At 41.4% G+C, this 72089-nt stretch overlaps 3 protein-coding genes across 8 annotated transcripts in view; 2 read left to right on the top strand and 1 right to left on the bottom strand.

Annotated features, from left to right (window-relative positions):
* Positions 1–17861, top strand: part of LOC118391155 (cytospin-B-like) — a 162819-nt gene extending 144958 nt beyond the window's left edge. Inside the window, exons 14-15 of one of the 2 annotated variants that reach the window (XM_035782241.2) lie at positions 1818–1877; positions 14182–17861. In XM_035782241.2, the coding sequence (XP_035638134.1) occupies positions 1818–1877; positions 14182–14271 (150 nt within the window). In that variant the 3' untranslated portion in view covers positions 14272–17861. Of the gene's footprint in view, positions 1–1817; positions 1878–5810; positions 6659–14181 lie in introns of those variants that run through there. The other variant, XM_035782243.2, reaches the window with a different exon arrangement.
* A 7632-nt stretch (positions 17862–25493) lies between these two features.
* Positions 25494–44963, top strand: LOC118391681 (adenosine receptor A2b-like). Its single transcript, XM_035783189.2, has 3 exons — positions 25494–25637; positions 25870–26333; positions 38924–44963. The coding sequence occupies exons 2-3, from the start codon at positions 26014–26016 to the stop codon at positions 39669–39671; spliced, it is 1068 nt and encodes a 355-aa protein (XP_035639082.1). The 5' UTR covers positions 25494–25637; positions 25870–26013; the 3' UTR covers positions 39672–44963.
* Positions 44964–45104: 141 nt separating this feature from the next.
* Positions 45105–65699, bottom strand: LOC118391680 (zinc finger SWIM domain-containing protein 7). Of its 5 annotated transcripts, none has more exons than XR_008060824.1 (6): positions 65381–65699; positions 57056–57077; positions 56461–56563; positions 48643–48747; positions 46869–47168; positions 45105–46780 (listed from the first exon to the last, which is right to left on the bottom strand). XR_008060824.1 is itself a non-coding variant. In XM_052457869.1 (5 exons), exons 1-5 carry the CDS (start codon positions 65454–65456, stop codon positions 47049–47051), a joined length of 426 nt encoding a protein of 141 aa, XP_052313829.1. In that variant the 5' UTR covers positions 65457–65699; the 3' UTR covers positions 46811–47048. The 5 variants fall into 5 exon arrangements, 1 of the variants encoding a protein (XP_052313829.1); XR_008060823.1 differs by having other exon boundaries at positions 45105–46698; XR_008060826.1 differs by having other exon boundaries at positions 46951–47168.
* Between the last annotated feature and the right edge of the window lie 6390 nt (positions 65700–72089).

Genomic DNA, 72089 nt, shown 5'->3' with positions numbered 1-72089 from the left:
GTTAGCACAGCTGAAAACTGCAGTGCTTATTAAAGAAGCAATAAAACTGGCCTTCTTTAGACTAGTTGAGTATCTGGAGCATCAGCATTTGTGGGTTCGATTACAGGCTCAAAATGGCCAAAAACAAACTTTCTTCTGAAACTTGTCAGTCTATTCTTGTTCTGAGAAATAAAGGCTATTCCATGCAAGAAATTGCAAAGAAACTGAAGATCTCATCCAATGCTGTGTACTACTCCCTTCACAGAACAGCGCAAACTGTCTCTAACCAGACTAGAAAGAGGAGTGGGAGGCCCCGGTGCACAACTGAGCAAAGGGACAAGTACATTAGAGTGTCTAGTTTGAGAAACAGACGCCTCACAAGTCCTCAACTGGCAGCTTCATTAAATAGTACAATCAAAACACCAATCTCAACATCAACCGTGAAGAGACGATGCTTTTGTTTTTATTGGCCAGTCTGAGATATGGCTTTTTCTTTGCAACTCTTCAATTTAATGATTGTAAAGATACGACAAAGTCCAAGAAGTGAAGTCTATATTCTAAATCATATATTCTAAATCAGATTGGACACCTAGCAAGGGCATCCAATCCGGCCCGCAGGTGGTCTGAGTAAAACATGTATTTATTAGTATTGTTATTTAATTTTTTGTCTTATTTTTTGTGTGTAGTAAAACAAACTCAATATGCTTTTAAATGACTAAAACCAAAACGAAACAGTGTAGAAATGATAATGGTTTCTTGACTGTGTCCAGCTTGCTAACAATAACCTAAATTAAAGCTAGACAGTCAGGAAGTATCGAAAATTCCTAAAACGATGAATAGAGGACTATGTTTTGCAAATTCTGTCGGCGAGGAAATAGAATACATTTTCTGTGCGGCCCTCCGGAGCAACATTTGAATGACACATCTGTTCTAGATACTCTAGACAATAATACATCATGGCCTCCCTTGGAGGTAAATGCAATAGTGTAAATGGAGTAGTAGCCCATATGGGACACCTCAGTATATTGTCCATTGTCCATTAGTTGGTGTGGTGTGATCACTGTTTTAATGTCCTGGACCATAGGCAATATAATAACAACAAAATCCAATTCTCAGCAAAAATAGTATTAATGTTCCTTGTACCCAATTGGGGAGTGGGGGGGCTGGGTCCTCGTCATTGTCTTATTCTGAGGGCAGAATCATAGCAATACGCTAGGCTGAGTGATCATGCATGGATAACATACCTGAATATTGAGCCAGTCATGATAGGGTTCCATCTGTCGACTTGTCCCCTTGTGTGTTGGGTTTGATGTGATTATTAAAGAAGTCTTGACAGTGGAAAACATGTGTGTTGTGTTCTGGAAGGTCAAGATGAGTTTTGACGGGTGGATGAAGCCTCATCTAGCTTGCACAGATTTAGCTTGGGGAGCTTGGTACTCACCTCATTGTACGTCGCCCTCTGTTTTAGCAGTTCGGCAGGTCAGTGACTCTTTGACTGTCCTCTCCCTCTCCCTCCACCTCAGGCATACATTTTGTCCTGGTCCCAGAGGGAATATGGCCTGGGTGTTTAAAAGGGTTTATTTGTGGAGATGTGTGCTGTTTGATGCTGTTTGCAGCGATCTGTGTGGTAATACGTGTGGAAGAAGAGGGGGAATAGGAGGGGGAAGAAAAGGAGGAAGAGAAAACGGGAGGAGAGGAGGGCCCTGCAGTGTGTTATGAGTAAGGAAGAGGAGGTATAGGAGGAAGAGGGACACTCTGTAGTGTGTAATGAATGAGGAAGAGGAGGAATAGGAGGAGGAAGACCTTGTAATGATCAACACTGTATGTTTTTCCTACAGGGCCGGAATCTGTCCCTGGCGTTTCAGGCTGCAGAGAGCATTGGCATCAAACCCTCCCTGGTGAGTTGAACTGAGCAACCAGAGACCAGACAATGCACCAAAGAAGCATGGACGCTTTGATCTGGTTTATTCCTAAACAAATGACCTTAATTTGATTAACTACAGAATGAATAGCATGCTTTGAGTTGGTCATCTACAGAAGCAACATTTGATTAGATGATTGAATTTTATCAAGTGATAGAGTGATCAGCGTTCAATACTGTAGTGCCCTCCAAGCTCGTCAGCAAGCTCGGGACCCTGGGACTGAACTCCTCCCTCTGCAACTGGATCCTGGACTTCCTGATGGGCAGACCCCAGGTGGTGAGGGTAAGCAACAACATCTTCACCAAGCTCACCCTCAACACGGGGGTGTGTGTTTAGCCCCCTCGTGTACTCCCTGTTCTCCCACAACTGTGTGGCCACGCACGACTCCAACACCATCATGAAATTTTCTGACGACGGTGGTAGACCTGATCACTAACAGCGATGAGACTTGGCAGTGTGGAGCCTGGACAACAATCTCTCCCTCAATGTTAGCAAGACCAAGAAGGAAACAGTGGGGGGAGCATGACCCTCTCCACATCAATAGGGCTGAAGTGGAGAGGGTCAAGAACTTCAAGTTCCTCGGTGTCCAGGTAACATGGTTATAACGGCGCCTCTTCTCCCTCAGGAGACTGAAGAGATTTGTCATGGGCCCTCAGATCCTCAAGAAGTTTTACAGCTGCACTATCGTGAGCATCTTGACTAGCTGCATCACTGCCTGGTATAGCAACTTAACCACCCTTGACCGCAAGGCTCTACTGAGGGTGGTACGGACGGCCCATGTACATCATTGAGCCAAAGCTACCAGCCATCCAGGACATTTATACCAGGCGTGTCTGTGGAAGGCCCAGAAAATTGCCAAAGACTTCAACCATCCCAGCCATGGACTGTTCTCAGGCTCCAAGACAGCTTCTATCCCTGAGCAATAAGACTGTTGAACAGCTAACCAATGGCTGCCCACCCTCACCCACAGGCTATCGGCATTAACTGTACCTGCTCTGGCATTGCGCATGGTGATCTTAGGGTTAAGTGAGGCTGCTCAGCCATGGAAACCCATTTCATGAAACTCTCGATATTGTGCTGACGTTGCTTCCAGAGGCAGTTTGGAACTCAGTAATGAGTTTTGCAATCGAGGACAGGCGATTTTTACGCGCCACACGCTTCAGCACTCTGTGAGCTTGTGAGGCCTACCACTTTGCAGCTGAGCCGTTGTTGCTCCTAGACGTTTCCACTTCAAAATAACAGCACTTACAGTTGACAGGGCCAGCTCTAGCAGGGCATACATTTGACGAACTGAGTTGTTGGAAAGGTGGCATCGTATGACGGTGGTACTTTGAAAGTACTTCAGTAAGGCCATTCTACTTCCAATGTTTGTCTATTGAGATTGCATGGCTGTGTGCTCGATTTTATATACCTGTCAGCAATGGGAGTGGCTGAAATCCACTCATTTGAAGGGGTGTCCACATACTTTTGTATATATAGTGTATGTAGCCTACACGCGACCTCTCAATGCAGTTTACTGAAGGTAATCTCCATCTTACATTCATGAAATCTCCAATCTATCTTTGTGCCAATGGCAGACGCTCAACATATGAAGTGCAGCTAGGACTACTCACTGTTAACAAAATGTATGGTACAATATGTCCACAAACACGCTCGAGGAAATAGACATTTTGTTCCATGATGTTACAATAACAAAAGCGAGTGCACGGGCTTCACTAGATTTGCAGGGATTTGTTGTACCGGGGCACTATCTCTGCTACTGGTGCTGAGTCACCGCTACTAGGCCTATTTGCTTCTCTGGTTGTTAAGTGGAGAATCGGATATGTTCCCTGTGACAAAATAACCACAATAAGTGGGTTATCATAAAGTATAAACAGCCACAACCTTCCAAAATTCCCCTGATAGACAGGTGTAAGGGGAGAGAAAAGTACCAACAAGCTCAGTCAAAAATAAGCTAAATCAAATGTCATTTTCACTAGACTGTAGTCCAATAATCACATAATATTTTAGGCCTACATTTAAACTAATTTACATCAACGAAATAGCGTGGTGACTTTGACAGAACTTTGAGTTGATTCAATTGTGACAAATACAGCCATGGCCAAAAGTTTTGAGAATGAAACAAATATACATTTTCACAAGGTCTGCTGCCTCAGTTTGTATGATGGCAATTTGCATATACTCCAGAATGTTATGAAGAGTGGTCAGATGAATTGCAATTAATTGCAAAGTCCCTCTTTGCCATGTAAATTAACTGAATACCAAAAACATGTTTCCACTGCATTTCAGCCCTGCCACAAAAGGACCAGCTGACATCATGTCAGTGATTCTCTCGTTAACACAATGCTGTGAGTGTTGACGAGGACAAGGCTGGAGATCACTCTGTCATGCTGATTGAGTTCTAATAACAGACTGGAAGCTTCAAAAGTAGGGTGGTGCTTGGAATCATTGTTCTTCCTCTGTCAATCATGGATACCTGCAAGGAAACACGTGCAGTCAACATTGCTTTGCACAAAAAGGGCTTCACAGGCAAGGATATTGCTGCCAGTAAGATTGCACCTAAATCAACCATTTACAGGATCATCAAGAACTTCAAGTAGAGCGGTTCAATTGTTGTGAAGAAGGCTTCAGGGCACCCAAGAAAGTCCAGCAAGAGCCAGGACCGTCTCCTAAAGTTGATTCAGCTGCGGAATCAGGGCACCACCAGTACAGAGCTTGCTCAGGAATGGCAACAGGCAGGTGTGTGTGCATCTGTACGCACAGTGAGGCGAAGACTTTTGGAGGATGGCCTGGTGTCAAGAAGGGCAGCAAAGAAGCCACTTCTCTCCGTGAAAAACATCAGGGACAGACTGATATTCTGCAAAAGGTACAGAGATTGGACTGCTGAGGACTAGGGTAAAGTAATTTTCTCTGATGAATCCCCTTTCCGATTGTTTGGGGCATCCGGAAAAAAAGCTTGTCCGGAGAAGACAAGGTGAGCGCTACCATCAGTCCTGTGTCATGCCAACAGTAAAGCATCCTGAGACCATTCATGTGTGGGGTTGCTTCTCAGCCAAGGGAGTGGGCTCACTCACAATTTTGCCTAAGAACACAGCCATGAATAAAGAATGGTACCAACACATCCTCCGAGAGCAACTTCTCCCAACCATCAATTCACAGGTGTGCCTTGTAAAAAGTTCAAGTTAAGGTATGGGTGGTATACAGAAGATAGCCCTATTAGGTAAAACACCAAGTCCATATTATGGTAAGAACAGCTCAAATAAGCAAAGAGAAAGGACAGTCCATCATTACTTTAAGACATGAAGGTCAGTCAATCCGGAAAATGTCAAGAACTTTAAAGGTTTCTTCAAGTGCAGTCGCAAAAACCATTAAGTGGTATGATGAAACTGGCTCTCATGAGGATCGCCACAGGAAAGTAAGACCCAGAGTTACCTCTGCTGCATATAAGTTCATTAGAGTTACGAGCCTCAGAAATTGCAGGCCAAATAAATGCTTCACAGAGTTCAAGTAACACACACATCTCAACATCAACTGTTCAGAGAAAACACTATTAAAGGACACCAATAAGAAGAAGGGACATGCTTGGGCCAAGAAACACGAGCAATGGACATTAGACCAGTGGAAATCTGTCCTTTGGTCTGATGAATTAAAATTTGCGATTTTTGGTTCCAGCCGCCGTATCTTTGTGAGATGCAGAGTAAGTGAGCGGATAATCTCTGCATGTGTGGTTCCCACCGTGAAGCTTGGAGGTCACTTGTGATGGTGTGGTGGTGCTTTGCTGGTGACAATGTCAGTGATTTATTTAGAATTCAAAACACACTTAACCAGCATGGCTACCACAGCATTCTGAAGCGATACCCCATCCCATCTGGTTTGCGCTCAGTGGAACTATCATTTGTTTTTCAACAGGACAATGACCCAACACACCTCCAGGTTGTGTAAGGGCTATTTGACCAAGAAGGAGAGTGATGGAGTGTTGCATCAGATGACCTGGCCTCCTCAATCCCCTGACCTCAACCCAATTGTCATGGTTTGGGATGAGTTGGACCACAGAGTGAAGGAAAAGCAGCCAACAAATGCCCAGCATATGTGGGAACTCCTTCAAGACTTTTGTAAAAGCATTCCATGTGAAGCTGGTTGAGAGAATGCCAAGAGTATGCAAAGCTGTCATCAAGGCAAAGGGTGGCTACTTTGATGAATCTCAAATATAAAATATATGTTGATTTGTTTAACACTTTTTGGTTATGTGTTATTTCATAGTTTTGATGTGTTCACTATTATTCTAGAATGTAGACAATTGTTGAAAAAAAGAAAAACCTTGAATGAGTATGTGAGTCCAAACTTTTGGCTGGTACTGTACAGTATCAACCTCAACTCGCACTGTATCCCTGCATATATGGTACTGTCCTTGTAAATATTCTTGTGTGTTTTATTTATTGTGTGTTTTTATTTGTATTTATCTGACCTAGTATGGTTTCCGTGCTCTTTTAGGATCCTATTCAGGATTTTCTATTTCTTATCTTTGATATTCAACACTGCATTGTTGAGGAAGAGCTTGTAAGTAAGTACTGTTTACACATGTTGTATCCTGTGCAAGCAACAAATTAACATTGATTTGATTTGACATTTCTGATAGAGTTGGTTGAAGTGCCTCAAGCATCTGTTCCCACACTGTGTCTATAAAATCTGCAATGTTTTGTTTTACTATTACTATTTTTCATCCATATTACATTAAAAATGTTATATAAATGTGGTGTCGTGCCAAAGGTGTCATGCCACTGGTGCCATTCATGCTTGATTGACATCTGCATACATGGGTGGCAGGGATCCTCTCTCATGAACAAACAAAATTGGAGCATAAACAAACAATATTTCATGAACAAACAAACCGGAGCATATTATTGGCCTGTTTGTGTGACATTTGTGCACAAATGGGTGTCAGGATCCTTGCTCGTCTTAGGATCTCCACCTCCCCTCACACACACCCAACCTTACCATGGCAGGTCCAACTTGTTCCAGAGACCCGTATTCAGAGCCCCTCAAACCCATCATTGACTGCAGCAGTCCTCTCTCTCTCCCTCTGGAGCAGACTGTTATCATGACACGCACAAACCATCCCTGCAGAACTACTCAAAGCAGTTACCACTGTCAACACAGGCCTACGCACGCAGACACAGAGTAACACACACACAAACCAGTGATGTAGAAAACCTGAACAGACTTTTATAAATCTGTCTTTGACCAATCAATAGAAGGCGTAGGACTGTCCGTAGATTGACTACTTTAAATTTATTCAGATGTCAGATGTATATGTTTTATGACGTGAAACCATATAGACTTGTTTTTTAACTTGGCATTGTCATCTGCCTTTGGATTTGCCTCAGTGCAACACCGTTTAAGAAGTCAATATAGTGGCTGTGTCCGAATACCCACACTAGCGTAATACATACGTAGGCTACTCATCGTTACATACTATTTAGCACATACCGTTTAGTTATAAAGTATGCAGTATGCCACGGCCGAAATGCAGTAGCTCAGTAGAATCTCCTGACTGGCTGTTTAGATAGGGCGGGGCCAAGTGCTGGTAGAGTTTTCCAAATTCAACAGACATGCATCACATTAACCATCCTGATAATTCTGTAGCTCATTTCTAATTCGATTAATTTCTCTAAACTCTGTTTAGAATAGGAATGGAGTTATAGGTGTAAGGCTGGTTATAGGCAGAATATCACATTCAACCTAAATCACAGCCCATAAAGCCCATTTATCTTATTTAAAAAGGACTGAAGACAGAAACATATCATTTGGTTCCATTTCAACATATTTATTAGTGAATCCAAAGTGTTGAAACATGTATAAATTCAAATCAATAGCCTAGTGCACACACCAACACTTTTTAAATGTTCAAATCAATAGCCTAGTGCACACACCAACACTTTTTAAATGTTCAAATCAATAGCCTAGTGCACACACCAACACTTTTTAAATGTTCAAATCAATAGCCTAGTGCACACACCAACACTTTTTAAATGTTCAAATCAATAGCCTAGTGCACACACCAACACTTTTTAAATGTTCAAATCAAAAGGCTAATGCACAAAACAACATTTTTCAACACGATTTTCAAAATGTTGCATACTATTCAACATGTATTTTTCCACATATTCAAATGACTTACTATTTAGGACACAAGTATGGGAATTCAGACACGGCCACTGTGTGGAGCAGGGTTCCCCAACTGGCGGTCCATAGGCCCCCCAAGTTTTCTGAGCAAATTATAATAATTTTTGTTGTTGTTGTTGAACATAAAAGACTGTAAAACCACCAGGAAATCAGCTCCAAGTGATTTTAATTTTGGAAATCTGTTCCCAAGTATTCCCACTCATAATGGAGACATGTAATTTTATACAAATTATTACATGTTAGTCAAGTATTATATCTGTTTGGGCTTGTAGTCTGCCAATTATTTAAAATTATGTTCCGCCCCAAGACCATCTGCTCAAGAGGGTTCAGCCCGCGGCTGAATTTAGTTGATGATCCCTGGTGTAGAGCAAACAGCTGCATTTAGCAGTGTGTGTCTGTGTGTGTGTCTGTGTTTCTGTGCGAGTGTGCATGCTTGAGTGTGTGCATGTGCATACGTGTCAGGAAAATCATAGATCACAGTTTTGATTTGATCTGACTCCAAACCAACAGCCATTTTGAAATACTGAATATACAACGAGTGTGTATGGATGGGTATGTATCACCATGAGTACTAGTTATTTTAAAGGTGCAAATAGCAGTTGTTGCATACATTTTTGGACTTATAAATGAATGATATGTTCCCATTGATTCTTGAAGAATATAACTTGTAAATGCCTCATCAACTGTCACGCCTCATCAGAATACAAAATATAGGGTTGTTTTACTCCAGTGTTAAATTAAATGTAAACAAACATTTATAGCCTTAAAAGATGGTTAAAACTATAATTTTGATATCATGGTCAGTCCTTACATCTATAGATCTGTCTATGAATTTGAGAGTGTTTACATTTTTTCAGCCCCATCCCTCAGCTTTTTACAGAAACGGGCAGGGAGTACGCTTTGTTATTATTTCTACTGCTGATTGCTGCTTTAAAATAAATATTTTTACTGTTATTTTCCGTAAACCTAGCTCATTCTGTGCCTTTGCCAGCTCCCCTGTCATGTTCGTTGTCATGCCAATAATGGATAGGCTAAGGCGTGACAAGGAATGAGAGATTATTTTAAACCTGCCCAGTTTTGTATAGTGAATGTGTGGGTGTTTAGAGGACAGTGGAGGGTATATCTGTGTGGACGTAGCAGGATTACACTCTTATTAAAAAAAAGGAGCTATCTAGACCCTAAAAAGGTTCTTCGGCTGTCCCCATAGGAGAACCCTTTGAAGAACCCTTTGGGTTCCATGTTGAACACTTTTCCCAGAGGGTTCGACATGGATCCCAAAAGGGTTCTACCTAGAACCAAAAAGGGTTCTACTTGGAACTGAAAAAAGGTTATCCTATGGGGAAAACCGAAGAACCCTTTTAGAACCCTTTTGTAGGCATTGGTACACTATGTGTGCTTTCTGACAGTGTATGTTAGCTCTCTGGACATTAACGTAACTTGATTGACAATGGTATTTTCCATGTCCTACATTCTTTAGGGGCGTTTTGCCCTCATTGCATGCGAAGAGCAAGGCACACTATGGTAGCTGGGTGCTTGGGATAGTCAGGATCATAGACCTGGGTTCAAATGCTATTTGAAATCACTGCAAATACTTTAGATGGGCTTGATTGAGCATGTCTGACACTGTGGAACTAATAGAATAGTTTAAAATGTGCAAACCCTGCCCAGCTGACCCACTAGACAGGCTAAGGCAAACACTCAAAGTATTTGAAAGATTTCAGATAGTATTTGAACCCAAGTTTGTTACAGTCAGGATCCCAGTTGGGTCCTTGCATCTTTCTTAAACCCATGCAAATGTTAAAATTACTCCCTGAGAGAGAACTTTCCAAATACACAAATCTCAAGGATAGTTCAAATCCAAAGCACTCACACACCCAAGGGACCTAAATAAGGAATTAAGTCAGGCTTAAGTGCTTAATGTGAAACTATGGTTCACTTCACTCTGCTATTAGTGCAGGGTAAGTCATAGTTGAGGTTACAATGGAACGTCAGGATTGCCAGGACATTACAACGTCCAACCCCACTGGACGTCTGAGTCAAGACATTTGCAAACCAACCCAGTCTTAGAATAATCATCCCTCAAGCTTCATGAGATGGAGTGAGACAAACACATCAAATCACATTTATTTATATAGCCCTTCTTACATCAGCTGATATCTCAAAGTGCTGTACAGAAACCCAGCCTAAAACCCCAAACAGCAAGCAATGCAGGTGTAGAAGCATGGTGGCTAGGAAAAACTTCCTAGAAAGGCGAAAACCTAGGAAGAAACGTAGAGATGATCCAGGCTATGAGGGGTTGCCAGTCCTCTTCTGGCTGTGCCGGGTGGAGATTATAACAGAACATGGCCAAGTTGTTCAAATGTTCATAAATGACCAGCATGGTCAAATAACAATAATCACAGTAGTTGTTGAGGGTGCAACAAGTCAGCACCTCAGGAGTAAATGTCAGTTGGCTTTTCATAGCCAATCATTAAGAGTATCTCTACTACTCCTGCTGTCTCTAGAGAGTTGAAAACAGCAGGTCTGGGACAGGTAGCATGTCCGGTGAACAGGTCAGGGTTCCATAGCTGCAGGCAGAACAGTTGAACCTGGAGCAGCAGCACGGCCAGGTGGACTGGGGACAGCAAGGAGTCATCATGCCAGGTAGTCCTGAGGCATGGTCCTAGGGCTCAGATCCTCCTCCAAGAGAGAAATAGAGAATTAGAGAGAGCATACTTAAATTCACACAGAACACCGGATAAGACAGGAAAAGCACTCCAGATATAACAGACTGACCCTAACCCCCCGACACATAAACTACTGCAGCATAAATACTGGAGGCTGAGACAGGATGGTTCAGGAGACACTGTGGCCCCATCTGATGATACCCCCGGACTGGGCCAAACATGAAGGATATAACCCCACCCACTTTGCCAAAGCACAGCCCCCACACCACTAGAGGGATATCTTCAACCACCAACTTACCATCCTGAGACAAGGCCGAGTATAGCCCACAAGGATCTCCGCCACAACACAACCCAAGGGGGGGGGCGCCAACCCAGACAGGAAGACCACGCCAGTGACTCAACCCACTCAAGTGAAGCACCCCTCCTAGGGACGGCATGGAAGAGCACCGGTAAGCCAGTGACTCAACCCCTGTAATAGGGTTAGAGGCAGAGAATCCCAGTGGAGAGAGGGGAACCGGCCAGACAGAGACCGCAAGGGCGGTTCGTTGCTCCAGAGCCTTTCCATTCACCTTCACACTCCTGAGCCAGAATACATTCAATCATATGACCTACTGAAGAGATGAGTCTTCAGTAAAGACTTAAAGGTTGAGACCGAGTCTGCGTCTCTCACATGGGTAGGCAGACCATTCCATAAAAATGGAGCTCTATAGGAGAAAGCCCTGCCTCCAGCTGTTTGCTTAGAAATTCTAGGGACAATTAGGAGGCCTGCGTCTTGTGACCGTAGCGTACGTGTAGGTATGTACGGCAGGACCAAATCGGAAAGATAGGTAGGAGCAAGCCCATCTAATGCTTTGTAGGTTAGCAGTAAAACCTTGAAATCAGCCCTTGCCTTAACAGGAAGCCAGTGTAGGGAAGCTAGCACTGGAGTAATATGATCACATATTTAGTTCTACTCAGGATTCTAGCAGCCGTATTTAGTACTAACTGAAGTTGATTTAGTGCTTTATCCGGGTAGCCGGAAAATAGAGCATTGCAGTAGTCTAACCTAGAAGTAACAAAAGCATGGATTCATTTTTCTGCATCATTTGTGGACAGAAAGTTTCTGATTTTTGCAATGTTACGTAGATGGAAAAAAGCTGTCCTTGAAACAGTCTTGATATGATCATCAAAAGAGAGATCAGGGTCCAGAGTAACGGAGAGGTCCTTCATGGTTTTATTTGAGACGACTGTACAACCATCAAGATTAATTGTCAGATTCAACAGAAGATCTCTTTGTTTCTTGGGACCTAGAACAAGCATCTCTGTTTTGTCCGAGTTTAAAAGTAGAAAGTTTGCAGCCATCCACTTCCTTATGTCTGAAACACAGGCTTCTAGCGAGGGCAATTTTGGGGCTTCACCATGTTTCATTGAAATGTACAGCTGTGTGTCATCCGCATAGCAGTGAAAGTTAACATTATGTTTTCGAATGACATCCCCAAGAGGTAAAATATATAGTGAAAACAATAGTGGTCCTAAAACGGAACCTTGAGGAACACCAAAATTGACAGTTGATTTGTCAGAGGACAAACCATTCACAGAGATAAACTGATATCTTTCCGACAGATAAGATCTAAACCAGGCCAGAACTTGTCCGTGTAGACCAATTTGGGTTTCCAATCTCTCCAAAAGAATGTGGTGATCGATGGTATCAAAAGCAGCACTAAGGTCTAGGAGCACGAGGACAGATGCAGAGCCTCGGTATAACGCCATTAAAAGGTAATTTACCACCTTCACAAGAGCAGTCTCAGTGCTATGATGGGGTCTAAAACCAGACTGAAGCATTTCGTATACATTGTTTGTCTTCAGGAAGGCAGTGAGTTGCTGCACAACAGCTTTTTCTATCATTTTTGAGGGGAATGAAAGATTTGATATAGGCCGATAGTTTTTCAAATATTTTCTGGGTCAAGGTTTGGCTTTTTCAAGAGAGGCTTTATTACTGCCACTTTTAGTGAGTTTGGTACACATCCGGTGGATAGAGAGCCGTTTATTATGTTCAACATAGGAGGGCTGAGCACAGGAAGCAGCTCTTTCAGTAGTTTAGTTGGAATAGGGTCCAGTATGCAGCTTGAAGGTTTAGAGGCCATGATTATTTTCATCATTGTGTCAAGAGATATAGTACTAAAACACTTGAGTTTCTCTCTTGATCCTAGAGGTTACCATGTTAGAGACAGATATATAGATTTTTCATGGGTTCCCCAGGTCTATGCCATTGCCTTGGAAATCAAACATACGGTTTCATCCCAGAAGACTGATTGTTTACATCAGACATTTGACAGTAAACAGTATGGTGGTGGTGACTCACTACTAAACACCACCAAATCTAAGGCTGTTATGTAAAGCTGACCCAACCCTGGCTAGGGCTGCTCTGATGGCAGTGTCACAGGACAAGACAGGTATCTTGACCCTGTAAATGCTGGCCTGTCTGTGTCTCTAAGGCTCACCCTTCCCTGTCTGTTTTTCTCTCACCATTATTATCTCAAACCTGATCTGTGTCTGAGCCACGATCTGTGGCCAAAGATTAAGATCCAAATCTGTGTACCAACACAAGCACACGCAGGCATGCACACACACAAACACATGCACACACACAAACACATGCACACACACAAACACACACACACACACATACACACACACACACCTTTAGTCATACACTACTTTTTCTGTCCAGACTGAGTTTGAATTGATCTGCATAAACGATAATGATGAAAATCAGTCTTGTATATAATATATGTAGAATTTCTTCATGTTTATATACACAAGGTGTACAAAATATTAAGAACACCTGCTCTTTCCATGTCATAGACTGAATCCAGGTGAAAACTATGATCCCTTATTGATGTCACTTGTTAAATCCTCTTCAGTCAGTGTAGATGAAGGGGAGGAGACAGTTTAAAGAAGGATTTTTAAGCATTGAGACAATAGAGACAAGGATTGTGTATGTGTGCCATTCAGAGGGTGAATAGGCAAGACAAAATATTTAAGTGCCTTTGAACGGGGTATGGTAATAGGTGCCAGGCAAACCGGTTTGAGTAGGTCAAGAACTGCAACGCTGCTGGGTTGCGCAACAGTTGCCTGTGTGTATCAAGAATGGTCCACTACCCAAAGGACGTCCAGCCAATTTGACACAACTTTGGGAAGCATTGGAGTCAACATGGAACAACATCCCTGTGGAATGCTTTCGACACCTTGTAGAGTCCATGCCCCGACGAATTGAGGCTGTTCTGAGGGTAAAAGAGGGTGCAACTCAATATTACAGTAGGAGGGTGTTCCAAAAGTTTTGTACACTCAGTGTATAGCATCCATGTATGATATGTTGTATAATGCTCCTACATCAAACAGTTGAGTGAACTGTTTTTTTTCTCTGTCTATATGTCTGTCTGCCCTTTCAGGACGTTGATGAGTTGATGCACACGGACAGACCGGACTGGCAGAGTGTCATGCAGTATGTTTCTCAGATCTACAAGTACTTTGAGACTTGACCAGAGAACAGGGGGCAGGAGGACAGGAGGAGGAGGAAGAAAGGATGCACCGCAACACTTTCTGTACGGTCCATGTCACCTTCTCTCAACATGGAACCCTAGAACCCTTATTCCTCAAACACACTGACTGAACCCCCTCAACTGACTCTCACATCCTCCTCAACACTAAAAGTTTGAACTTGCCTGGAGTTAACGTTTTTCTAACTCATTGGTACATAATGGTACAATCGACACTTTGTGTTAGAATGCTGAGATCTGTGACTGCAAATAAGAAATATAAAACCTTATTGTTAGCCCTTACATGGAAAGACATGATGCAATTATTTTTTATTCTTTATGTTGAAGTCCAATGATCATTTAGAAATTATACTTTAAAGGGATAGTTCACCCAAATTACAAAATTACATATTGGTTTCCTTATCCTGTAAGCAGTCTATGGACAAGGTATGACAGCAATCCATGCATTGGTTTAGTTTCCTTGATACTGTTTCCAAATGCTAATGTTTTAGCATTTGTAGCACAAATCCCATTCAAGTCATGGCACCGATATTAGCATTGTTCGCAGATGTCCAAATTATCCGAAAGTATCTAAAATGGATTATGAGCTCAACAAAGTCACTTATAGATGATTTAAACATGATTGGCGAAAAATGCTAATACCATGACTTGAATGGGATTTGTGCCACACATGCTAAAACATTATCATTTGGAAACAGCGTCAAGGAAACTAAACCAAAGCATAGATTCATTCCATCTCCATAGACTACTTACCAAGGTTATTGTGGTAAATCAAAACTGAAATTAAAACAAAAACGAATCATTATAAATGATTGAGTAAACTGAAATAAAGTAATTAGCAACCCGTTTGAAAAACTAAAACTATACTGAAACTATTATGTTTGACTCCAAAACAAACAAAAATAAAATATAACACATTGAATGAAACATTAAATTAAACCATCACAACAAAAATGTTATGGATTCTCAATCCTTTGGGGGGTTTTCAAACAACTAAAATTTCTGCTGACCCACCCCTCCACAAATCTAACAACACAACCTTCAAATCTGAAAATGTATATTTTTACATCAACAAATAACCTTCAATTTATTACATTTTCATCTCGCTCATCAAATGTTTTGAACCAATAAATACATCCCCCGCGACCCCTCTAGGATTTGCGACCCCGAATTTGAATACCACTGGCTTACAGCGTAAGGAAACTAATACATCATATTGTAATTTGGTGAACTATCCCTTTAAAGGAAGAGTTTGGTTTTACATGACAAGCCTATCAAATCAAATTGACTGCTTTCCGTTGTCCAAAAGAAACCAATGCCTTTGTTTTTGTTTACGAGACAGACCCAAGTTGCCATCTATTGGCACTACAATGAATTGACAACACTACATGTAGCTTTGAATAATATTTTACAGTCACACTATTTAATGAAAATGTGTTATTATTAATAAGGAATGTCTTTGCTGTTTAAGCATTGTGGACCTGACTGACTGACTCAATTAAACCATTATATGGTGTCCTTTAGCAACTGTTCTTTTGGGGTTTTGCACTGCAATATGATTTTGTCTCCAGCAAGCCTCTTTTAGCTGTAGCTATCATACTGGGGATGGTGGAGGGAACATAACTGCAAAAGGTGTTGAAACTAGGACAATTACGATGATGTCATCCAAATGTACCATGAGAGACAATCCGGAATGAACCAACAACTCTGAATGTTTAGCTTCAGTCATGGTTAGTCTCTGATAAAGGAAGTACTGCAGTACAGTATTTATATATGTACTCAGAAATGTGAGAATGATGCAGGAAATGTACAGTTGAAGTCGGATGTTTACATACACTACTGCTGGAGTCATTTAAACTTGTTTTCAACCACTCCACAAATTTCTTGCTATTGAAATTATAGCAATTTCTTGCTATAACAAACTATAGTTTTGGCAAGTCAGTTACTTTGTGCATGACACAAGTAATTTTTCCAACAATTGTTTACAGACAGATTATTTCACTTACAATTCACTGTATCACAATTCCAGTGGTTCAAAAGTTTACATACACTAAATTGACTGTGCCTTTGAACAGCTTGGAAAATTCCAGAAAATGATGTCATGGCATTTTTTCTGGTTGGCTAATTTACATCATTTGAGTCAATTGGAGGTGTACCTGTGGATGTATTTCAAGGCCTACCTTCAAACTTAGTGCCTATTTGCTTGACATCATGGGAAAATCAAAAGAAATCAGCCAAGACCTCAGGAAAAAATTGTAGACCTCCACAAGCCTGGTTCATCCTTGGGAGCAAATTCCAAATGCCTGAATGTACCACGTTCATCTGTACAAACAATAGTGAGCAAGTATAAACACCATGGGACCACGCAGCCATCATACCGTTCAGGAAGGAGACGTGTTCTGTCTCCTAGAGATGAATGCACTTTGCTGCGAAAAGTGCAAATGAATCCCGGAACAACAGCAAAGGACCTTGTGAAGATGTTGGAGGAAACAGGTACAAAAGTGTCTATATTCACAGTAAAACGAGTCCTATATTGACACAACCTGAAAGCCTGCTCAGCAAGGAAGAAGCCACTGCTCCAAAATCGGCATAAAAAATCCAAACTACGGTTTGCAACTGCACATGGGGACAAAGATCGTACTTTTTGGAGAAATGTCCTCTGGTCTGATGAAACAAAAATAGAACTGTTTGGCCATAATGACCATCGTTATGTTTGGAGGAAAAAGGGTGAGGTTTGCAAGCCGAAGAACACCATCCCAACCATGAAGCACAGGGGTGGCAGCATCATGTTGTGGGGGTGCTTTTCTGCAGGGGGGACTGGTGCACTTCACAAAATAGATGGCATCATGAGGTAGGAAAATGATGTGGATATATTGAAGCAACATCTCAAGACACCAGTCAGGAAGTTAAAGCTTGGTCGCAAATGGGTCTTCCAAATGGACAATGTCCCCAAGCATACTTCCAAAGTTGTGGCATAATGGCTTAAGGACAACAAAGTCAAGGTATTGGAGTGGCCAACACAAAGCCCTGACCTCAATCCTATAGAAAATGTGTAGGCAGAACTGAAAAATCGTGTGTGAGCAAGGAGGCCTACAAACCTGACTCGGTTACACCAGCTCTGTCAGCAGGAATGGGCCAAAATTCACCAACTTATTGTGGGAAGCTTGTGGAAGGCTACCCTAAACGTTTGACCCAAGTTAAACAATTTAAAGGCAATGCTACCAAATACTAATTGAGTGTATGTAAACTTCTGTCCCACTGGGAATGTGATGAAAGAAATAAAAGCTGAAATAAATCATTCTCTTTACTATTATTCTGACATTTCACATTCTTAAAATGAAGTGATGATCCTAACTGACCTAAGACAGGGAATGTTTACTCGGATTAAATGTCAGGAATTGTGAAAAACGGAGTTTAAATGTATTTGGCTAAGGTGTATGTAAACTTCCGACTTCAACTGTATGTGAGTGTTTTCTATTACAGCGAGAGAGATTTCTGAGATTTGCTCAGAGGTGGAAGCCTCCTCTGTACTGAGTGACAGATGGATATTGTTAAATAAAGTATTTTGTCAATCATCACTGTTCATTCTCACACCCTCTATTTTGTGTGTGTGTGTGTGTGTGTGTGTGTGTGTGTGTGTGTGTGTGTGTGTGTGTGTGTGTGTGTGTGTGTGTGTGTGTGTGTGTGTGTGTGTGTGTGTGTGCCTGCATGTGTGTTAGATAAGATCGGTTGTCATCTAAAGCCTTGTTTATAACATGTAACAGGTGTCCTGTGTCTTGATCTTCTCCACGTTCACATTTTCAATCATTAAAGTAGCTGTCCAGTGTTGCAGGTTTCTATGAAGTGTAACCTAGAATTAATGACGATGTGAATTAAATATATTTAGTTCTCAAAAAGTACAATTAAGGATGTTAAAAGGCTGTTAATTTCTGTTCCCCTGCAAGGCCTGTGAGGAAACAACAGAATGGTTTGGGCTTGTACCGATCAAAAACAGCTGATTTGCCAGCTCAGCCAATTCGAAGTGAATGTACTTGGATATTCAAATGAGCTATCAACTCTACATCCCACCTACTGGCTAGCAGACTTGCTTTATTTTACCCAACCTGTTGACTGGGTAGGGTTCCCTTTTGGGAACGACCCCTCCCACGTTCAGCTGGAACGGTGGCGCATGGAATGCAAAAATATTCTTAGAAATATTTAACCTTCACACATTAACAAGTCCAATAGCTCAAATGAAAGATAAACACCTTGTTCGTCCAGCCAGCAAGTCAGATTTCTAAAATGTTTTACGGCGAAAACATAGCACATATTTATGTCAAACCACCACCAAAGACACAGCTCATTTGAATAGCCAAAAAATGCAATCAACAAACGCAGGATTAAAAGAAAAATAATTCACTAACCTTTTGAAAATCTTCATCAGATGACAGTAATAGGACATGTTACACAGTACATTTATATATTTTTTTCAATAATATGCCATTTATATCCATAAATCTCTGTTTACAATGACGGCCATGTTGAAAAAATGCTACTCAAATGTCCGGAGAAATGATGATAGCTCCACCAGATAACGTCAGATAACAAACAATACACATCATCAACTTTGACTAAATATACATGTTCTACATATAGATAGAAAGATACACTTCTTCTTAATGCAACCGCTGTGTTACATTTATTTTTAACGTTACAGAATTCGTTCACTAGGCTATAATATGAGACGGCGCTCACACATTAGCATTATGTCTCCTGTATGTTGGACTCCACAGAAACACAAAAATAACCACATAAATATTCCCTTACCTTTGATGTTCTTCGATCATAAGCCGTGGAAGGAGTCATACTTACCAAAAACTGCGTTTGGTTTTCAAGTCTGTGTCTTTGGGCTATCAAACACGACAAATTCCGTCTGAAATGCAGCCAAAATTCTAGTGGATGCGCATCAAAACTTCAAAATTACATATTATATGTCGCCGAAACTGGTCAAACTAAGTGCAGAATCAAGCTTTAGCATGTTCTGAACGTGCAAAAGAATCCTTAGCTCGAACAGACAAACCGACATCGTTTGGTCAATCCTGGAAGAAAGAGAGCTCTGGACCCGACGCGCACATGAAAGTACATGTATTTTCACATGACCGGAAGGTTTCAGCCCGCCAAAAGTGGAGGGAGCGCACGGTTCTCACAATGACAAGCCCCATTGAAAGCAGACATTGCGCTGAAAAGATAGAAACTGTTCCCAGATCCGTAGCTGGTTGGGAAGTGTGGGGGCAATGACGTCAAAGTTGGCCCAACTTTCATGATGACAAGAGAGAGTTTGGGAGAATGGCTGCCCTGAGAGTTCTGCTTTACATACAGACATAATTTGAACGGTTTTAGAAGCTTTATAGTGTTTTCTATTCAATTATAATTGTTATATGCATATATTAGCAATTTTGGACAGATTTCTTTTCTGTTTACTATGGGCACGCAATTCCTCCAAAGGGGGCAGTAGTCAGCCCTATCCTTAACAGGTTTGTTTGGATGGATTCAGGATTTGGAAAAGCATTATGGAACTACTATGGCTCTTTATTATAACAGCAATAAATGCAGATTGATTATTTCACAAACGTGAGTTGTTTCTGTCCATTGCTTGTCCCTATTCTTGATTTTCTTTCTTATTGGCTAGCTAACTAGCTGCTACCTACATCAGTCAACAGCTAACTAGGGCTCTATTCAATCTGTAACGCTGAAGCTTTACAGATTATGCGATAGAAATGTAAACATATTTTCAATTGAGCCGTGAATGCAGGCTCCGCTAAAGCGGAAACATTGCCTTTAAATTTCAATCACGCTGTAAAGCTGAACTTCCATGATGCGGATTGAATAGAGCCCCTAGGTTTCCTCTTGACATCCAACTTTTAGCAACAAACCAAAGTATTTGAAATAGAAGTGACTGGTGAAATAGATGTTGTAAATGCTTCCTTTTAGCTAAACACCATCTGTGGATTGCTTTGCACAACTAACTACCTTCTGTTTAGAGTGCAGTGCACTCCTGATTCTGTCTCCCCTACAAGAGAATTCTGAAAAGAGAGTGAGTTAGCCTATATATTTTTTGTAACAGTTTTGTTTGGGGGGGTACAGATTATTGTATGGGACAATATAAAAACTTTTTTGAGAAATTTTGAGATAATTTTTTCGTGATGAAAATGTAATTAAGGCTGTCATTAGACTTGGGGATGGGCTCCAATGAATTCTGTTGAAGAAAATGGTGTTCCCACTGAAAACGTTTAATTACCACTGATTTAGAGGGCAGTATAATGATCATTTAAATTGTTTGGTATTGGTATTTTGGTATTTTATTAGGATCCCCATTAGCTGTTGCAAAATCAGCAGCTACTCTTCCTGGGGTCCACACAAAACATGAAACATGACATAATACAGAACATTAATAAACAACAACAGCTCAAGGACAGAACTACATAAAACAATTTAAAAACAATTTACAATTTTCAACACATGAATGTTTATTTTAAAAAGAAGGGATGCAGTCAGTCTCTCCTCAACTCTTAGCCAAGAGAGAATGGCATGTATAGTATTTATATCAGCCCTCTGATTACAATGAAGAGCAAGATGTGATTCTCTGTTCTGGGCCAGTTGCAGCTTAACTTGGTCTTTCCTTACAACTCCGGACTGCACGACTGGACAATAATCAAGATAAGATAAAACTAGAGCCTGCAGGACTTGCTTTGTGGAGTGTGGTGTTACAGACAGACCTCTACACATCTTTACAACCATTGAATCTATATATTTTGACCATGACAGTTTACAATCTAAGGTAAAACCAAGAATTGTAGTCCCCTCAACTTGTCAGACACACCATTCATTACCAAATCCAGCTGAGGTCTAGAAGTTAAGGAATGATTTGTACCAAATACAATGCTCTTAGTGTTAGAGATGTTCAGGAACAGTTTATTACTGGCCACTCATTCCAAAACAGACTGCAATTCTTTGTTAAGGGTTTCAGTGACTTCATTAGCTGTGAGAGAGATGCCCTGCAGTACACCACACTTTACATGTTTGACATTAGAGACGCTTCCATTAAAGAAAACCCTTATAGATAGATAGCTCTGAATCCACAATATGGCAGAGGTTGAAAAGCTATAACACATACGTTTTTCCAACAACAGTTTATGGTCAATAATACGACTGCACTGAAATCTAACAATACATCTCCCACAATCTTTTTATTATCAATTTCTTTGAAACCAATCATCAGTTATTTGTGTCAGTGCAGTTAAGTGTTGAGTGCCCTTCTCGATAAGCATGCTGAAAGTCTGATGTTCATTTGTTTACAGACAAATAACATTGTATTTGGTCAAACACAATTTTTTCCAACAGTTTGCTAAGAGCTGGCAGCAAGCTGATAGGTCTGCTGTTAGAACCAGTAAAGGCAGCTTTACCACTCTTGGGTAGCGGAATTACTTTGGCTTCCCTCCAGGCCTGAGGACAAAAACTTTCCTAAGGACTCAGATATGACAGAAAGGGGTGACTATACAGTCAGCTACCATCCTCAGTAGCTTTCCATCTAAGTTGTCAATGCCAGGGGGTTTGTCATTATTGATCAATAATGTTTTTTCCACCTCTCCCACACTAACTTTACAGAATTCAAACTTGCGATGATTTTCTTTCATTATTTGTTTTTTTTTAATGCATGAATACGATGGCTCACTGTTCGTTGTTGCATTTCCGGCCTAAGTTTGCCCACTTGAAGTAATCCTAAACATAATTGGCAACATGAAATGGTTTTGTGATGAATAAGCCATCTGATTGGATGAAAGATGGAGTTGAATTTGTCTTTCTGCCCATAATTTCAATTAAAGTACTCCAAAGAACTCCATTTATATTTGCTTCATAATACAGTTTCTTCTTATTTTTGTTGAGTTTAGTCATTTCTTCATTTGCAATAAGTCAACCAGTCAGATGTGCAGCCAGACTTATTAGCCACTCCTTTAGCCATCTCTTTCAACCATAGTTATTCAATTCCTCATCAATACATGGAGCCTTAACAGTTCTAACAGTCAGTTTCTTAACAGGTTCATGTTTATCAGTAATTGGAAGAAGCAATCCAGCGTCTGGATGCTCCTCATTAATCACATCAGACCAACACATATTTTTAACATCTTTCGCTTAAGATTCACAGCAAAATATTTTGTATGATCTCTTATACACTATTTTAGGCCCAGCTGTTGTAACTTTGTCTTTCCTGGATATAGCCATTATATTAGGATCACTGCATCCAATGGGTATGGATACAGCTTTAGAACAAAGTTCTACAGTATTAGTACAAATGTGATCGGTACATGTGGATGATCTTGTTCCTGTAGTGTTTGTAAACACCCTGATAGGTTGATTAATAATGAATTAATAATCATTAATAACCTGAACCAGATTACAGGCACAGTAAGAAGTTTCCTCTTGAGCAGACAGATTGAAATGTCCAGATTCATCTACCCTTGTAAGATATCCAGACACAATGTATGCCTGACTACCTCAGGAAGTGGGCAGGGAGATCTGATCACAGTCATATCACCATGTGTCTTTTGATTATCTACACCTGTCTAAAAATGTCGGCACAATCAGAATGTGGACAAGATCAGGACAAAGGACACATGTTAGAACCAGGTGCTTGAGTAAGTTACTGTAGGTACTGTAGGTACCCATGTATTCATTTCCCCTCTCCTTTTGTTAAGGGTTATAGGAGGAAGTGGACAGGTGTTTGTAATCCAGAATTAGAGTAGCTTTCATACATTAGAGTAAAATACACCACATGGGATGTTATGTTACAGCTTTTTAACATAACAATATATTATTGTTTGATGTGTGATGCAACAAGGTTGTAGTCAGTGGTGTGTGTCCATCGCCCTGGATGGTACCACTTTTAATTGGGTTTCCAGAAAGCATATTAAACCTCTGTGCCAGGTTTGTGTATGGGAAGACAGTGGAAGATGGGGAGGTATTTTTGTTTTGCCATCAGGGCCATTGTTATATCCTAGTAGATTTCTAAAGTTACTTCATAGTGCAAACAGGCTGGTGCATGCCTTACAAACAGGTGAGTGCATTCTCCATATCCTGCAAACAATCCTTTATGAATAACACTTACACTGAACAAAAATATAAAAGCAACATTTAAAGTGTTGGTCCCATGTTTCATGAGCTGAAATAAAAGATCCCAGAATGTTGTGCACAAATGTATTTACATCCCTGTTAGAAAGAATTTCTCCTTTGCCTAGATAATACATCCACCTGACAGGTGTGGCATATCAATAAGCGGATTAAACAGCATGATCATTACACAGGTGCACCTTGTGCTGAGGACCATGAAGGCCAGTTTTGTCACACAATATAATGCCACAGATGCCTCAAGTTTTTAGGGAGTGTGCAATTGGCATGCTGACTGCAGAAATGTTCACCAGAGCTGTTGCCAGAGAATTGAATGTTCATTTCTCTGCCATAAGCCGCCTCCAACATCGTTTTAGAGGATTTGTCAAAATGTCCAACCGGCCTCACAACCACAGACCAAGTGTAACCACGCCAGCCCAGGACCTCGCCATCCGGCTTCTTCACCTGTGGGATTGTCTGAGACCAGCCACCCAGACAGCTGATGAAAATGTGGTTTTGCACAACTGAAGAATTGCTGCACAAACTGTCAGAAACGGTCTCAGGGAAGCTCATCTGCGTGCTCGTCGTCCTCACCAGGGTCTTGACCTTGACCTTACTGCAGTTCGACGTCGTAAACGACTTCAGTGCTCACCTTTGATGGACATTGGCACGCTGGAGAAGTGTGCTCTTCACAGATGAATCATGGTTTTAACTGTAACGGGCAAATGGCAGACAGAATGTATGGCATCGTGTGGGCGAGTGGTTTGCTGATGTCAACGTTGTGAACAGAGTACTCCATGGTGGCGGTGGGGCTATGATAAGGGCAGGCATAAGTTAAGGACAATAAACACAATTGCAATTTATTGATGGCAATTTGAACGCACAGCGATACCGTGATGAGATCTTGAGGCCCATTGTCGTGCTGTTCATCCGCCGCCATCACCTCATATTTCAACATGATAATGCACGGCCCCATGTCACAAGGATCTCCACACAATTCTTGGAAGCTGAAAATGTCCCAGTTCTTCCATGGCCTTCATACTCACCAGACATGTCACCCATTGAGCATGTTTGGGTTGCTCTGGGCGTGTACGACAGTGTGTTCCAATTCCATAAATTTCGCACAACCATTGAAGAAGAGTGGGACAACAATTCACAGGCCACAATCAACAGCCTGATCAACACAATGTGAAGGAGTTGTGAAGTTCTGCATGACGCAAATGGTGGTCACAACAGATACTGACTGGTTTTCAGATCCACGCCCTTACCTTGTTTTTAAGGTATCTGTGACCAACAGATAGATTAGGGCCTAAATATTTCATTTCCTTAAATGAACTGTAAAATCTTTGAAATTGTTGCATTTACGTTTATATTTTTGTTCAGTGTAAAAAGAAGGAAATTATCCTAGACTGAACATATCTTCATTGCTAACTGGCTAACATGAACTAGGCTAGGGGTTAGGGTTAAGGTTAGGAGTTAGGTTAAAGGGTTATGGTTAGGGGGAGAGTTAGCTAAAAGGGTTAGAGTTTAAAAGTTGCTAATTAGCTAAAATTGTCTGTGATGAGATTTGAACACTCAACCTTTGGGTTACTAGACGTTTGTGTTATACACCTACCAATCCACCCCGACCAACCACCCTCCTTTCATTGCCTTAATAACCTTCTTTCAAATGTAACATAATCATTCTAATATCAGTGTTTCGGATCTACGTTTACTATGTTACGTCTAGTCTATGAGACCAGGCTGCTTAGGGAGAACAACTGGGTGGGAGTTCGTGTATGAATCAATTCACACATTTTAGACATCCATGGAGGGATGGCCTTGAAATGAAAAGATGTAGATGTCTTGAGTGGGTTATTGCCAGCACAATAAAAAACGAAAAAACGACTACAGCAACCTGAAAGGATGCTGGTTCATTGTTTACACCAACTTTAATAGGTGCGTATACGCTTTAAAGTGATGACTTGTCTGAGCTTCATTAAAGTGGAGCTGTTGTTCACAGCATCACACGTCTGTAGAAATCGCCGAATTTGAGGCGTGGCTAGCCTACTTTGTGTAATGACATTTTTTTCGTTACTTGAAAAACCATGTGACGTAGTGAATCTCCACAATACTACTATGCACAACAGCCACGCAACAGATGCTTGGCTTGAAGGGACCGGGCGCACAAGTAAAGGACTGGCAAATAATGCACTGTTTCAAGAGGGGTAAGCAACAAAGCTATTTAAGAAATTGTTTGCAGATATAAGTTATGTTTTGAATGTATATTTGATAACATGTGGCTTGGTTAGAGTGATTGTAGTAGCATACTATCGCATCGTTGTTAGATTCATGATAACCGATACGAAGTCGCAAATAATTCACATTTCAAACAATTGTAATTACAGGGTTTGCTTTGGAGAAAAGTAAAGTATCCTATGTTCTTTTTCCTTTTCACAGATGGCTGTTTACACAAACCATACTTTTGGAAGGTTCTTGGATTATTGCAAAAATACTTTATTTCTCTTTTGGACCCACTAGAACGGTGTCGCTCATGACACTTATTTTCGAAGACCGACCTAATGTTCTGACATATTTGCGGAGATGAATTCGTACTACATAGTATTTGAGATATTAATAGCAATCTTGTCCATATCTGGCAATGTATTGGTTTGCTGGTCTGTCGCCATCAACACCACTCTGAAAACCGCAACTAACTACTTTTTGGTGTCTTTGGCTGTGGCAGATATTTTGGTGGGTTGCCTAGCCATCCCCTTTGCCATAACCATAAGTATCGGTATCCTTTTGGACTTCTATGGATGTCTTTTTCTTGCCTGTTTTGTTTTGGTACTGACTCAAAGCTCAATTTTCAGCCTCCTTGCAGTTGCAATTGATAGATATTTGGCCATCAATATACCCCTCAGGTGAGTACCTTTTTTATTTGGGATTTTCATTGCTAGACAGACATTGAAATCTGTGTTTGGTGATTTAAAATGAATAGCATATACTTACAAGTAATTCAGGAAAAGCCCAGACAAATAGACATGTTTTTCAAGACAGGTCAACTAGGAATACTTTACTGATGGGGAAAATGTACACAATTAAAATGGCTTTAAAAAAGAACAAGAATAATACAGTAGACAACAAATTCACAAAAACCTCTGTTTTGGGATATATATTTATCTTATGGGATATATATTTATCTTAAAGTGGTGGAAAAAGTACCCAATTGTCATACTTGAGTAAAACTTAATAGAAAATGACTCAAGTGAAAGTCACCCAGTAAAATACTACTTCAGTAAGTCTAAAAGTATTTGGTTTGAAATATACTTAAGTATCAAAAGTAAAAGTATAAATCATTTCAAATTGCCTTATAAGGATAGCATGGGGCACTACAACACACAAATGAAGCATTTGTGTTTAGTGAGTCCGCCAGATCAGAGGCAGTAGGGAGGACCAGGGATGTATTCTTGATAAGTGTGTGAATTGCACCATTGTCCTGTCCTGCTAATAAGCATTCGAAATGTAACAAGTACTTTTAAGTGTGAGTGAAAATGTATGGAGTAAAAAAAAACATTTTATTTAGGAAGTGGCAAAATAAAAAGAGTACAGATACACAAAAAAATAATTAATCAGTACTTTAAAGTACTTTTACTAAAGTACTTTACACCACTATCTTGGGCATTTTATTGAGAATTTGTTGTATTTTTCTTATTATTTTTTTAAAAGATGTTATGTGTACAAAACATTAGGAACACCTGCTCTTTCCATGAGATAGCTTGATCCCTTATTGATGTCACCTGTTAAATCCACTTCAATCAGTGTAGATGAAGGGGATGAGACAGGTTAAAGGATTTTTAAGCCTTGAGATGATTGTGTATGTATAACATTCAGAGGGTCAATGTGCAAGACACAATTATTATTATTTTAAAAATGTTCTTTACCCCTCTTTTTAATGGTATCCAATTGTTAGTAGTTACTTGTCTCATCGCTACAACTCTCGTACGGCCTCGGGAGAGATGAAGGTCGAAAGCCACGCGTCCTCTGAAACACAACCCAAGCTGCTTCTTAACACAGCATGCATCCAACCCGGAAGCCAGCCAGCACCAATGTGTCGGAGGAAACACCGTGCACCTGGCGACCTGGATAGCATGCGCCGCGCCCGGCAGTTGCTAGTGCGCGATGAGACAAGGATATCCTTACCGGCCAAACCCTCCCTAACCTTGAAGACGCTAGGCCAATTGTGCGTCGCCCCATGGACCTCCCGGTCGCGGCCGGCTGTGACAGAGCCTGGGCTCGAACTCAGTCTCTGGTACCACTGCGCCACCTGGGAGGCCGCAAGACACAATATTTAAGTGCCTTTGAACGGGGTGTGGTAGTAGGTGCCAGTCGCAGCTGGAAACGGTTGATTTAAACACTTTTTTTAAGGGAATATCTACATAGGCGTACAGCCCATTATCAGCAACCGTCACTCCTGTGTTCCAATGGCACGTTGTGTTAGCTAATAAATGTTTACCATTTAAAAAGGCTAATTGATCATTAGAAAACCCTTTTGCAATTACGTTAGCACAGCTGAAAACTGTTGTGCTGATTTAAAAAAGAAGCAATAAAACTGGCCTTTAGACTAGTTGAGTATCTGGAGCATCAGCATTTGTGGGTTTGATTACAGGCTCAAAATGTCCAGAAACAAAGACTTTCTTCTGAAACTTGTCTGTCTATTCTTGTTCTGAGAAATGAAGGCTATTCTCAACGTCAACAGTGAAGAGGTGACTCCGGGATGCTGGCTTTCTAGGCAGAGTTGCAAAGAAAAAGCCATATCTCAGACTGGTCAATAAAAAGTGAAGATGGGCAAAAGAACACAGACACTAGACAGAGGAACTCTTCCTAGAAGGCCAGCATCCCGGAGTCGCCTCTTCACTGTTGACGTTGAGACTGGTGTTTTGCGGGTACTATTTAATGAAGCTGCCAGTTGAGGACTTGTGAGGCGTCTGTTTCTCAAATTAGACACTCTAATGTACTTGTCCTCTTGCTCAGTTGTGCACCAGGGGCCTCCCACTCCTTTCTATTCTGGTTAGGGCCAGTTTGTGCTGTTCTGTGTACTTTTAGCAAATGGCCAGAATAAAAAGACAAATATGCAATGCTGCTAAACCAGCCTTGATTAAGTGGAGGGTGGGCAATGATTGTTTTTCCCCCCCAATTTGTTTAATTTGATTAAAACCAATACATTTGTTTTGTTTCTAAATACAAGATCAAAAGGCACATCTTCCTTCCATGGGCACTGTGAGTCATGGCTGGATAGGCTGCGCTTCAGCTCTCAAAATCCATGCCATCATCAACTGTGTTACACAAAAAGGAGGTCTTAACGGTATCTTAACTTCCTATTAGCGCTGCATAAAATTGTCACATTTGCGCTTGTTTTTAAGGAAACACCTCAAATATTGCCACACCTCAGCGCAAGGGAGCTGATGTTAGACAGGTAAATTGCCGAACCTGGCGTTAGGGCTGGAAAATGCCAGTGCGGCTGTTTTTACATGACGCCGGCCGAAAAGGGAGTCCAGAATGCACCTCCTTGCTCTGTCCTGAGATTTCCAAAGACAAGTCAACTTCAAAAACCTGCAGTCGAAGTAGCTTGAGACTAGTCATTTACGCATACAGGCTACAACACAGCACACAGCTGAACCAAAGCATTCTTGAGGTCTCACTCATGACTGTAAATCTTGATTGTGTAGATAAAGCTATGTTATGGTTTGGGGGGCACTGGGCTCTGGCTTGTTTTTCAAAGGACATGGGTGCCTGAAGAGATTGGAAAAGCAGCTTTAGACTAGATACATTTTGCAAGGTAGCTAATTTTCCAATGGTATATTGATGTAGATTGTGAGGCACCACCCCGGGTACACTTTAAAAGGCGCTATAATAGATCATCACACCTCTCTCCCTCAGACTCTGAGACAATGGGTGGGCCCACTTGATCGATACCTAGCCTGCTGGCCTCCGTGTCATCATTGATATAGAGCTGGAGATGGCAGAGGAGCACAGTGGTGGTAGCAGAGTCTGCCACACTGGCAGCCCGACGATAGATGAGACAAATTGGTTCAGATAGAGAAAATCATTATTTGCGAGACAAGACCGGAGGCAGCTGTTTTTTTTTATACATGTTTTATTGCAGTGTCAGAGTATAAAAGGTTTCAGTAGACATTGGGGTCTGAAATTATTGACACCCTTGATAAAGATGAGCAAAAATGACTGTATAAAATAAATAATTCAATTACTAAGCTATATTGTATGCTAAAAACATTTGGAAATGATATTATTTTATACTAATACAATTGCACAGAAGTGTTTTGTTTAACAATAAATGTTTTTTTTTTCAAAAAGTAGGTAAAGATTGACACCCCTGTTTTCATTACCTTTCAATACCTCACCTTGCGAGGATAACAGCACTGAGCATTTTTCTAAAATGTTTTATGAGTTGGAGAACACATTGGGAAGGGATCTTAGACCATTTCTCCATACAGAAATCTTCCAGATTCTTGAAATCCTTTGTCTGTGATTATGGACTACATTCTTCAGTTCAAACCACAGGTTTTCAATGGGTTTCAAATCTGGAGACTGAGATGGCCATTGCAAAATGCTTTTTTTTGTGGCTAAACCATTTCTTTGTGGATTTGATGTGTGCTTGGGGTTATTGTCTTGCTGGAAGATCCACTTACAGAAGTTTCAGCATGGCCTAAGAGCTTTATTTTCATGTCACCCAACAAATGTAAACTCCTGGAGTTTGCTAAAAGGCATTGGCACTTGGATTGGAACTGGTGCTTTGGTCAGATGACATGAAAATAGCGCTCTTTGGCCACGCACACCAGTAGTGGGTTTGGCATCAAAATGTGAATGAATGAGCAGAAAATAATCCCATACCTACTGCAAAATATGGTGGTGGATCTTTGATGTGACGGGGCTATTTTTCTTCTGCTGGTCCCGGGGTTCTTGTTGAGGTCAATGGAATCATGAACTTTACCCAGTACAAAGATATTTTAGCCGAAAACCTGGTTGCCTCTGCCAGGATTAAGGAGGCTGAAACTCGGCCGCAAGTGGATCTTCCAGCAAGACCACAAGCACAAATTCACAAAGAAATAGTTAATTGGCCACAAAAATCAACATTTTGCAATGGCCATCTCAGTCTCCAGACTTGAAACCCATTGAAAACCTGTGGTTTGAATTGATAGACAAAGGATATCAAGGGTCTGGAAGGATTCTGCATGGAGGAATGGTTTAAGTTCCCTCCTAAACATTTTTTGGGAAAACTCAGTGCCCGTTATCTTTGGAAATTGAGGTATTGAAAACAAGGGTGTCAATAATTTGGATACCTTTTTGAGAATTGTTTTTAGCAAAATCTCTTTCTCTGAGCAATTGTATTTTAATTGTAATTTAATTGTATTGTAATTTCCAGTTTTTTTGCATACAATATAGCTCAGTATTTGAATGATTTATTTTTTATAATCTTTAACAAGGGTGGCAATAATTTCCCGACCCCACTGTAACTAAGGCCAGGAGTTTTTCCTGCTCACAGGACTTCTTCTCACATTATGTAAGAAGCCCTCTTACTTGCTACCACATCAGATTTCAGTGCCGGTGTGTGTGAAATGACAAGGCAAACGGTTGCTTTTCCATTTACAGTGGTTTTCCAAGAATTAACTTAATCAGGAAAGCAACAGCATTCTATCCAATATGTTATTCCCAGGATGGGTGAAATATCAGATGGACAATTCTTCAGGGGGATGTTATTAAAATAACATATCATCACATACAGAAATGTTGCAGCTCAATAGACGGGTTAGTTGTTTAGCAACAAAACTGATGCATGCAAAACAGACAGGGTTGTCTTAGATTGTTGATAATATGTAAACTATATTTTCGTCTCCGATATCTATTGAATGAGCACTTGTCTCTCAAATACATAGTTACATTTGTTGGTTAGCTAGCTAGCGAATGTCAGCCATATTAGCATAGATGTAACATCAGTCAAAACATCTCAAAACAAGACCTGGTATCAAAATAAAAATATCAAACAAGCCACTTACGATTCACTACATACCATAACACACAACCTTCTGCCCCTTTGAAGCGCACATCGTTTGTGACGTTGTCAGCTAACCCGTCTATGCCAGCAAATGCATTATAGTCAACAAGAACATTCCTTTCAGAAAGCAAGCCAGATTGAAACATGATTTTCTATTTTACAGTTTACCCCTTTAACCAAGACCCAGACCCACATCGCACACACGTGGCATGGTAATGAGAAGAGTGTGCGGTCAGCTCAATTTACTGTTCTCTAGCCATTTCTTTAGTGTTTGTGTGTGTTCGGTCGGCAGGGACTTAGTCTTGTGGGACTGTAGTTCCCTTAGATCAGACTGTTTTCACAGCTGACTCTGGTGGATGTGAAACGGCAGACGAGATACTTCAAACCCTGCGAGATGGCCCTCTGTTTGGCACCCACTGACTACACACATGCGCACATACTCAAACATTTTAGAGCCTTTATTTTCTGTTTCTCAAGCTATTTTGGTATTGTCTGTCACACACACCAGACTGTCTAAAGGAAAAGATCCAATAGCATAACCTCTGGCTACAATGTTCCCAGCTAACAAACCTGGCAGGCCTCTTCACCTAGCTGTGTCTCTTCAGTTCTGTTCTCAGGCCCCACGTCTTTCTCTATGCTTCGAAAGAATCAGTGTTGTGTCCTTGAAAAGCTGGTTTCCTCTATGCTGCTACTGAGACAAATGTTTTCAGAGGCTTTTTTTTAAAAGGATGGCATTGCCAAACTAAGTGTGTGGACTTACATCATAATGACTTGGCACTATTGAGCCCCAAACACTGTGAGGCTGTTTCAATAAAGTTTGTCATTTGGCTTTTGCAGTTGTTTAATGGCATGAGAGGAAATAGGTTTGGCAACAGGTCTTCCTTACTACACACACAACAGAAGTGATGTAAATACAGCAACAATGAGCGTGAATAGGATAAAGGTGGTGAGGAGTGGTTTACTAACACACTTCTGCAACACTACTGAGTTCACTTCTGCAACACTACTAAATTAATTTTGTTTGTACAAAACCCAAAAGTGTAGCCTCCCACACACCAGCATTATTCAAAGTTTGCATCCAAGCAATACATTGACTCTATGGCTCTGGGTTGCATTGAAGGGTTGATGATAATTCCATTCACCAGTTCCATTTCAAATAATAGTTCAGTCATTCAGTATGGGTACACCTTTGTTGGGTGTGGTCACAAGGAACTCATATCACACAATGTATGTGGTAGACAGACAGAAGCAACAGCCAATAGGGGGGACCCTCGCTCCTTTATAAGGAGCTATCGCTCCCACTCGCCTCACTTTTCGCGCTTCCTTAGAAAGTCGTTATATTCCTAATTACTCTCCTCAGCCCCGACTTGGTCTAATACTTTCCAGCTATAAACTGTTCACAGGCGAACCCATGAGGATTCATTGCTGTGGAGCTAGTCCTGGCGTTTGGTAGCTAGCGTTCACCCCGTAGGTTAATAGCCTCATTGCTTAGCCATAGCCCCGGTATGGAAAAACCTGGCCTATGCATGTGCTGCCGCCGCGTAGCTGTGTTGCTAGTAGTCCTGTCGGTAGCTAGCTAGCTTTCACCTCGTGGGTTAGCAGTCTAGCTATTGCAAGCACACTGGGAAGAGGTAGCCATAACTGAAGGTGCTCTGAAAATGAAATTATCATAGTGCCATCTGTTTTGTCACCAAAGCCCCATATACTACCCACCACAGCGACCTGTATGCTCTCGTTGGCAGGCCCTTGCTTCATATTCGTCGCCAAACCCACTAGCTCCAGGTCATCTAAGTCTTTGCTAGGTAAAGCCCCGTCTTATCCCAGCTCACTGGTCACCATAGCAGCCACCACCCGTAACACTCGCTCCAGCAGGTATATTTCACTGGTCACCCCCAAAGCCAATTCCTACTTTGGTCGCCTTTCCTTCCAGTTCCCTGCTACCAATGACTGGAACGAATTGCAAAAATCACTGAAGCTGGAGTCTCCAGCTATCTCCCTCACTAACTTTAAGCACCAGCTGTCAGGGCAGCTTACAGATCATTGCACCTGTACATAGCCCATCCAACTACCTCATCCTCATATTTTGTTTTTTTGTTGCTTCTTTGCACCCCAGTATCTCTACTTATACATTCATCTTCTGCACATCTATCACTCTAGTGTTTAATTGCTGAATTGTAATTACTATTCATTGCCTTACCTCCCGAATCGTACTTCATTTGCACACACTGTATATATATTTTTCTATTGTGTTATTGACTGTACGTTTGTTTATTCCATGTATAACTCTGTGTTGTTTGGGTCGCACTGCTTTTCTTTATCTTGGCCTGGTCGCAGTTGTAAATGAGAACTTGTTCTCAACTGGCCTACCTGGTTAAATAAAGGTGAAATTTAAAAAAGTAGGGATGCTACCGCGTAGGTAGAGAGAGCTAGAGATGGAGCTAGCTCTAGTCGTGTGTTCGCCAAGGCTTATCGGTGTAGCTAGCTAGTCCTGGCATAGCAAGCTAGCGTTTTCCAGGGTTTAGTAGTCTGGCTCATACTAACACACTGCTAGCTGAAGAGAATGTGCGTTTTTTGTGAGCTAGCTTTGACTCTCATCTCTATCCTTTCTTCCTCCTCGGTGGGAATTAACAAAATTGTAGTTAGGTGGGCTGTTAGCTGCACACGACTAGCTCTGCCCTAACTGGCCAGAGACTGAGAAGTAAATGTTCCTTTTGGCAAAGGTGCTCAATCCTCTTGACGAGAAATCTAATTCCTAAGCTCTGTAGTGAATCCTTACCTTTGCCTGTGAACAGTTTAGCAAGAAAGCATTAGTCCAAGCTGATGCTGAGGAGAATATTTAGGAATATTACAACCTCATAAGGAAGAATGGAGAGTGAGGCGAGATGGAGCAACAGAGCTTTATAAAGGAGTGGGGGTCTCCCCTATTGGCTGTCGCTCCTGTCTGTCTACCACAGACGTTGTGTGATAGGAGATCCTTGTGACTATGCTCAATGAAGGCGTACCCATACTGAGTGACCTAACTCATATTTGCATAGATCCGGGGTTATGTGAGAGTATTGCTGTCAGGCCTACTGTCATCTATTTTATGTTTGTATTTGACCTTTTATTTAACTAGGCAAGTCAGTTAAGAACAAATTCTTATTTACAATGACGGCCTACCCCGGCCAAACCCGGAGACGCTGGGCCAATTGTGTGCCGACCTATGGGACTCCCAACCACGTCTGGTTGTGATACAGCCTAGAGTGAGATGGGCTGTGCTCACAGCATGTGGCACTTCATCGCCATGAATCCAAGCCTCTTAACTCCTGTTATGAATCTGTACTAGTTTGGCCTGTAACGACAGATAATAGGCCTATCTCACATAGATATCACACATCTCGAGTGGATCTCTAATTAGTGCTGGTGCCATATGCCATGTGAGGACAGGATATTTGCGTACTTTGCATGCAAATCTTAAGTGTAGGCAAAATTTGATGGGGTTGCCAGTGGAGCAAAGAGAAACACCTTGTCAGGACCCGGTTACGGACCCGGGTCTCCGGAGTGAGAAACAGTCACTAAACCAACTGAGCCACGAATAGTCAGCAGAACCCAGAAGATGAGGCAGACACAGCAGTACTTGAGACGGTGTATTTAATTAAGTAAAAAGTGAAGTTCTTCAGGAAAACATGTAACTCCACAACCTCAAAAGGAATTCCACAAGAACAAAGGTAATCCTCCAAGACAAAAAGGTAAATCCACAAGCTGGAAGGTATAGCACAAAAAAAACCTCAAAAGATACTTAAAAACAAACAAACAAGAACAAAAAAACAGAATTCCACAAGAGCGTCCACCGGGATCCACAAGAGTTCACAGAGTACTAGGGCTGGGTGCTAACATACAAACACAGAGCAAAGAACTGAGTAAAACAAAGGGTTTAAATACAATCAGGGGAAACGAGGCACAGGTGCAAATAATAATGGGGATCAAGGGAAAAGAAAAGGTCAAAAGGCACAATGGGGGCATCTAGTGACCAAAAACCGGAACAACCCTGGCCAAATCCTGACACACCTCTTCCCTTTGAGGTTATACTGTTTTTTTTAAGCGGATGTGCTGTGAAGTGATTGTTGACACTGTACTAGTCTGACAGGGGTTTGTGGGTTGCAATGTGCCCCTGGCGGAACCGCATGAACCGTGGGGTTAGAAAAGGGAGGTGTGGGGAGAAAGGAACAGAAGAAAGGGAGACCGAGAGAGACGATGCCAGCATGCTGTCGTCATGCCAGAACTAATCCACTCATCCGACAATTCACTGGCCCTTACAGAGGAATGTCACCAAACCCATCAGAGACAGAGAGAGGGGGACAGAGGGAGTGGGAGAAAGAGAGAGGGACAGACAGTAGGGGAGAGAAGCAGAGAGGGAGAACGAGAGAGAGCTGTCTACCCCCCAGATAATAGTCACTGCCTGGAACTCATACCTCTCCTGGCTGAAAGGTTATAGGACTAAGAGGAGGAGAGAGATGGATTGTTAGAGAAGAAGAAAGATGGAGAGATGCGTGCAGTGTACCCACCCACCTCCATCACTCGAGTCGCGTCATGTCATTGTTATGTACGTTCTCAAGCCTCTCTCCAATAGTGGTGCCCTAAAATCGTGGTGCCCAATCATTCTGGACGGAGGCTAATGACGGTTTAGTCTAAATTACATTATCGTCGCAGGAAATACGATTACATTGCTAAAGTAGTCAAATGTTTAGTAGGAAACAACTTTGCCTTCATTATCATGTCGTCAAATGTCCTTTAGACAGATGGCAATGTTGTCATTAGCTAGCAAAATTCATAAAAAATAGCTAGGAATGCTAATGTTAGCAGCTAAAATTCGGTGTCCTCCCCTCAATTTTAGCTAACTAGCTATTGTTATATTGCATCTAAAGGCAATCTGGTGACATCAAAGGGTTTTACAACTAATTATTTGCCTCCATTTTAATGGAATTGTATTTCCAAGCCACTGTAAAAGCCACTGTAATTCACTTTTGATGAAATGTTCATCAGTGCTCATTGACGATGCATTGAGTAGAATGCTCAGTTGGGCAACAGTCCAAAACAAATGTCATGAATAGCCTTAGGGCCCATCCCTCCAAGAACTTAAGCATGGCTGCGGACTGAGGGACATAAGAGGAGAGAGACAGAGAGATGGATGGTAAGAAAAGAGAGGAAGTGTGATGTGTGGGTCCACCCTACAGCCTTAGGGCCCATCACTTCAGGTCCCTAAGCATGGCCATGGCTGTCTGTAGATTATGGATGTCACTGGTGCCACATCATCCTTCAGAGACGGATGGGAAATGGAGAAATGGGGACAGAGGTACAACCCAGGGAACCATGATTAATAATTTACTACTGCATCACAAAAGTCCCAGTCTGTTTTGAGGCTTTGACATCTGAGGGGCTACAGGGTCATCAGTCAAATGAGCTGCTGCTTCCTGTGAAACTAAACTTCCATGAAATGGCACATGGCTGACAGTCATTTTACCGGCAAATTGACCACATGAAAAAGCATCTCTCATGACGAGGGAAAAAACATTTCCAGCAGACAACGACCACTTCCTCTTCTTGAATAAAACCAAAAAGCTATTTTCTCCATTGTACTAAATTATTAGTCTGTCTATTTTAATAGTAGTTGATATTTGTTGTACTATTGGAAATATAATGTGGAAATATAATTGACATGCTTATACAGTACATGTCATTATTACATGCTATAATCAAAGCAAGTGAAATCACATGAGCACTGATAATAAGTTCATGATTATCCTTTATCTACTGTATATCTGCTGTATTGTCTCATGATTTAGCCTGAGAAATCTGTGGCTCAATGCAAAACAGTAGTTCTAAATATACCTAGCTGGAGGCAGTAGCTGTTTCCATTTGACAGTCATTCAGTCATACCACACAGTTAACACACGTGTGAAACAGGACAAATATAAGCACCCATTATTTGTCTATGTGTTCAACACTGTATAGATAGATTGTTGTTCTATTTTTATCTCATCCTTCTTCAATATGCTAGTTATTAAGGTTAACCTCAGTGTGACTGGGCTCGGTCCTGCAGACATGTTTAGAGAGGAGATGAGTTGGACTCTGGGTGTCACGTTCTGACCTTAGTTCTGTTATTTTATCTTTGTTTTAGTATGGTCAGGACGTGAGTTGGGTGGGCAGTCTGTTTGTTTTTCTATGTTGGTTTTTGAGTTTGGCCTAGTATGGTTCTCAATCAGAGGCAGCTGTCAATTGTTGTCCCTGATTGAGAATCATACTTAGGTAGACTAGGTTTCACTTTTGGTTTGTGGGTGTTTGTCTTCCGTGTCAGTGTTTGTCGCCACACGGGACTGTTTCGTTTCACGTTTATTGTTTTGTATTTCGTAGTGTTCAGTTTGTTTTAAAATAAACATTATGGACACTTACCACACTGCGTTTTCGTCCTCCGATCCTTCTCGCTTCTCCTCCTTAGAAGAGATCCCTTACACTGGGATTTTTCCTATCACATTCCTGTCTCTTAAGTTAATGTGCTCAGTGAAATGCAATATCTTACTTGCTCAAATTGCCAAATTCTTATTCTCTGTGCAATATCCAGTTCAATAATAATAATAATAATAATAATAATAATATATGCCATTTAGCAGACGCTTTTATCCAAAGCGACTTACAGTCATGTGTGCATACATTCTACGTATGGGTGGTCCCGGGAATCGAACCCACTACCCTGGCGTTACAAGCGCCATGCTCTACCAACTGAGCTACAGAAGGACCAGCTTGTTTGGTCTGAGACAGTGTCACAAACAAATGATCCAGATCCCTACATTGATTCAACCATTCCAATATCTATACTAGCATACCACTTTGAATGCATGCCCAATACAACAGATTGCTTCATAAGTGGTATGCTATAGATACTGGAACAGAGCACATGACAAGGCAAAGAGAGGCTAAATGTACAGCAGGATACCTGGTGTCTGTGTAAAGCAGACAGGATGTAGATAGTCTACACTGAGATGCATACAGCAGTGTGCTGCTGATATCAATATGTTTACCATATGTCCAACACATGGAGCCCAATGGCATTCTCACCCAGTCCTCGATCGATAGAAGTCTGCTGGAATGACGTCTCGTTATCTGTTGGTATCCTGCTTTAGGCAATATCATGGAAATGAAATTATTCCTGTCACAGGCCCTACCTAATATAATGTTCAGTCGGAAGAACTTTACGACCGCATGTTTTTGTTGCCTTTCTGTTACCCTTACGTTATTTTATTCATGAATGAATATGCAGCATTAGTGCCAGAATGCTTGATAGAAGGCCACTGTTCTTTCAAGGGCACTCGGTCATGACTATTAGGGAACAGAAAATAAGACCCTTGTATAACCCCCACAGATGTTAATACTGTCTTTTTGGTCTCTGCATGTCCCCCTATCCAGGTACAAGGAGCTGGTGACAGGCACGAGGGCCAGAAGAATCATTGCTATTTTATGGATCCTGTCCTTTGTCATCGGCCTCATCCCTTTCCTGGGTTGGAACCTGAAGGTTTCTTCCTGCCGTCAGAATGTCTCCAGCAGCCTGACAAATGGCAGCTCCATGGGGGACACCAGTACCACTATCGCCCCTCGGGTGGACGATCTGAGCAGCATCAAGCTCACCTGCCAGTTTGAGAATGTGGTGGACATGCACTACATGGTCTATTTCAACTTCTTTGGCTGCGTCCTGCCTCCTCTGCTTATCATGCTGGGCATCTATGTGAAAATCTTCACTGTGGCCCGCAAGCAGATGCACCAAATTGAGCTCAAGTGCTCGGTGAGCAGCAATAGGGGCAGCCACCATCACGGGCTGCTTCAGCGCGAGATCCGTGCGGCCAAGTCTCTGTCCATCATTGTGGGGCTGTTTGCCCTCTGCTGGCTGCCCGTGCACATCCTCAACTGCCTGACCCTGTTCTACAAGGACCTGTACAAGCCGGCCCCAGTCATGTACATAGCCATCATGCTGTCGCACGCCAACTCCGCTGTCAATCCCATTATCTACGCCTACCGCATCCAGGACTTCAGGAACACCTTCCGCAAGATTCTGACGCGTCAAGTCCTGTGTCAGAGGGAGGAGCTCTACCTCCACTCCTCCAATGGAAGCAGGCGGAACAGAGACCAGATCCACATGACCATTGACCCATTACTCTGAGGGGTGGGTTGCAGGGGGCATGAGCCTTTACTGTAAGGGCAAGCAACAGGGGCATGAGGCTACTAGTCCTGCCTACATGTCCTGCCGACCATTGACTCTTTACTTCATAGGTGGGGCCAAAGGTCAGCCGTGTAGCTCAAAACACTACCTGTGTTTATGTTTTTGTTGTATTTAATTTTTGAATGGCATTTTAAGTGAGATTAGAAATGTTTACAGAACAAAGCATGGTGGTATAATGATATACAGTGCCTTGCAAAGGTATTCATCCCCCTTTGTGTTTTTCCTATTTTGTTGCATTACAACCTGTAATTTAAATGGATTTTTATTTGTATTTCATGTAATGAAAAGTCATGCATGCATATGTATTCACCCCTTTGCTATGAAGCCCCTAAATAAGATCTGGTGCAATCAATTGTCGTCAGAAGTCACATAATTAGATTGCACACAGGTGGACTTTATTTAGCTAAGTGCCACATGATCTCTCACATGATCTCAGTATACAGTATACACCTGTTTTGAAAGGCCCCAGAGTCTGCAATACCACTAAGCAAGGGGCATCACCAAGCAAGCGGCACCATGAAGACCAAGGAGCTCTCCAAACAGGTCAGGGACAAAGTTGTGGAGAAGTACAGATCAGGGTTGGGTTATAAAAAAATATCCGAAACTTTTAACATCCCACGGAGCACCATTAAATCCATTATTAAAAAATGGAAAGAATATGGCACCATAACAAACCTGCCAAGAGAGGGCCGCCCATCAAAACTCATGGACCAGGCAAGGAGGGCATTGATCAGAGAGGCAACAAAGAGACCAAATATAACCCTGAAGGAGCTGCGAAGCTCCACAGCAGAGATTGGAGTATCTGTCCATAGGACCACTTTAAGCCATACACTCCACAGAGCTGGGCTTTACGGAAGAGTGGCCAGAAAAAAGTCATTGCTTGAAGAAAAAAAAAAACCTGTTTCAGTCTTCCAGAGATTTGAGACTGGGACGGAGGTTCACCTTCCAGCAGGACAATGACCCTAAGCATACTGCTAAAGTAACACTTGAGTGGTTTAAGAGGAAACATTTAAATGTCTTGGAATGGCCTAGTCAAAGCCCAGATCTCAATCCAATTGAGAATCTGTGGTATGACTTAAAGATTGCTGTACACCAGCGGAACCCATCCAACTTGAAGTAGCTGGAGCAGTTTTGCCTTGAATGGTCAAAATTCTCAGTGGCTAGATATGCCAAGATTATAGAGACATACCCCAAGAGATTTGCAGCTGTAATTGCTGCAAAAGGTGTCTCTAAAAAGTATTGACTTTGGGGGCGTGAACAGTTATGCACGCTCAAGTTTTCCGTTCTTTTGTCTTATTTCTTGTTTGTTTCACAAAACATATTTTGCATCTTCAAAGTGGTAGGCATGTTGTGTAAATCAAATGATACAACCCCCCCCCGAAAAAAATCTATTTTAATTCCAGGTTGTAAGGCAACAAAATAGGAAGAATGCCAAGGGGGTGACTACTTTAGCAAGCCACTGTATGAAGCTGAATAGATTAATCTGTCAAATATGCCTTGAATGTGGAGCGTTATTTATGAGTTAAGATGAGTATTAGGCCAGGTGATAAAAAGCTAGCCTGGTCCCACATCTGTTTGTGCCGTCTTACTAACTCCTATGGTCGTTGTCATGGCCATAGGAGTTAGCAAGACCACACAAACATCTGGGACCAAGCTAGTGAAAATCTGAGTCTTATTTACTTTAAAGCTGGAATCTGTACTTGGTAAAACTGCCACGTCCGTTTGCGATATTAAAATAACAGTTACTTCAAACAACAAATATGTTTTCCCCCTCTGACATCATTGCACGCACGATAGAACAGCAGAGTATGTATGTATGCCTACTGCAATTGTTTTTACTACGATGCTGGATGCTCCTCTCCTCTGTTTCATCAACAAAACAAAAACAATAACACATGCTCTGGGGCGAACAGTGGCACTGTTCTACCTAATGCGGATTCCAGCTTTAACTGTTGAATGATTTTTATTTCATTTTGTTGAAGCTAACTGGATTTTCAGGACTGTGAAATGAATCCACTGATTAATCCATTACTATGAGAACACCTAATTTACCATTCCTACACATTGACCATATCATAACTTAAAACACACATTTTTCTAAGCCTTAACTTTCCAAACATAATATGCATCAAGTGTTCAATGTTTACCGTTTGGTATTTGATTAGTCATGTAGCTCAAATTTGAGAAACCTGGCTGAGGTGTGTATTGTATTGTTCGTCATGGGCTATATCGGACTTCTTCATTACTGGTGTTGCATAAAAACATATATAGGAAACTCTGCCCAGTGGAACCAGTTTTGACTCAACAGCAACATCTCAAGTGAGAGGACACACACAACACAGCTCGGATTGGGAAAGTATTCTTACACAATATAAACTTGTGGTGTTATTGTGCTCTGCTTGAATTTTGAAAATGTCATGGCTTCTATAGTTCATGGAGAAAGCTCAGGAATATACAGTATGTGGTGGGCAGACAGAGTAATGAATAATCTAAAATTCAGAAACAGGATATTTAGAGATTCGCAAGAAAATCATGTCAACCTTACAAATGCCTCATTATTTGAAATTCTTGATGACTTTAGTTATGTAATCTCCCTTTAAAATGATAGATTTACATTGTTATTCTTAACAAAATGCTGACTTTTTTGGGCTCTTGTTCAACATAGCCTAAATCATATCAGAAAACAAATCTGTGTTACTTATTGTTATACAGTTGAAGTCAGAAGTTTACATATACCTTAGCCAAATACATTTTAACTCAGTTTTTCACAATTCCTGACATTTAATCCTAGTAAAAATAACTTGTTTTAGGTCAGTTAGGATCACCACTTTATTTTAAGAATGTGAAATGTCAGAAGGATTTATTTCTGCATTTATTTATTTCATCACATTCCCAGTGGGTCAGAAGTTTACATAAACAATTTAAAGGCAATGCTACCAAATTGAGTGTAACTTGGGTCAAATGTTTCGGGTAGCCTTCCACAAGCTTCCCACAATAAATTGAGTGAATTTTGGCCAATTGAGCTGGTGTAACTGAGTCAGGTTTGTAGGCCTCCCTGCTCACACACCCTTTTTCAGTTCTGCCCACACATTTTCTATAGGATTGAGGTCAGGGCTTTGTTATGGCCACTCCAATACCTTGACTTTGTTGTCCTTAAGCCATTTTGCAACAACTTTGGAAGTATGCTTGGGGTCATTGTCCATTTGGAAGACCCATTTGCGACCAAGCTTTAACTTCCTGACTGGTGTCTTGATGTTGCTTCAATATATTCACATAATTTTCCTGCCTCGTGCCATCTATTTTGTGAAGTGCACCATTCCCTCCTGCAGCAAAGCACCCCCACAAGATGATGCTGCCACCCCCTTGCAAGCCTCCCCATTTTCCTCCAAACATAACGAAGGTCATTATGGCCAACCAGTTCTATTTTTGTTTCATCAGACCAGAGGACATTTCTCCAAAAAGTACAATCTTTGTGCAGTTGCAAACCGTAGTCTGGCTTTTTTTGTGGCGGTTTTGGAGCAGTGGCTTCCTCCTTGCTGAGCGGCCTTTCAGGTTATATCGATATAGGACTCATTTTACTGTGGATATAGATACTTTTGTACCTGTTTCCTCCAGCATCTTCACAAGGTCATTTTCTGTTGTTTTGGGATTGATTCGCACTTTTTGCACCAAAGTACGTTAATCTCTAGGAGACAGAACGTGTCTCCTTCCTGAGCGGTATGACGGCTGCGTGGTCCCATGCTGTTTATACTTGCGCACTATTGTTTGTACAGATGAATGTGGTACCTTCAGGCATTTGGAAATTGCTCCCAAGGATGAACCAGATTTGCAGAGGTCCCAAAAAAAATTTGAGGTCTTGTTGATTTTCCCATATCTAGCAGAGGCACTGAGTTTGAAGGTAGGCCATGGAATACACCCACAGGTACACCTCCAATTGACACTAATTGACATGATTTATCAGAAGCTTCTAAAGCCATGACATAATTTTCTGGAATTTTCCAAGCTATTTAAAGGCACATTCAACTTAGTGTATGTAAACTTCTGACCCACTGGTATTGTGATACGCGAAATAATCTGTCTGTAAACAATTGTTGGAAAATGTACTTGTGTCATGCACAAAGATGTCCTAACCGACTTGCCAAAACTATAGTTTAACAAAAAAATTGTGGAGTGGTTGAAAAACGAGTTTTAATGACTCCAACGTACTTGTATGTAAACTTCCAACTTCAACTGTATATTACACATCTGAATGTCACCCTCTTCCCTTGGCATCCCTAGAAGGCCCATACTACAACCCTCACATGGACTAACACACACACACCTCACATGGACACAGCTGTGATCGTTTGCCCACCTGGCAAATTCCTGCGTCCTGGAACAAACCAGGCAGCTTTTAATACTCAATATTGTCAAACTGTAGGATCAACCACTTCCACGGTGTACGGTCTGCCCATGAAGCAGCAATTGAATTGAATTTGCATTAAAGAAAGTTGAATTAAATTAAATGACAATTTTATTTATTTTGAATTGCTTTGAATTATATTCCACTTCCTTCAATTAAAATGAAATTAAAATCCTGCTTCTTTTGGGGTGTGGCCTATTCAAATTAAATTCAGAAATGTTGAATTGACACAAACCCTGCAGGGAACGCTAGGCCTAACGAGATTGTAGGGTTGACAAGTGCTTGTTCTGTGAAAGACAAAAATATGCTTCATTGTTGTAAAATTGTATTTTTGTACCAGTGAGTCTGACAGTGTTGTTAAATAGACGGTGCATCGTTCTTGGTTTGAAGATGTCTCTCCCTGTACTTGACCACCAACTGATGAGCTTGCCTTTGTTTTGTTGGTTGGCATTGGCCTCTTTTCTAAGAAGCTGTGACAGTCTATTTTCCTTTCAACTGGCTGAAATTAGATGTGGTTTTCTATCAAAAACAGGAAACCAGACCTCCACAAAATAAATCCAGTTTAACGAGACCCAGTTTGGATGTGACGGCACACAATCTGTGCTAAAATTAAGGTGGTTTTCCTCTGCTATGAGAAGGGCCTCCTTGCTGTGATATTAAACTGTGTTGTGTACTGTTTTTGTGTTCACAAAGTTAGATTGAACGGGATCTTAAGCACTTACAAATTTGTACAAACATACTGTACGAATTGGAATTCGTAACTTATCATATAAACGTCAGGAGAGGAAAACAAATTGCAGGATGTAACATATCATTGTGAAAATGTCATTGCGAAGATTTTGGGGGACCAGTTTTCGATAGTGAGCACTACTTTCAAAACTACTTCCTGAAATGATACAAAACCTCTGTAGTATCACTAACTTCTAAAAGGAATTTAAGACAAGTGTTGTCTTAGCACAGGGTCCAACAAATACAGTATTTCCATTGTTTAATTTCTTAGTTTTTCCATTTCTTCACCATACACATCAACCATCACCTCTACAACTTCAAGGGCTAAACTATAGGAGTGTGCCAAACTTCAAGTACATTCCATTGGAGACTGCACTGTACTGGTATTACTATTATGTGTTCATTCAAATGTGACCTTAGCATCAAGATAAGGGTTCAATTCCATTACAATTCAGTAAACTCAAATTCCAATTCCCCAAATGCTTCTTACTGAGAAAAATGTGGAATTGGCGTTTGTTTACTTCCGGAGTTGATTGAATTGAAATGGAATTGCCCCAACCCTGCAACATACAGTGGGTTGTAAAAGCCTTCAACAAGCCTGACTTGTGAATGAAGCCTTCCTACAATTTAAGAAGAAAACCATACAAGAACAAGCTGATGTAGTTTTCCAACCTGTGCGTTTGCAAATGTGTTACAGTATTGATGTCGCTAACCAGTAGCCTAAACAGTTAACTGTGGTTCAAATCAAAGTGTATTGGTTGTGTACACAGTTTTGCTGGTGTTATAGTAGGTGCAGCGAAATGCTTATGTTAGTAGCTCCAACAGTGCAGTAGAATGTCTGAATTATTATTTCACTCAACTGACAACTAAACCAATACTGCTATTTAACATGAGAAAATCTGTATGGTGAATTATTTTGTCAATAAAAGCTATGTATGACTTGCCTGGTTAAATAAAAAATACAAATAAAATGTTCATAAGTCAGACTCATATTCTTACAAGAGTTTACACAACCTACATATAACAACCATTTTCATATAAAAGGAGAGTCTTAAAATACAGTCAATGAACAGATGCATATTCTCTGGCAACAGATTAAGAACACGAACACTCACAAAAAACAGCAACATCTGTTGTCTTTTGATTTTCAGAAAGCGGGGAACCACACCAGAGTTCGAGAAGAACAGCACAATGACCTAAAAGCCATAAAAGTCATCTTCACACATGCAGACAGACTGGAGGAGACTATACAGCAGCTTTGCCTTTTAAACATCTTTCCTCAGGATGTGCTGCAGTAGCTTGGTCTCAGATGGTGCTGTGTGGCTTTGAGTCTGGATCAGTGACCTGTTGGGTTGTGCTCTACGTCTCTGTGCTCTGGGTCTGTAGCTGCGGTCTGGTCTTCTACATGTAGGTCTGGATGAGTGACCTGTTGGGTTGTGCTCTACGTCTCTGTGCTCTGGGTCTGTAGCTGCGGTCTGGTCTTCTACATGTAGGTCTGGATGAGTGACCTGTTGGGTTGTGCTCTACGTCTCTGTGCTCTGGGTCTGTAGCTGCGGTCTGGTCTTCTACATGTAGGTCTGGATGAGTGACCTGTTGGGTTGTGCTCTACGTCTCTGTGCTCTGGGTCTGTAGCTGCGGTCTGGTCTTCTACATGTAGGTCTGGATGAGTGACCTGTTGGGTTGTGCTCTACGTCTCTGTGCTCTGGGTCTGTAGCTGCGGTCTGGTCTTCTACATGTAGGTCTGGATGAGTGACCTGTTGGGTTGTGCTCTACGTCTCTGTGCTCTGGGTCTGTAGCTGCGGTCTGGTCTTCTACATGTAGGTCTGGATCAGTGACCTGTTGGGTTATGCTCTACGTCTCTGTGCTCTGGGTCTGTAGCTGCGGTCTGGTCTTCTACATGTAGGTCTGGATGAGTGACCTGTTGGGTTGTGCTCTGAGTGACCGTCTCTGTGCTCTGGGTCTGTAGCTGCGGTCTGGTCTTCTACATGTAGGTCTGGATGAGTGACCTGTTGGGTTGTGCTCTACGTCTCTGTGCTCTGGGTCTGTAGCTGCGGTCTGGTCTTCTACATGTAGGTCTGGATGAGTGACCTGTTGGGTTGTGCTCTACGTCTCTGTGCTCTGGGTCTGTAGCTGCGGTCTGGTCTTCTACATGTAGGTCTGGATCAGTGACCTGGGGGTCTGGTGCTCTACGTGTCAGTTCTTGCTGCTCTCCCAGAAAGGATGCTGGACATCTGCTGGTCAGACAGGGCCTCCTGCTGGGACAGCCCCATGGCCTGACTGAGGTAGGCGGCCAGGATGTGCTTGCACTGCAACAGGAGGAGGAATGTTAGGGAAGTGATAGTACAATACGTGCGTGTGTGAGAGAGAAAGGGAATAAACCCTGATGAAGGCAGCTTAGTAAATCTATTGCATTGGAGCCATGAGAGTATGCAGCTTTTCTTTTCTGTGTGTCACTCAGACAGAATTGAAGTTCAGGCAAGTTTGCAGAAATGCTTAAAAATTATGATTAATATACAGGTAACTGCCAAAATACTTTCTATTCCATTCACTTCAGTAAATGGGATAGAAAGTACATTGAAAGTAGGTTCTTCCACACAGGTGTGGTTCCTGAGTTAATTAAGCAATAACATCCCATCATGCTTAGGTTCATGTATAAAATGCCCAGTTGCCCATTATCTTGGCTAACCATGGCTAGAAGAAAAGATCTCAGAGACTTTGAAAGTGGGGTCTCAAAGGAGCACAGGGGGTTTTAAAAGGTGTGTGTGTCAGTCTCAAGTCACCAGAGATCAATCCAATTGACCACTTGTGGGAGATTCTGGAGCGGGCCTGAGACAGTGTTTTCCACCATCAACGAAACAGAATGGTGTCCCATTCCTCCAATAGAGTTCCAGACATTTGTAGAATCTGTGCCAAGGCACAATGAAGCTGTTCTGGCAGCTCATGGTGGACAAATGCCCTGTTAAGTCACTACGTTGGCGATTCCTTTATTTTGGCAGTTACCTGTATGTATGACTTAAATTTGTAATTTTTTAATTATTAATTATTTTTTTAACTTATGGTTATTACATTTATTAAAAAAATGAATAACACTTCTACAATGTCAGAATTTGTCATACCAATGTAATAAAGGCAGGCAGAATGTATTATATTCCCAAAAATCATTGGGCAGAAATAAGCTCAGGGAGACTTCTCAGAGTAAAAGTACAGTACAGTACAGTGGTGTCTCTCCTGCTTGGCTGTGGACCTAGAGCAGGGAGGCAGGGCTGTCATGGTTTGTAGACTGTCCAGGCAATAGGCTCCATGCGAAACCCCCAGTGGAGACTGTGGCACTTCCCCTGGTCTGCCCTAACTGACCCATGACGGGGTCGCAATGGCGATGACAGGGTCTGCAATGCCCTTAAAACAACACAGACAGCTCTGGATGTATGTGGGAGAGAGGGGGAGTAGTGTTGTCAACCTCACTGTGAAGTATGGATAGATTCTGTATTCAGGGAAATATTCAGAGGCAGCTGAGGATTTATGGGACTTCAGGGACTTTTTGGCTTTGTGTTCCCGAGAGTCATACGGGATGAACATGTTTAAACACTAGTGCCAGGGTCTTGCTAATAATGAACTGTTATACAGATCAACATGTGACTGCCTTCTGGGGGTGGAAACCCTGAATGGTGGAATTCCACATATAGTCTTGCTCAGTTATGCATGTTTTGTCTGATGTCTTTGTAGTTTATGGCTTGTGTGCTCTATTAATGATTGAAACATGGTTTATGTCTGTGTGTTCACCAGTAGACTCTCGTTCCTCCTGAGCACAGTGTAGGCGAAGGCTGGGCAGGAGCAGTAGTGACAGGAGGTGTAGCAGGTGTACAGCAGCCCTGACCCTCCAATCACCTTCAACAAAACAAACATGGACACAGTCAAAAACAACAGGTAGAAAGTCAAAGGAAGAGCTGGCCAAAACCACAGTTGTTCTGGAGAGTGGATTAATGGGAAAAAAATGGTCACGGAAAGACTCTCTAAAACATATCACAGTGTTGTAGGAGAAGAGCGAGAATGTCTTGTCTCTAGCAAGTACTTAAACAAACCTATCAAACAATGATGTGAATTCTGTTTGTACTGACACTGCATTCGCCTGCCACAGCTTGAGTCAATTCCACACATGTTCACAACAGCTGAGGAGCACTGTAGACAGTAGAGCAGGGTGAGGAATGAGGTGAAACAAGCTCCTGACTTCATCTCAACCATCCCTGAGCTCCTCCAACACGTCCTGACACATCCCACTAACCCTGGGGCCTGTTCAGGAGGATGTTACGTTACAGAACATTAAGATAGAAGTGTATGGTGTAGAACAGATATGATTGTCTGTCAGATATATGGAATTGTGTCAGTTGTATTCATTCTATTTTTAGAATATAATTATATTTCATTCTATTCTATTTCTATCCCCAACGTTCACAATATCACTGAATAAACCCCTGACATCTGGAAAAGGGATTGTGTCGCCTATGGCCCCATGCAAACATTAAAAAAATGTATAGTTCCCTTTCTTCCTTGTATATTTCACTGATCTGACAGAACTAGGATGGAGAAAGGTTGTCTTCACCTATCTAATAATTTCAGATCAGCATTCCTACTTAAGGAAGGAAGGAGAGGAAGTATGCATATTTAATGAATCCAAATGTTAAACATGTATTAGGTTTGAAAGTGGAAGACAATAATTCCATGGAGCTAGACAACTGGCTCCAAATATTGAATATAGGCTACTCCAACACCGTAGCTGTAAAGTCTGGCACTCAAGATAGGGGTAGACATACTTTGTGCCAGACTCTCAGCTTCAGCCCCATTCTGAAGATGACGCATAAGGGCATTAATTCAGAGGATAACTCAGCCTTGTCACCACAACTAATGACTCTCAACATGACAGAAACAGGCTCCATTATTCCCCAGCCCAGACAGATTCACAGATATGTAGTCCCTCTAAATTACCTTCTCAGTGATCTACAAAATAAAACACCTCATTTGTAGAAAAGTGACGCTTCATTATAAATGAGTAACTCTTCAGGGAATATTACATTGAGTCGATTTAAAAAAAAGTGACAAAAGCAGAGTTGTGAGACTGTGAGCCACCCAGCTGAGGGTACCAGAGGGAGACTGTAACCTAGGGTGTGTACTCGTTCACTCCCCCTCAAGGATTTAAGAACATTAAATTGGCATAAGAATACCAAAATGGTAGACACTATCTGCACACCAACTCAATGATTTTTTAAATACACTAGTTGAGGGTGAGTGAACAAGCGCACACTTCAGGGAGAGGGGAGGAACGGAAAATTGGCTCAACATATGGCGGATTGGCCATAGAAATATAATCTATTGTATTTCTATGGGACCGGCCTAGGTCAATCGGTGATGCTGAAGCCTCTAAAGCATTAGTCATTGAAAACCAGCTCACATTTGGGTCTTTTTGTCCTCTGCTTGCATTTCAGAATGTGTCTCCACTTCTGAGCTCTGGCCACAAAGCAAACTTGGTAGGCCCAACACAAAACCACACTTAAACGCTCCCTGATATTCTCCTTCCACTGTTTGGAACCTGTCTAAACTATCCTAGCAGGGGATTCCACAGTCAGCTAGAAGCGTTACATACTCTTCAATCTCAGTAAATGAAACATGACATTCAGCTCCAGCGTGGACTGGAGTTGGCTTCTCCATTTGTATGGTAGGAATGCCAGGTTCACACAGGACTACATAGAGGCAAGCCATCATGTGCCAGAGAGCTCCAAAGTTTGGAGGGATGGCTCTGTCATCAGTTCGTCACTGCCAGATCCAGTTTCAGTTGCAGCCCGTCAGGGAAGACTATAGAGGACTGCCATGGTTTGTGGGAAGTCACGACAGGCACAGGACTGATGATGCATCTTACTCAAGGCTTCAGACTGCATCGTAACTAGGGTTGCACATTTTGGGGATTATTCAGAGGTGGAAACTTTCCTTGGAAATTAACGGGAATATATGGGAATTAACAGAAATATATGCAAATTAATATTAATATCATTTAAAAGTAGATCTTTGCATTGGATATATTTACCATATCATATGGAGACAGAAACATAAACCTTTTACCTTATCATAAGTAGACAATTGCAAATGATTAAATCCTTCAAATATATTTATATCGCACGGTGTTTCAACACAACGGGTTGAACTTTACTTAAATGAGTTGACTCTTCACATGGGATGATTTCACTGAACAACAGAAAGGGAATATTGAATGATCCTTCTCATCTCTCAAAAACATTTAACATACATCTGCAAAATGATTGTCTAGAAACTAAAGCTTTGGTTGTCTTCCTCTCAGGCTTCCATGTCTTCTCCCTGGACCTCCTCAATGTCCACCTCTTGAACATCAGACTCATCCCTTTCCAACCTTGTTGAGGATGGCTCGTTGTCAGGCCACCAATTTTTCAACCCTTGTATTGGTCAGCATGTTGTGTGCTTTGGTGTGTGTGTTCCCAAACAAAGACTAGTTGCGCTCTGAGGCCGCTGATGTTGGTGGGATTTGGAGGATAATAGAGGCAACAGGGGAAAGAGCCTGCATACACAAAGTCCCTTCCACCAGGTGGCTGATGAGATATGTTGGCATGACTGCCATATTGCATCTCCATCCCAAAGCCCTTGATTGGAAGTGTACTTTGCCAGACTGCCAAGAACCTTGCCCTCATCCAGGCCAAGGATACCATAGGCCTTGTTGATCTCTGCACCAGACAGGATGCTCTTGCCAGCATACTTGGGGTCCAACATGTACGCTGCAGCGTGTATGGGCTTCAGGCAGAAGTCTTCACGCTTTTTGATGTATTTCAGAACTGCAGTTTCCTCTGCTTGGAGCAACAGTGAAGTGGGCAGGTGGGTACGGATTTCTTCTCTTACATCTGCAAGCAGAGTCTGAACATCAGACAGGATGGCATTGTCTCCCTCAATCCGTGCAATGGCTACTGCCATTGAGGAAAGTTTCCGACCCTTTGCTACCCTAATCATAACTCTGGATTATTTGTCTAGATTTGTCATAAAGAAGTGAAACAGTGTTTCCCCTATATTTATTTAGTAGTGGTGGACCACCACTTCAAAAAAATATACTGTATATAACATTTAAAAAAAAAATCTGGATGGTAAAACGTTTTCAGTGTAAACTTAAAAGACTCAAACCAGATATAAAGTATGTAGAAAATACAGTACCAATAAAAACATTTGGACACACCTACTCATTCAAGGGTTTTTACTATTTTCTACATTGTAGAATAATAGTGAAGACATCAAAACTATGAAGTAACAAATGGAATCATGTAGTAAGCAAAAAAAGTGTTAAAAACATCACCTAAATATATTTGAGATTCTTCAAAGTAGCCACCCTTTGCCTTGATGACAACTTTGCACACTCTTGGCATTCTCTCAACCAGCTTCATGAGGTAGTCCCCTGGAATGCATTTCAATTAACAGGTGTGCCTTGTTAAAAGTTAATTTGTGGAATTTCTTTCCTTCTTAATGTGTTTGAGCCAATCAGTTATGTTGTGACAAGGTAGGGGTGGTATACAGAAAATAGCCTTATTTGGTAAAAGACCAAGTCCATATTATGGCAAAAACAGCTCAAATAAGCAAAGAGAAACCACAGTCCATCCTTACTTTAAGACATGAAGGTCGTTCAATGCGGAAAATGTCAAGAACTTTGAAAGTTTCTTCAAGTGCAGTCGCAAAAACCATCAAGCACCATGATGAAACTGGTTCTCATGAGGACCGCCACAGGAAAGGAAGTCCCAGAGTTACCTCTGCTGCAGAGGATACATTCATTAGTTACCAGCCTCAGAAATTGCAGCCAAAATGAATGCTTCACAGAGCACAGATAAATGCTTCACACACTTTCCTCATGTCTGCAAATTTATTACAAATAAAACATCACATTTACATGAGTAATCAGACCCTTTATTCAATACTTTGTTGAAGCACATTTGGCAGTGATTACAGCCTTGAGTCTTTTTGGGTATGACTCTACAAGATTGGCACTTTCTCACATTCTTCTCTGAAGATCCTCTCAAGCTCTGTCAGGTTGGATGGGGATCGACACTGCACAACCAGAGATGTTCAATCGGACTCAAGTCTCCAGCTCTGGCTGGACCACTCAAGGACATTCAGAGACTTGTCCTGAGGCCACTCCTGCGTTGACTTAGCTGTGGGCTTAGGGCCGTTGTCCTGTTGGAAGTTGAACCTTTGCCCCAGAGGTCTTGAGCGATCTGGAGCAGGTTTTCATCAAGGATCTCTCTGTACGTTGCTCTGTTCATCTTTCCCTCGATCCTGACTAGTCTCCCAGAACCTGCCACTAAAAAATATCCCCACAGCATGATGCTGCCACCACCATGCTTCATCATAGGGATGGTGCCAGGTTTCCTCCAGACGTGACGCTTGGCATTCAGGCCAAAGAGTTCAATCTTGGTTTCATCGGACCAGAGAATCTTGTTTCTCATGGTCTGAGTCCTTTAGGTGCCTTCTGGCAAACTCCAAGTGGGCTGTAATGTGCCTTTTACTGAGGAGTGGCTTCCATCTGGCCACTCTAACCATATAGGCCTGATTGGTAGAGTGCTGTAGAGATGGTTGTCCTTCTGGAAGGTTCTCCCATCTCCACAGAGGAACTCTAGAGTTCTGTCAGAGTAACCATTCGGTTTTTGGTCACCTCCCTAACCAACATCCTTCACCCACGATTGCTCAGTTTGGACGGGTGGCTAGCACTAGCAAGAGTCTTGGTGGTTCCAAACTTCTTCCATTTAAGAATGATGGTGGCCACTGTGTTCTTTGGGACTTTCAGTGCTGCAGAAATGTTTTGGTACCCTTTCCCAGATCTGTGCCTAGACACAATCCTGTCTCGGAGCTCTACGGACAATTCCTTCAACCTCATGGATTGGTTTTTGCTCTGACATGTACTGTCAACTGTGGGACCTTATATAGACAGGTGTGTGCCTTTCCAAATCATGTCCAATCAATTGAATTTACCATAGGTGGACTTCAATCAAGTTGTAGAAACATCTCAAGGATGATCAATGGAAACAGGATGCACTTGAGCTCAATTTCGAGTCTCATAGCAAAGGGTCTGAATACTAATGTAAATAAGGTATTTCTGTTTTTATTTTTGATACATTTGCAATATTTTCTAAAAATTAATGGGGTAATGTCTGTAGATTGAGAAGGGGAAAAAAGTATTTAATCCATTTTGAATAACGCTAAAGTGTAACAAAATGTGGAAAAAGTAAAGGGGTCTGAATACTTTCCGAACGCACTGTATATTGCTATTCTGCCTTAAATTTTACCTTGGTCTGATTCCCTGTGCCCTGTCACAACAGACTGAACGAACCCCATATTCTCATGGAAAAGGTCACCTGAATGTATGATTGAGTCAATGTGGCAAACAGTATCAACCTATGAGCACCCTCTTAGAAAAAAGGGTTCCAAAACAGTTATTTGGCTGTCCCCATAGGAGAACAACTGTTTTTGGTTCTAGGTAGAACCCTTTTGGTTTCCATGTAGAACCCTCTGTGTAAATGGTTCTACATAGTACTCAGAAGGGTTCTCCTATGGGGACAGCCAAAGAACCATTTTTCGATTATAGAAAAGAGTACAGGGAAAGGCCAGTGTATTCATTAGTATCACACCAGACACAATAACAAAACAATGACATGTACAACAGGTCCCAGACTGGCTCTTTTCCCCAACCCAGAGCTTCAAAGTAGATCTACTTCCAGAAAAAGGGGGAATAAACTAAGCTCTTCAGACTGAGTTTATTTGGTGTTATTGCAAGTCAAGCCTCTTCTTAGAAGTGACGTCCAACTGGCTGTGTCATGGTTCTGGTCAGTAAAAACCTGACGTTTTAAGTTTCTCTGACATCATAAAAGCTTTGAGCTGCTGGATACAAATAGAGGCGTGGGTTGGTGGGCTCAGTGCCCAGACGCCTACACAATGTTGCAGAGTGAGTTACCCCAAATCAAGGATCATCAACTTTTCTTGAGCAGACGGTCAGGGGGCTGTAACATAATTACAAATAATTTGCAAATTGACCGCAAGAAGCCCAGAAACACACACTTTCTTTATAAAACAATATACACTTAGCCATAGTTTAATTTGGAGTGTTGTCAAATGGAAGAAAAATAGGATGCAGGTACCATGGCAATCCTCCAACACGAGCATTGTGAGACTTGGGCAGTTGCCTCAGGTTCCAATGTTGGATTTCCCATTACAATTGACATGCTGACTGAAATCCCCTGTAGATCAATAAAGTTAAATTCAATTCAGGGAAGAACACAATAATTCCTCCTGGCTAAGAACTCAGGGAAGGAGAGAAACAAATGGTCCTCGACTACTGAATCAAAGTAAATACTTTTTTACTCTCAACTTCCCAAATATAGTCTTCCCTCCCTCCCTGAGCCAAAACAAGGCAACTTAACCTGGTCTGGTTCAAGTTATCCCAATCACACTTACTGTACGGATATGTCCCAATACCTCTGAATGAACTATTTTTCTCTGCAGACAGACAGTTCCAGGGATGGATAGAAAACAATAGCTAGGTGACAATTGCACTCAAATCACGATCTCCTTAAAGATTAGTGGTCAAAAAGTAAAAGACAAGAGGAGAGAAAGTAATCTAAGAGGAACGACATAACGAGCTAGCATCTCTTGATTTTGGGGGTTTATGTTTTTATATAACAATAAAGCCACAGAAATGAGTTACTCCAGAAATATGGGAAGATAGCACAGCTATCTAAATCTTACTCAGACATCTCCTCAGAACACCCACTCACAGCAAATAAAACTGTCACAGTGTCAAAGGGCCCCATTCGACACTTGTATATTTAAAGAGTAAATAATATTGCAAATGGCGCAACCACACTACATGAATATGGGAAGAGTGTGATATTGGAAGACTTATCTACTTGTTACTGCAGAGGCTTTCCAACACCGTTTTTTCACTCACAGATGTTTTAGGAGAAAACGTAATAACTTTCTATGGAAATGTAGAACTGAATTTGTGCCCGGAACCACATCATATTATAGCCTAAACATTTCCAATAAACACCACCTAATTTCACCACACAAGTCACTAAAAACTTGAGAAGGAGAAAAAACAATTAAGGAACTTATTCCAAAGAAACAGAAACCACTGTCTGTATTTAGCCTCATTGTGTTTTTTCTGTCCCATTTCATAAAAGCTGTCAAAGGCGTTTACAGGAAACTTGGGTCACTGGACAGGCCCTGCTATGACGCAAGAGGACATGGCCTACAGGGACTCTGGGACTGGTAGGGAATGGCTATGGATTAGGTGGTTTTCCACAAGTACAACAGTAATTAATCTGTCCTTATGTGAGGTTCTGGCATTGATGTCAAGTGTTGGGAAGATAATAGCTTCTCATTAGCGTCTCTATAGTATACAAAGAGGGTCAAAATGCTTAAGACTTAGCTGTACATTTTCCTTTCATCGCTCTTTTGTGTGAATCATGGTCGATTGATTACCAAATGTTTCATTCGGTGGTTTATTGGGAAAGTGAGTACTCTAGTGCAAAGTGGGTAGCAGATGTTCACCTGATATGCTCTCCGTCCACTGGGGGATGAGACACAGGTGACAGAGCGCTGGTCCACCAGGTCCAAGGCCTGGAGGGCACAGGAGCCAAACACAAACCTCAGCCTGGGAGAGAGACAGGGATAGGGGACAGGCATGGAGAGAGACCCATATTAAGGCTAGCCCTCAACTTAATGTAAAAGTGCTTTTAAATGGAGATATAATGCATATAAACAACAACGCAGCAACGCATATAAACAAACACCTGAGAGACAGAGCAACTGAGACATTAAGCCTGATAGCATCATTCCTAACACACTCAGCCAATTAGCCAGTGAAAAGCATGTAACGAAGGAATGAAGAGGTCCTATAACAGGAAAATCACCCTTCAAGAATAACATCATACAGGACAGGATGTGGCTGTGACACAGCCACAGCACCCACTACATCTGGAAATTCTCACCCACCAACCAAAAGGGGAGGGCCCTGCTGTCTGGGTGACGGCATCTCCATCCCACTGTGGAAAGCACATGCCATAAAAGGCCACTCCCTCTCCCACCTCACTGGTTTCCCCAATAAAGCAAATAATCCCCAGGTAAAGATAATGGTAATACTCACGCAATAAGCAGGTCATCAGGAACTGTAAAGAAAACACACCAAAAAAAACAGTGATGGGGTTAGAATAATTTCCTCATTTGGTTTTAAATAGGCTTTAATCTAGAACTTATTGGTAAATAATTCCTGAGACATAGCTTAATGAAAAATTAATTTGCAATTTCCTTTCCTTAGTTCTCATGAAGACAGTAATGGATGAGTACTGTAGTAAGGGAGGAGTTGGCTGGCTGGGCTTCTGGAGAAAATAAGGGCTTGACCTCGTTGAAGAAGCGTGTAGCTACTGCAGTTTGCAATATGGTTTTGGAAACATAAGGAACGAGGAATAATGATAAATTATTTTCAGAAAACTAAAAGGTTAAATTACTACACACATTTATAGGGTCAGGGTTAGTGTTTCCACACTGCCATATCTCCATGTTACAGCACTTTTTTACAGAAGATATTTGGCCACCTGTGCTAAATAGCTATATAGCGTGCCCCGAACCTGTGTGTTTGTGTAACTGGGGAGGAAGTGTAGTTCATCAACTGGAGACTCACACAGACTATGGCTCTGTGTAAAACTGCTACAGTTTATCTATTTTATTTTAAATATTCTTTCTCGCTGATATGAACGATAAGGGGCAAATCAGGATACGTTTCGATAAACCATTTCGCAAGCGATGATTATTAAAACACAGCGTCGGAATTGTAGTTTACAAGCAGCCAATCGTGGGCGAAGCTAACCACTGAAAACCCTATGGATAAGAAGCAGTGGTGGTCGGTGCCGTTTAATATATTTTATATATTTTGTTTATGAGCATGGCCTTTTCTATTACAGCATATTGGATGACTGTCATTCATATTCCATTCACCCAGCTCAATGTAACATTAATAGATTTAGGATACTCACATTTTCCCTATACCCATCATGTGGTTGCTACAACCTAGCCAATGAATAAAAGTTTACAACGTAGGTGCACAGGTCGAGAGAATTTTGAATAATCAAGGTGACAGACACATTAAAGATGTTTTTACCTTTATTTATACAGGTTTTTGTCATTGAGATTAAATCTATTTTTCAAGAGAGACCTGGTCCAACAGCAGCAGGAACAAAGTTTCAGACAAAATACCTTACATACATTAACACAACATTGAACAAAACTATAGACACACATACAGTCCAACAATTACATATTATGTAAAGAAACACAAATGGCATAACTGAAAAACAGCTGTCCTAAAGACAATTACACATCTATGATATTTACATTGACCGAGTGTTTAAACTCCACCAATGTGACTAGATCATCACATTTTTTAATGTTCAGGAGAGAATTCCAGGACCACAGAGCTGAGTAACTAAAACTATTTGTACCATGACCTAATTTTTGGTAGGCAGGGGTCTAGATCATCAGGGCTAGGGGATTTCTTTCTATCAATATCTTTCAGGGCTTCAAGCACTTCTGAAACAGAGAAGGAAAAGAAGGAGAACCTGACAAAGGAGTGCATTTATACCTTTAACATTTTCAAATAAACTGCCTGCATCAAGAAAATGCTGATGTAAGGCTTTCAGAATAGAGTTTCTCTCAGTTACAATCTGTGTGTCTATCAATAGTTGTTTGTGTATCTTTTTTGCACTCCAAACCATTCACTACTTGCCAAAATTCAGAAGGATTATTTAAATTATCCAAAGTAGATTTAAGGTAGTGGTCTGCTTTCAGTTTTCGGGACATAGCCACGCCCAGATTTCTAAGATGTTTAAAAGCCTTCCAATCATCCGCCAAACCAGACCATCTTGCTTTAGCCCACATAGTATAAGGTTCCCTTATGATTTTAGTAAGTTCCTCAGCAAGGGTTCTCTCTGCCCTTAATCCTGATGTTTTTTAAAAGGGGCATGCCTATTGCATACACCCTGTAATGCGTTGTGGAAGTAAGAAAAGGCTAATTCAACATCTGGGGTTAATTATATTCTATTCCATTCAATGCTAAATACATATTTTCGTAATGACACGTGAGATTGCTTAGATATTTTACCATCTCTCACACAGGCAATAGCAAAGTGATCACTTACAGTGGGGCAAAAAAGTATTTAGTCAGCCACCAATTGTGCAAGTTCTCACACTTAAAAAGATGAGAGAGGCCTGTATTTTTTTAATCATAGGTACACTTCAACTATGACAGACAAAATGAGGGAAAAAGAAAATCACATTGTAGGATTTTTTATGAATTTATTAGCAAATTATGGTGGAAAATAAGTATTTGGTCAATAACAAAAGTTTATCTCAATACTTTGTTATATACCCTTTGTTGGCAATGACAGAGGTCAAACGTTTTCTGTAAGTCTTCACATGGTTTTTACACACTGCTGCTGGTATTTTGGCCCATTCCTCCATGCAGATCTCCTCTAGAGCAGTGATGTTTTGGGGCTGTTGCTGGGCAACACGGACTTTCAACTCCCTCCAAAGATTTTCTATGGGGTTGAGATGTGGAGACTGGCTAGGCCACTCCAGGACCTTGAAATGCTTCTTACGAAGCCACTCCTTCGTTGCCCGGGTGGTGTGTTTGGGATCATTGTCATGCTGAAAGACCCAGCCACGTTTCATCTTCAATGCCCTTGCTGATGGAAGGAGGTTTTCACTCAAAATCTCACGATACATGGCCCCATTCATTCTTTCCTTTACACGGATCAGTCGTCCTGGTCCCTTTGCAGAAAAACAGCCCCAAAGCATGACGTTTCCACCCCCATGCTTCACAGTAGGTATGGTGTTCTTTGGATGCAACTCAGCATTCTTTGTCCTCAAAACACGACGAGTTGAGTTTTTACCAAAAAGTTATATTTTGATTTCATCTGACCATATGACATTCTCCCAATCTTCTTCTGGATCATCCAAATGCTCTCTAGCAAACTTCAGACGGGCCTGGGCATGTACTGGCTTAAGCAGGGGGACACGTCTGGCACTGCAGGATTTGAGTCCCTGGTGGCGTAGTGTGTTACTGATGGTAGGCTTTGTTACTTTGGTCCCAGCTCCGTTCTTGTGATCATTTTGACCCCACGGGGTGAGATCTTGCGTGGAGCCCCAGATCGAGGGAGATTATCAGTGCTCTTGCATGTCTTCCATTTCCTAATAATTGCTCCCACAGTTGATTTCTTCAAACCAAGCTGCTTACCTATTGCAGATTCAGTCTTCCCAGCCTGGTGCAGGTCTACAATTTTGTTTCTGGTGTCCTTTGACAGCTCTTTGGTCTTGGCCATAGTGGAGTTTTGAGTGTGACTGTTTGAGGTTGTGGACAGGTGTCTTTTATACTGATAACAAGTTCAAACAGGTGCCATTAATACAGGTAACTCCTTCTCACATCTATGCACTCTCTTCTTCTCACCGTTTCACTTTGCTTGTGGACTTAAGTGCACAACACATCAGCTGTCTGTGACCATGTGAAAAAAACTTTGCAAGCCAAACCTTAATATCATAACCGCAACACACAGCCTACATCATTGTCATTCTATTAACATAGCTAATTAAACTAATGTGTTACTAAACCCACTACAATCATGCAGTACAGTGTACAGTCAGCAGCAAGCAGTTTAGCAGTTACACCGGCGGGCTCCGGTGGCAATAAATAAATAAAATAAAAACATACCTTGACTTGAATGTGTTCCAGGGTTGGATAGCCATAGCCAGCTAGCTAACATAGCATCCCTCTCTGTTTGGGCTTGGTGTTTCAGTAGGCTAAACTAACTAGGTGCAGTCACTAGCTAAGTAAGTGAAAGTAAAAAAAAAAATACAATGACATATAGCTCTTGCATCTCTTTCATTTTTGAAGAAATTAATTTGTTAAAAACTGTTTAACTATTGTCTTTCTCTCTCTTTGAGTAAACTACTCACCACCTGTTATGCACTGCAGTGCTAGCTTGCTGTAGCTTATGGTTTCAGTACAAGATTCATTCTTTGATCCTTTGATTGGGTGGACAACATGTCAGTTCATGCTGCAAGAGCTCTGATAGGTTGGAGGATGTACTCCGGAAGTTGTCATAATTACTGTGTCAATGGAAGGGGGTGTGAACCACGAGCCTCCTAGGTTTTGTATTGAAGTCAATGTTCCCAGAGGAGGACAGAAGCTAGCTGTCCTTCGGCTACACCATGGCACTACCATACAGAGTGCTGTTGAGGCTACTGAAGACCTTCATTGCAAAACAGTGTGTTTTAATAAATTATTTGGTGACATGTGAACATATTTAGCATAGTTTATCTAAAAATAATAACTTTAATAATACTACATACTTAATGAGTATATAGTTCATTTTAGTATACTGTAAACAAATAGTATCCTTTCAGTTGAGCATACTAGCGCCTTTCTCCCGGAAGTTGATGCTGTTGTATGCAACCTCTTTGCTAGCTTGTTAGCATAACAAATTACTAGCTAGACTTCGGGTGTGTTTGTAAATTCAATCTGGAGTGCTAGAGTGTGCTCTAGGCATTCGTAAATTCAGGGCGTTGTCAGATTGTCCATTTGTAAATTCGGAGCGTTTAGAGCGCACACTGGACGCTCTGGTCGAGGTGTAGGGTTAATCCGAGCGTTCTGATCTCACAACGGCATTCAAGCACCAAGCTAACTTGCTAGCTACTTCTAGACACAAATGAGAGAACAACTCACTGACTATTTTACTCGTCCTAGCAGAGCTGGTTAGGCAGTTTTCATGTTATCCAGAGCGTTGGTGACTAACTGTGCTGCTGGCAACAATTTAATTATGCTTTTTTGTCTACTTTTACTGACAATGGCCACATTCAACGGGTGTTGAGCGTTGGTAAATGCACTGGTTATTCTGTACCCTGCCTGACATAGTCAGGCGAGAGGGCTCTGAAATTCATCTAGATAGCCAGACAAATTTGCAAATGCACCTGAACGACTATACCACCCAGCTAAGCTACGAGAGAGGTGAATAATCAAGTCAATAAACGTTGTGTAGTTAGTTAGATAGCATAAAGTAAATACTGGCAAGGTCAATGTATTAGTAGCCAACTAATGCTACAGTAGTTAGCTGACATACCTGGTACATACTGCTGTTGTTAGCGTAGCTAACAAATTGTCAGCCAACATAACATGTAACTTATTAGAAAAGTCATTACTTCATTACATTGCTCATTATTTTCATAACATTTGTCATAATTAGTTAAAGCAACAAATTTGAATCCGTTCTTGTTGCCATTTTTTTCAAGGCCACGCTCATTTTCTGAAGAATTGCATTATGAGCCATAGAAGCACAGAAATAGCGTCCATTGCTTGTATACTTCGTATTTTGGCGAATGTAGTACGGAGCAGCCTTCTGGTCAGACTTGAGGCACGCACACCACCCACAGCTTCCGAGTATATTACTCGCTAATGTCTAGTCTCGAGATAACAAGGTACACAAAATTAGGGCAAGGGTTGCTTTCAAGAGAGACATCAGGAATTGTAACATACTCTTGTAGTACCCAGGCTGGCAAAACACTGGATCACTGCTACTCTAACTTCTGCGATGCATACAAGGCCCTCCCCCGCCCTCCCTTCAGCAAATCTGACCACAACTACATTTTGCTTCTCCCCTTCTATAGGCAGAAACTCAATCAGGATGTATCGGTAACAAGGACTATTCAACGCTGGTCTGACCAATCGGAATCCACGCTTCAAAATTGTTTTGATCACCCGGATTGGGACATGTAGCCTCAGAGAATAATGTAGATGTATACGCTTATTTGGTAAGTGAGTTTATAAGGAAGTGCATAGGAGATGTTGTACCCACTGTGACTATTAAAACCTACCCTAACCAGAAAACGTGGATAGATGGCTGCATTTGTGCAAAACTGAAAGCGCGAACCACCACATTTAACCATGGAAAGGTGACTGGGAATATGGCCGAATACAAACAGTGTAGTTTTTCTCTCCTCATGCCAATCAAACAAGTGAAATGTCAGTATAGGGACAAAGTGGAGGCGCAATTCAAAGGCTCAGACACGAGACGTATGTGGCAGGTTCTACAGACAATCACGGACTACAAAAAGAAAACCAGCCACGTTACGGACACCGAAGTCTCGCTTCCAGACAAACTAAACACCTTCTTTGCCCGCTTTGAGCATAATATAGTGCCACCAATGCGGCCCTCTACCAAGGACTGTGGGCTCTCTTTCTCAGTGGCCGACGTGAGTAAGACATTTAAACGTGTTGACCCTTGCAAGGCCGCCGGCCCAGACGGCATCCCTAGCCGCATCCTCAGAGCATGCGCAGACCAGCTGGCTGGTGTGTTTACGGACATATTCAATCTCTCCCTATCCCAGTCTGCTGTCACCACATGCTTCAAGATGACCAACATTGTTCCTGTACTCAAGAAGGCAAAGGTAACTGAACTAAATTACTATCGCCCCGTAGCATTCACTTCTGTCATCATGAAGTGCTTTGAGAGACTAGTCAAGGATCATATCACCTCCACCTTACCTGTCACCCGAGACTCACTGCAATTTACATACTGCCCCTATAGGTCCACAGACGATGCAATCACCATCACACTGCCCTATCCCATGTAAGAATGTTGTTCATTGACTACAGCTCAGCATTCAACACCATAGTACCCTCCAAGCTCATCTTTAAGCTTGAGGCCCTGGGTCTCAACCCCACCCTGTGCAAGTGAGTCCTGGACTTCCTGACAGGCCGCCCCCAGGTGGTGAAGGTAGGAAACAACATCTCCACTTCGCTGGTCCTCAACCCTGGGGCCCCACAAGGGTGTGTTCTCAGCCCGCTCCTGTACTTCCTGTTCACCCATGACTGCGTGGCCATGCACGCCTCCAACTCGATCATCAAGTTTGCATACGACACAACAGTAGTTGGCTTGATCACCAACAACGACGAGACAGCCTTAGGGAGGAGGTGAGGGCACTCGGCATGTGGTGTCAGGAAAACAAGCTCTTACTCAACAAAACAAAAGGAGATGATCGTGGACTTCAGGAAACAGCAGAGGGAGCACCCCCCTATCCACATCGACAGGACATCAGTGGAGAAGGTGGAAAGTTAAGTTCATCTGCGTACAGATCACAGACAAACTGAAATGGTCCACCCACACAGACACTGTGGTGAAGAAGGTGCAACAGCGCCTCTTCAACCTCAGGAGGCTGAAGAAATTTGGCTTGTCACCTAAAACCCTCACAAACTTTTACAGATACACAATTGAGAGCATCCTGCTGAGCTGTATCACAGCCTGGAACAGCAACTGCACCGCCCACAACCGCAGAGCTCTCCAGAGTGTGGTGTGGTCTGTACAACGCATCACCGGGGACAAACTACCTGCCCTCCGGGGCACCTATAGCACCCGATTTCACAGGAAGGCCAAAAAGATCATCAAGGACAACAACCACTTGAGCCACTGCCTCTTCACCCTGCTTACCATCCAGAAGGCGAGGTCAGTACAGGTGCATCAAAGCTGGGACCTAGAGACTGAAAAACAGCTTCTATCTCAAGGCCATCATCAGACTGTTAAACAGCCATCACTAACACAGAGAGGCTGCTGCCTACATACAGACTTGAAATCATTGGCCACTCTAACAAATGGATTTCTTGTCACTTTATTAATGCCACTTTAATAAATTATGTTTACATACCTTGCATTACTCATCCCATATGTATATACTGTATTTAATACCATCTATTGCATCTTGCCTATGCTGCTCGGGTCATTGCTCATCCATATATTCATATGTACATATTGTTATTCCATCCTTTTACTTAGATTTCTGTATATTAGGTAGTTGTGGAATCGTTAGATTACTTGTTAGATATTGCTGCACTTTCGGAACTAGATGCATAAGCATTTCGCTACACTCACAATAACATCTGCTAACAACAATTCGATTTGACATCAGGAACTTTTTGCATCCTACCTAAATCCATACTATGACTAATAAGCATACTACATACTCAATGTACGTCACAAATATTATGGTTAGCATGAGTATTCGAACACAGCTATGGTCGCTCTGTTTCGAGCTCCAAGACAACTTTGCAGTATTTGTGTGTTATTTCTTACATTATTTACGTTTATGATATTTTTTTATTTCTATTTTTGGTGACGTGTGTATATTGTTTAGTATTACTGTACTATTGGAGTTATAAACATACGCATTTCGCTGCACCTGCGAAAACATCTGCAAAATATGTGTGAGCGACCAATACAACTTTATTTTACTTAAAATCATAGGAGTCTCAATGGTCCATCTGACAATGACCATAAAACAAAGCCATATAACAACAGTGCCATCTTCTGGCTGGCATGCCCGACTAGAGACTTGACAGATGAGATTCTGTTCAAGGAAAACTGTAACTCACTTTTAGTTTTCTCTTGGTATGTCTTCTGTATGTCTTTGAAGAGTTGTTCGGCCACCGTAGGTAAAAATGAAGGCATCTCAAAAATTAGCTACAGCAAATATACCAGAAAACCTTTATGGGCAAAGCGCACGAGATACAAAATTGGTCAGAGGTCAACCAGTCGATATAGGTTGGTCAAAGTACTGAGTTATTTACCTCATTAGTTATTGATCTACTAGAGGGAAATTTTTAAATAATAAGATAGCTAGTTAGCTAAAGCTCCCGGGTATTTTTCCAACTGGTTTTGTTGTGTTCTTCGGGGGGGAAGTAAGCTATGTATTGGCGCCACCATCAGGATGGGAGGGTAAGTTATTTTAACTTGCAACTACTGTATTCAAGTGTTTGACTGCAACGTCTATTTTTAACCTTGTACATGGCGCCAAATTTCAATAGAAAACATTCGATATTAGTAAAAAATGTGACTGGAATGTCCTACTCAAATCAATTTTTATTTGTCACATGCGCCGAATACAACAGGTACAAAACTTTATGTAACTAAAACGAGAGTTTGTATTTGACAAATTCAGCTACACTGTAGGTTCCTCCCAAGTCCCTCCCTACTCATTCAAGGGTTTTTCTTTATTTGTACTATTTTCTGCATTGTTTAATAATAGTGAATACATTAAAACTATGAAATAACAAAAAAAGTGTTATACAAATCTAAATATATTTTAGATTATTCAAAGTAGCCACCCTTTGCCTTGATGACAGCTTTGCACACTCTTGGTATTTTCTCAACCAGCTTCATGAGGTACTCACTTGGAATGCATTTCAATTAACAGGCGTTCCTTGTTAAAAGGTTAATTTGTTGAATTCGATCCTTCTTAATGCATTTGAGCCAGTCAGTTGAGTTGTGACAAGGTTGGTAAAAGACCAAGCTCATATGATTAAATATCTGAACTGTTATATTTCAGATGGCTAATGGTGATATCTATCACCTGATGGTTTATCAGGCAAAGGTTTTTCTCTAGCTGCTTTATTCATATTTCTTGTTGCATGTTTAGGTTGTATTTATCACATAAAATTACTGGGATGAATTTGAGTCCTATGCAAAAGTGGTAGGATGTTTAATGTGAGATGAAATATGTGTGTAGACTTCAGTTTAGCAATCCTAGCTGGGTACTTGCATTCAGTTCCTCAAATTACATTTTATGAATAGCGAAGATGCATTCAATTTGAGGAATTCAGATATGACATAATTTTTAGCACTGTTTCTAAACTACGGCGCGCGACATGGTTCAATGGAGTTCTTGGCCATACTACTGACTGCAAGTGGGTGGAGGAGGTGAGGCCAGACAGAGTAGTCATCTGCTCTGACTCATGTGCACCACTGATGAGTATAAATTTGGTTATGTCTCAGAGCAGACAGGATGTATTGTATGAGGTTTCCCATTTCTTCTTAAATAAATTAATACATAAAAACATGGTCACCACACCTTTGATATTGGATTTATCAAATTAAGCGTTATTTATACAGCACATTTCAGACATGGAATGCAACGCAATGTGCTGTACAGCAAAGAAATGTATAAACAATCAAAATAAAATATTTACTACACAACAAACATAATGTAAAACAACAAAAGAATGACACAAACTGAACAACTAAAATGCACCCTAAGGAAAAGCAAAGTTCAAAATGTGTTTTAAGATCTCTTTTAAATATGTCCACTGATTCAAGCCCCCCTCAGATTCTCTGGCAGGCTATTCCAGATGCTGGGGGCATAATAACTAAAGGCTGCCTCTCCATGCCTCTTGGTCCTAGGCTTTGGGATAGATAAAAGGCCAGTGCCAGAGGACCTGAGGGACCTACTGGGTACATCACTTAAAAGCATGTCTGACATGTATTGGGCTGCACAATCGTGGATTGATTTAAAAGAATAGAAGAATCTTAAAATGTATTCTTAAAAACTCAAAAACAGCCGGTGCAGAGACATTAAAACCGGTGTAATGTGTGCTCTTCGTCTGGTCTTGGTCAGTAACCATGCTGCAGCATTCTGTAAGTTTTGCAGTTGACCAATGGCTTTCTTGGGTAGACCAGACAGGAGGGCATTACTGTAGCCAAGCTTGCTGGTAATAAAAGCATGGATGAGTCTCTCTGTATCAGCCTGAGTGAGAAACGGCCGCACCATGGCAATGTTACTCAGGTGGTCTAAAGCTATTTTGGTCACATTCCTAATGTGTGATTCGAAGTTTAGTTCAGAATCTAAAATAACACCTAGGTTTTTAACCTGGTGTTATGTCTTTATTGCCCAAGAATTCAAATGTGCGACGAGATCGTCTCTGTGCTTTGGCTCCAACAATAATTACCTCTGTCTTGTCTGGATTTAACTGAAAGAAGTTGTGAGCCATCCAAGTATTTAAATCACTAATACAGTCTAATAATTGATCCATGGAGCTAAAAATACTCTGGTGACACAGAAATGTAAAGTTGTGTATTGTCTGCGTAGCAGTGAAAATCAATGTTGTGGTTTCTGATAACGCTGCCAAGGTGTAACATATATAAATTGAACAGTCCCGGACCCAAAATCGAGCCTTTTGGAATGCCATATGTGGTATGTACAGTGGGGCAAAAAAGTATTTAGTCAGCCACCAATTGTGCATGTTCTCCCACTTAAAAAGATGAAAGGCCTGTAATTTTCATCATAGGTACACTTCAACTATGACAGACAAAATAAGAGAAAAAAAATCTAGAAAATCACATTGTAGGATTTTTAATGCATTTATTTGCAAATTATGGTGGAAATAAGTATTTGGTCAATATCAAAAGTTTATCTCAGTACTTTGTTATATACCCTTTGTTGGCAATGACAGAGGTCAAACGTTTTCTGTAAGTCTTCACGAGGTTTTCACACACTGTTGCTGGCCCATTCCTCCATGCAGATCTCCTCTAGAGCAGTGATGTTTTGGGGCTGTTGCTGGGCAACACGGACTTTCAACTCCCTCCAAAGATTTTCTATGGGGTTGAGATCTGGAGACTGGCTAGGCCACTCCAGGACCTTGAAATGCTTCTTACGAAGCCACTCCTTCGTTGCCCGGGTGGTGTGTTTGGGATCATTGTCATGCTGAAAGACCCAACCACGTTTCATCTTCAATGCCCTTGCTGATGGAAGGAGGTTTTCACTCAAAATCTCACGATACATGGCCCCATTCATTCTTTCGTTTACACGGATCAGTCGTACTGGTCCCTTTGCAGAAAAACAGCCCCATGATGTTTCCACCCCCATGCTTCACAGTAGGTATGGTGTTCTTTGGATGCAACTCAGCATTCTTTGTCCTCCAAACACAATGAGTTGAGTTTTTACCAAAAAGTTATATTTTGGTTTCATCTGACCATATGAAATTCTCCCAATCTTCTTCTGGATCATCCAAATGTTCTCTAGCAAACTTCAGACGGGCCTGGACATGTATTGGCTTAAGCAGGGGGACACACACAGGATTTGAGTCCCTGGCGGCGTAGTGTGTTACTGATGGTAGGCTTTGTTACTTTGGTCCCAGCTCTCTGCAGGTCATTCACTGGGTCCCCCCGTGTGGTTCTGGGATTTCTGCTCACCGTTCTTGTGATCATTTTGACCCCACGGGGTGAGATCTTGCGTGGAGCCCCAGATCGAGGGAGATTATCAGTGGTCTTGTATGTCTTCCATTTCCTAATCATTTCTCCCACCGTTGATTTCTTCAAACCAAGCTGCTTACCTATTGCAGATTCAGTCTTCCCAGCCTGGTGCAGGTCTACAATTTTGTTTCTTTTTGCCCCACTGTATGTTCACCAGGGGTGACAAAAAAACTCTTGACCGGTTAAATACGTCCTAAACCCGCCTCTCCAGTCTGTCCAGGATGACATAATGGTCAACAGTGTCGAATGCAGCATTTAAATCTAAGAGTACAAGGACAGAGAGCTGTTTGGCATCTCTGTTGGCTTTAAGATCATTTACACTTTAACTAAGGCTGTCTCTGTGCTGTTGGCACTTAAAATTATTTTTTTTGCTGTTTGAAAACCAGTTTCTCCAGAATTTTGCTTAAGATTGGAAGGTTGGAGATTGCCGTGAAAATTGCCAAGTGCTGAAGAATCTAGATTACTTCAGAAGGGGTTTCACCATAGCAGTTTTTAGTGCATTGGGGGAAGTGCCTGTGAGCAGGGAGTGATTAACAATAGCTAGCACTTCTTCAGATATGCAATTAAAAACTGTTATGAAGAAGGCGGTGGGGATAGGATCAAGAAGGCAGGTAGAAGGCATACGTTGTGATATCACTTTCCCGAGCATGTCTGTGTGAACCAGGGAACATAAATCCATAGTGCCTTTACGTGTTAGGCTAGGGCACATATCAAACTTCTCATCAGATCTGCCTTTCTGCTATTTCTCTTTAAATGATTTGTTTCCTCACTCATATAACATGCTCTCCATTTGGATGTGGCCTTTTTCAACTTTACTGGAGCTATGGCAACAACGGTTGCCCTTAATTTGCTATTAAAGTTATCAAATAAATCATCACAGGAAGGTAGAATATGTGGCGGAATATTGTTCATACACTCAATAAAATATGTAGCAACTTCAGAGGTGAGATAGCATTTCTTAATAATGCATTCAGTATTACCCTGTGCTATGGGCAACAAGGTAGTAAAAAATACACAGTGGTGATCAGATAAAGCAACATCAACAATAGACGATATGTCAATAGAAAGACCCTTTAATAACTAGGTCTAGACTATGGATGTGGTTATGGGTGGGCCGAGTAACATGTTGGATAAAGTCCATAGAGCTCAAAATATTCATCAATTCAACCTTGGAGTCCGTCTCTTTGTCAACGTGAATATTAAAATCGCCCAACACAATGATTTTATCATAGTTCTCAAGGACAATAGACAATAGTTCAGATAAATCAGTAAAGAAAGTGGGTCAGTGCTTTGGTGGCCTTTTCAGGGTTATGGCCAGCACTGGTGGATGACATTTAAACAGTATAGCATGATGCTTTAAAGACACAAATTTGCCATATGAAATGTCCTTACAGCTGAGAGCATTAGTAAAAATAGACACTGTCCCTCCATGCTTATTCCCTTTTCTGAATAGAGTAGGAAAAGCTGTAGTCCGGGGGGTGGCTTCAAAACGAGCGGCACTACAGTCTGATGACAGCCATGTTTTAGTGAGAAACATGCAATCAACTTTGCGCTCAGTAATGAGATCATTCACGAGAAAGGTTTTACTTGAGATTGCTCTAACATTTATGAGCGCCATATTCAATGAGTGTGGGCCACTCTGCCCCTCGAGCATCTGCCTCGAGGTAACCAATGGAATAACAACCAAATTATTAATGTTATAACCACGTTTTCTAACATTTTCCAATCTATCAGAATGGTAGGATATGACAGTTTGTATAAACTCCCTTGAAGGCAGAGTTAAATGAACATAAATTAGGTTACTCACAATAATCATAGTGCCATTTCTACAGGAGTTGATATGCTTTCTAAGTCTTCTGTTGCTTATTTTGACAGGGAGAACTGGAGCACTACAACATTGCAAAACCAATTTTAGTTTTGTAAACTTTTTTTTACATTTTAAATTGAGAAAATAAAGATACAATTATTGGCAGCCCAGAGCGAGTACTTGGTTTCAAACCCTTTGGCCAAGATAACTGCAGACAAATGCTTCTTGTAACCATCAATGAGCTTGCTGCACCTTTCTATTGGCAATTTGGCCCACTTTTCAGCAGCAAAATGTTCTAATTCTTCCATCTTTGATGGGTGCCCTCCACCGACTGCTGTTTTCAGATTTCGCTATAGGTTTTGGATTTTATTCAGATCTGGACTCTTAGCTGGCCACTCCAGAACAGTCCAGCATCTCTTCTTGAACCATTCCTGGGTGCTTTTTGGCATCATTGTCCTGCTGGAAGGCCCAGCAAAGAGCCCAATCAGCAGATTATCCAACTGTTTTACAGTGCAATGTTCAACCAAGTGTCCAAAAACTGTCTCTCTGTTGAAGGTTGTGGGTGTTCAATCAGGACATTCAACCCCAAACAGATCAAAAGCACCCTGGAATGGTTCAAGAATAAATTCTGTTCTGGAGTGGCCAGAGAAGAGTCCAGGGCCCAGATTCACAAAACCTTCTTAAGAAGAAATTTCTTCTTAACTGCCATTTTTTCATTAACTATAGATTTAAGAAGACATTTAAGCAAAGTTGCTAGTCCTCAAAAAAGTTAAGATGAAATTAGATTCTTGAAAATAAAGTTATTGGAAATGTTCTTAATTCCATGATAGCTAAACCCTTGTCTTAAACTAAGGGTAGTGAGAAAAAAGCTCATGCAAGCAACTGAACAAGTTTAATTCACTCACAAACCCAAGAACTTGTTTTAGAACATATGCTAACATGATTGCCATTGCTAGCTAGATAGCTAGCTAAAACGATTGCCGAACCCTAAAATCTTTGTAAGAAAATCATTAAATCTTATATTGTTGAGGAACTGCAATTACGAACTATCTTATGAACTTCGTATGTTTCTTAATTAAGAAGCTTCCCAAGTTTTTGCGTAAGAAGTGTTTTGTGAATCTGGGCCAGATCTTTATCACATCCATAACCTAAATCAAATCCAAGTTTATTGGTCGCTTACACAGTTTAGCAGATGTTATAGCGTGTGCAGCGAAAAGCTTATGGTCCTAACAATGCAGATAAATGTCAAA

Source organism: Oncorhynchus keta, chromosome 12 (assembly GCF_023373465.1).
Source record: "Oncorhynchus keta strain PuntledgeMale-10-30-2019 chromosome 12, Oket_V2, whole genome shotgun sequence".
In the NCBI taxonomy this organism is placed as follows: domain Eukaryota; kingdom Metazoa; phylum Chordata; class Actinopteri; order Salmoniformes; family Salmonidae; genus Oncorhynchus; species Oncorhynchus keta.
The sequence above is the reverse complement of the archived record's forward strand: the minus strand, read 5'-3'. Positions and strand labels throughout refer to the sequence as shown.

Bases quoted from the DNA above. Each gene is read 5' to 3' on its own strand.
- LOC118391680 (XM_052457869.1), bottom strand. From the start codon at position 65,456: ATGCCTTCATTTTTACCTACGGTGGCCGAACAACTCTTCAAAGACATA. The intron at 56,564-57,055 runs GTGAGTATTACC...TCTCTCTCCCAG, and splicing joins CCTGATGACCTGCTTATTGC to GCTGAGGTTTGTGTTTGGCT. The intron at 47,169-48,642 runs GTGAACACACAG...CTCCTGTTGCAG, and splicing joins GGAGGAACGAGAGTCTACTG to TGCAAGCACATCCTGGCCGC.
- LOC118391681 (XM_035783189.2), top strand. From the start codon at position 26,014: ATGAATTCGTACTACATAGTATTTGAGATATTAATAGCAATCTTGTCC. The intron at 26,334-38,923 runs GTGAGTACCTTT...CCCCCTATCCAG, and splicing joins GCCATCAATATACCCCTCAG to GTACAAGGAGCTGGTGACAG.